Raw genomic sequence first — 72,089 nt, forward strand, 5'->3', positions numbered from 1 at the left:
ATAAATTACACCCATTAAATTTAGGCTGTAAAGTTGTGATTTACAACTATGTTTTATGTTGGCTTTATTCCATGACAAAAAGTGTTATATATGCATAAATTTGTTTCCTTGTATTTTTGTGGGATTTTATTGTATTAGGTTTAGTATTAAGTTGGTGAAGACTCAAGCTTAATTGAAAATCAGTGCATTTTGCGAGAAGTTCACGAGAAGGGTTCCACGAAAAGGGCATGTGAGAAGCACATGACTGGAAGCTGAAGAGTTGTGCCAGGCTGTTAATTTCGCGAGTGTCTTGCGGGTAAGGCCTTCTCGCGAGATACCCATAAAACTCTCTGCCTGGAGGTTTTTTAAGTGTGACTTTCTTACTCTTTACTTATATTATATATACCCTCATTACCCACAAATGTATGAGGAGGTCATTCAGAGAGAAAAATCCTAGATAGATTTTTTACAACACATACACCCATCTTTTAGAGAGAGAGCTGCTCATCCTTAGTGAGAAATCATTGTAGCCTCTTCTCTTTCCCTCTCCTATTGCCATACCTTGAGAGGAGATTTGTACCCAAACACAACTCACACCCTTTCAGAGTGTAGAGAGTGTTTTGGAGCTTGGGAAGCTTTGAAGATTTGCCAAAAGAAGCTGGTGAGGCTTGGAGGAAGCAATTGGGCGTATTGCGGGATTCGGAAAGCTAGACAAGATACAGTTCCGAGAAGTCTTGTTGGAGTAGGAACTTGGAGGGCTTAGGTACATTGGGTAGATTAGGCTTGGAGGGTCTCTTGCTATTCGTATATCCCAACTTATTGTCTAGTGGATCAATTTACCGCTTGGAGGGTGGCGGAGAGGTTTTTCATTGAGTTTTTCAGTTTCCTCTTCGATAACACATTGGCGTGTTATCTTATGTTTGCATCTTTTTTCCCTTACTCTTGTGTTTTACTTTTATTATTTGTTGTTCATGTTTATGCACTAGAGTAGTATCAGTTGTTTGTGCTTCATTTACTCTTGTTTCTGCATTTAGATAAATTAGAGTAAAAACAATCTAGCTGTAATCTTTTAATTTGGGGGTCTAAACAAGCTCTTGTGTTTTAACACAAATCCTAGCTTTCATAGGCAAAAATATTAATAGTCATTTTGATCCGGTAGGTTTGCATTTTCTGTTACTATTAGTTTTTCTTCTCTATAACTCCTATTTACTATTAAAAAATAAAATTTAATACTAAAAACATATTAAAATTTATTTATTTTTTTAAACACAAAAATACAAATTACACCCTTAAGTTCAAACTTAAGTTTGAATTTATGTCACTGTTAATTGTAATTTTGGTCTTATAAATTCAAATTTATGCCATTGTTAATCCTATTTAACAAAATTATTTTCATGGTGGCAATATATGTGAACTTACAGGACCAAAGTGGTAAAAATAAAACTTATATACAGGATTAAAATGACAATTGACCGAATTTGAAGAATCTAATTTGTTGGAGTGAGAAAGAGAAAGAGAGAACTTAATTAAGATTGAGGAAAGTTAGGGGTGAAAAACCTTTAGTTTGAAAAATTTATGGCTTAAGTTTTTATTAGTTCAATTAGTAAAGTCTCTTATATTGTCAATAGAAGACTTTAAATCAAATATGGTGTACAACAAAATGGAACCATCACGAAAGCCATTGTGAATCCGCGATAAGAGAATATCGCTAGGAAAAGAGAGAAGAGAGCCAAACCATTGATTAGTCTATTCAATAAAAATATAATCACATCAGATAGTACTTATCAAGAAAAGAAAGAATAATCGCATCCGATAACATATCTTTTTAAGTTTGATCATTCACATCATCCTGTGGTCCAGCCATATATCCAAGTTGACCATAAACTAAGCATAACATTCTCAATAAAAAATGCTTCAACATAAGTAGGCTGTCCCTATTAGCTATGGGATTAGAAGTCCATACATTCAGAATCCGACGCTAAATTTTCATTCATACAATATTTATTGCATGCATACGCGTTTCTAGCCTCCAAGAACGTCCTTCATCATCTAAGGTCAACATACAAAATTTAGTCAATATTAGTTAGTTTTTTCAAAAACTACCCCAAACCAAAATACAAATCATTGTAATACTAGCGGTATTATAATATTTTTTTTTAAATTATTGTTAGCCGCTCTAATGTTATGTTATTAATTTATAAAGTCATTCATTCTAATTTTGAAAAAAAAAAGTCATTAATTATTATAAAAACTAGAAAAAAATAAGGATTAGAAAAAATATTGTGCTTCCCACATTGTTACGACTCCTATCGTTTTCTTCTTCTATATAAGTATGAGTTTGGAGGCATGAAGTCCCATACAAATCCCAAACACCCAATCATTCACATCTAATATTGTCCCTTGTCTGTCAAGCATTTCTTATAGCCCAACGAAAAGGCCAAAACATGGCACTTCGAGCATTGGTTACACTTCTATTTGTGCCTCTTTTTCTGTCTCCAACCATTCTTGGTTACTCCCAAGCAGATATTAAAAAATGGTGTAGCCAAACCCCAAACCCTGAGCCATGTGAGTATTTTTTAAGCCATAAGCCTAATTACCACAACCCCATCAAGCAAAAGTCCGATTTTTTCACAATTTCAAAGCAGCTTGCATTAGAACGTGCCCTGAAAGCTCAGAGTAACATATTTTCACTAGGGCCCAAGTGCAAAAATGCTCGTGAAAAGGCTGCATGGGCTGATTGCCTTGAGCTTTATGAGTACACCCACCTTAGGCTTAACAAAACCATCGACCCTAATGTCAAGTGCAGCCAAACCGATGCTCAAACATGGCTCAGCACGGCTCTAACCAACCTTGAGACGTGTCGGGCTGGGTTTATTGAACTAGGGGTCCCGGAAAATCTCTTGCCCTTGATGTCAAACAATGTTTCTAAGCTAATTAGCAACGCTTTGGCTCTCAACAAAGTTCCATACACCGCACCGAGCTATAAACATGGTTTCCCAACTTGGATTAAGCCCGGTGACCGGAAACTCCTGCAGTCTTCTTCAACTCCTAAGGCCAATATTGTGGTGGCACAAGATGGTTCAGGGAATTATAAGACGATAAAGGAGGCGATAAGTGCAGCGTCATCACAGTCAGGAAGTGGGAGATTTGTGATATACGTGAAGGCTGGAACATACAAAGAAAACGTTGAAATAAAGTTGAAAAATATTATGTTGGTGGGAGATGGTATGGGAAAAACCATAGTCACTGGGAGCAAAAGTGTTGGTGGAGGTTCTACAACCTTCAATTCAGCCACTATTGGTAAGTAAATTCAATTAATTTCTAATAATACTAGCCTTGAGCACGCATTTGAGCGCGTGTTCTTTTATTTTTTGGGTAAAAGTTAATAATTTACATCTATTATAATTTAGGAACATATTTTTTAATTTTTCAAATAAATAAAAAGATAAACTTTAGAGATAAGTCTGTAATTTCTTTTTTGAATGTAAATGAAAAAAAAAAAAACTTAAATTTTAGGAGTTCTCTTTTTAAATTCAAATAAAATTTATTATTTGACATTTATGACTCTATTTCTAAATGAAGTTACCCTTCATCAATGAGGGGTATTTTTGAAATATATAAAAGTCCAGTTAAAAGAGGGGAATCCTCTTCTATATAATATAATTATGCTAAATTTTAGTGAGACTACTCATCAAACTCAGAATTTAAAAGTAATCATATTTCATAATGCACGACATTCACCAAACCAAGGCTTGGTTTTGGTTTTGGTTTTGATTTTATATTTAATCTCTCTAGGGTTAGACATGTAGGTTTAGGTTCAAATGACACAAAACTAATCTCTTGCATCCAATATATATATTGGATGCCCTACAACATGGGGTTCTCATGAGTGTGTAAGACTCACACCCACTACACATATTGGATGGATACTTTCTTAATTTTCAAGAGACTTTAGTTATCAATGATATGTTTTGGTTTTTATTTATTTTTTATTTTTTATTTCCATCAAATTAGAGTTGGAACGTTCAATATATATTGGGTATATGAGATAATTTCTTTTCAAGGTACTTTGATTATAAATTATGTTTTCGCCTTCTTTTTCAAAATTAATTAAGTACCATGACTACAATGTCGAATTTGAAAAGGTTTTGTGGAAAAGTTCCTTTTTGTCAAATTGGGTTCTCTTTTTCAATGGAAGTGTTCGCAAGAAATAGGCTGAAAAGGACCATGGTCCACGATTTCTAGATTAATGGTATAATATTTTCTCTCTCTCTCTCTCTCTTAATTAAGTTACCAAACCATGGCTTGGTTTTGTGTGTGTGTGTGTTTTTTTTTTAATTTATTTTAATCTCTCCAGGTCACACATGTAGGTTTAGGTTCAAAGGAAAGAAAAATGATCTCGTGCATCCAATGTATGTACAGGATGTCTCATAACATGGGGTTCTCATGAGTTTGTATGACTTGCATCTTATGCATATATCGGATGAATAATTTCTTAATATTCTCTTTTTCTGAAAACATGAGATTCATTGATTTACAAATTATTCTAATACTGCATGACGTTACGCAACTCCACCTGCACAGCTGCACTTCATGCGCAAGAAGTTTCTCTTACATTAAAGATGGTAGCTTTATTATTATATTAATAACTCTAATACTTTTTTTTTTTTTTCTGAAGGCCTAATTATTCTAATGGTTAAAATACAAGAGAAAATGAACTCCATCTGTAATTAATTACAATTATATAAATAAAAGCTCATTTTTAACAATGTCATGTAAGTATTAGTATCAAGGAAGTCAATACCGTACCAGAGGCTGTACCGGTTTGGCCACCGGTACGATATATTTCGGATACCGGTCAATACCGGTGTACCGTTTCGGATTTACCGCTATTTTATATATATATATATATATATACACACACACACACACACACCAAAATCTTTAGAATCATGTTTATAAACATATAATATTTCACTTATATTATAGTAAATATAAAAGTTTATTATAAAACATTACCTCAATTCAGAACAAATTATTCATAGTTTTAGACTTTAGTATCAAATAAAAGAAAAAAAAAACACAATATAAAAAATAGAAAACTTAGTTGTTCATTGCATACTAAGAAAACAAATAATACTAAGAAGTTAATGTAAATAAGTTACCATTATGCCTTTACAAAAATTCAAAAATTACAAAACTAAAAAAAAAAAAAGCTTTTTTCTGTACCGGCCGGTACACCCGGTACCGGCCGAAATTGGCCGGTATGACCGGTACGCAGCCGGTACGGCCGGTATTTTTTCCGGTACAATATAGAAGTGTACCGGTACCGGTGCACTAACCGGTACGGTATGTACCGGCCGGTACGGCCGGTACCGGTACGGTATCGGCCACACTAATTAGTGTAGACATTTTAAAAGAACATTAATAGATGAATATTCAACAAGGTTTAAAGCTGTTGAGTAACGTGTATTTGACTTTTAAGTGGTCTAACAAATATTTGAAGACATATCTATCTTTGCATGTCAAGTATGTAGAAAATGACAAGATTAAAGTACCTAGTTAGAGCTTGTCTGAACGCTATGGTACCAACTACCAAACCCTTTGCATCAAAAAATTGTGGACAAGAACCCATTAAAATTCGTACAAGTCGTAGGGCATGGCCCACTAGGAGAGAAATTCACGATCTGAATTTATTTTATTTTATTTTAACTTAAGGTTTTTATTTTATTTTTTCGATAGGTTTTGTTTGCTTAATTAAGTTTCAATCAAAGGTGGCCAACAAGACATTGCTTGTGTATATATAATAATACTTTTATGCTGATAATTATTGTCGTATTTAATTACTTGTGTGGTCCTAACTTGCTAATAATTCAGTACTCCAAAATATTATGTCTTACACCTTATGAAATCATAATTTTACTAAAATAATGAATGTTAATCTAGAATTTGAGTAAAATACTTTTAACATTTAAATTAAGTTTTTGCTATTCTGAATTTTCAGCTGTTGTGGGAGATGGATTCATTGCTCGCGACATCACTATAAGAAACACTGCCGGAGCAGCAAATCAACAAGCCGTGGCTCTTCGATCTGGGTCTGATCTCTCGGTATTTTACAAGTGCAGCTTGGAAGGGTATCAAGACACCCTTTATGTCCATTCCCAAAGGCAATTCTATAGGGAATGTGACATATATGGCACCGTCGATTTTATATTTGGAAATGCTGCGGTTGTTCTCCAAAATTGTAACATTTATGCACGTTACCCTCCTAACAAGACCAATACCCTTACGGCCCAAGGTAGGACTGACCCTAATCAAAACACTGGAATTTCTATTCATGATTGTACGGTCAAGGCTGCTTCAGATTTAAAGGCGTCCCAAAGCTCGGTTACAACATACTTAGGGAGGCCATGGAAGGAGTACTCACGCACTGTATTTATGAAAACATACTTAGATAGCTTGATTGCTCCAGCTGGATGGATGGAATGGAGTGGAAGTTTTGCCCTTAAGACCTTGTATTATGCGGAGTATGCCAACACAGGGCCGGGCTCATCAACTACTAAGAGGGTCAATTGGCCAGGCTACCATGTCATTACTAGTGCATCTGTGGCTACACAATACACTGTTGCAAACTTCATCTCTGGCGGTTCGTGGTTGCCAGCTACCAACGTGCCTTACACAGCTAGCCTTTAATTTTTTCAAGGAAATTGTTACATACATGCCTTCAATTCGTTCAATTGTTTTCAATTGTACATTTGCATTTGAGTTCCTCGTGGTAAAAAAATAAGTTGATTGTTGCCACCAAAAAAAAAAAAAACAAGGATTGTGTAATAGTTGTCATTCTTTGATAAGTTGTAATCAAGGATTCAAAATAAATAAAATCGATTATGTTTAATATTTTGCATAAAACTTTTGGCTAAGCTAAGGTTGTTTTGGTATATAAAATGAGGTTTCTACATTCTATTCATATGTGTAGATACATAAACATTTTGAGATACAAATTTCTCAACAAGTCATATAGATAATCAGAGTGCTTGTGTGAAAAACATGTATATTATGGATTTTCACGTGAGTCTAGGATGAGTTAAGCCGCGACATCATTATTGCTAAAGCGTAATATTCATTATTGCTATCTTCTTGTTGAGCAATATCAGCGGCCATATCATCCACTTATTTTCCATATTTTCTTTCTTCTTTCTAAACTTTTATTATCTCTATTTTTTATATAAAAAAACTATTTTTCTCCCTATTATTTCATATTTACTGTTACATTTCCTCCAACTTTTCTCCTCCCTCTTTTGTCTCTTTATCTCTCATTACTCCCTACTTTACCGTTACACTTCATTCATCATTTTCACTTTTTTATATTTTGATTCTTTTTCTCCCTATTTTATTTTGTATAAATTCAATATAATTTCTTTCATCCAATCCATATTTTTCTTACAAAAAAGCTGAGTTATCTCTCTCTCTCTCTCTCTCTCTCTCTCTCTCTCTCTCTCTCTCTCTACATTCTTTTGGTGGATTTTGTTATTTCTTATAACAAAATGAAGGTGTTTTTCTAAATAGGGACTAAAAATGGTGAAAAAAAAAAGATAGGGACTAAAGTGTGAATTACATAAAAATGTAAGAACAAAAATGAGTTTTTCACCTTTTATGTATTACACATCATTAAATAATATTTATATATTATCGCACTCTGTGTCGATCTGCGACTAGTGTTATAATAATAACAAAGTATTAATCGATAATTGTAATTTGACGGAGACCCTAATTACTTCAATTTACCTAGATCTAGTGGCTAAGGGATTTTGCCCATAGTGAGGCAGTCGACATCATTGACCAATTGAAAAAAAGTATGCTTTGTTTATCAAAAAAGAAAAAGAAAAAGTATGCTTTTCACTTTTTGAGATTCAAATCTTTGAAAACAAAGTGATAGACAATTAATCCTAGAAGGGATTACATTCAAATTAAACCCTGCTGAAAACTACTTGTCAACTTTTTAGAGATATTTGCAAATTTTGGTTAATGTCGTAGAAACTAGTTCATATTTCTCAGATTATATAACGAACAATGCTAATATTTTATGTATAATCTATGGCCAAATAAAAAGATTTGGCGATCTTCTTTATTGGTTTCTAATTATTTGAGACACACAGAAAATCTGTCTGATTGTAATATATATGTGTATATTAAATTTGATTAGATGGTCCAGATCGCACAAATTAATCATGCATGTGTGAAAAACTTACGCTCATTTGTAGAACCCATTCCCTTATGATACGAAAAGCTATTAAAGTTTTTGTGTCAATTGTATGATCCCTGTTAAAGTTTGGCCTTGTATTCTAATAAGCCCATTATGTAAATTTACTTAGTTATTACATTCACTAAAATGTTTAAATTTAAGCTATAAGCTTTAAGTATATGGGAAAATTTGTATCCTATAATGAATCAGACGAGAGGAGGAAAATTTGTTAGAATATACTTAAGAAAATAATGGAGTTTCCAAACCAATTTTACCATCTCCTTTTATGTTGCAGAAAAAGCCTCTACAAAAGGATAAAGGCTAAGACTCCTACAACTAATATACAGTGCACTAGGAGAAGCAAGGTATAACACTGCAAATGGGAGTATCCTTTATACTTATAAGAGTGAAACAATTTAAGATTTAGAATCACAATATAAGTTCAGTTGATTAATAAATTAATTCGTTTCCTAAAGATGCCCAATTCTATGAGAGAGATTGAAATCAAAGAACACATACTTTTGTTGTATAAAATATATGTAATAATGTAAAACATTTTGTTATTTGGATATGGAATCCATACTTGATACTTCATGATACACCAGGAACAACCTCCTATTTTCAGTCATTAATGCTGAACTTTTTGTAGAAGTACACCTTCCAGACCCACTTTGGAATTTGTATTGGAAAAGATACTCAGAAGTGGGTCTTGGACTTTTGATAATCAGGCACTCATGCTAATCAGATGGCAGAAAGGTATGACAGCAAGGAATGTAAAGTTTGACTTGATCTCGTTGTGGGTTCAGATATGGAGAGCACCATTTGATATGATATCTCCCACGGTTGCTACTGCGGTAGGGAGTAAACTAGGTGCAGTGGAAGATGTAGAGAAGAAGCACAAACATGAAGCTCAGAACCTGTTCATGTGAGTGAGGGTCTCTATTCCTATTTCCAAACCGATTCGAAGGGGTGGATTCATTGCGGGATTGGATGGAGTGTGCTCTTGGGTAAACTTCAAGTATGAACGACTTCTGATGTTTTGCCATTATTGTGGCTTACTTGGGCACGACATCAATCACTGCACTAGTCACTACACTGTGTCGAAAAATAAAGTAGTTGTGGAGTTTTCGTATGGCGATTGTTTGAAAGCTGCGGGGTTTCATGCAAGTCCACCAGTTAAAAGGGGCTTCTCCACCTCTATTCTGAGTTCCAAAAACAGAGGACCCAATAACCTCCATGATAGCAATGGCGAAGAGCTGCAGTCACTGGCGGCACTAGGGAGGGTCTCAACAAACCCTAAGGGTGTCAACGGTTAAGTAAATGGAAAGCATGCCAGCATGGAAACAGTCCCGAATTTTTAGGGATTAAATGTCGTGCAAGAAGGAAAGTGTGATATTGTAACGGAAAAGGGGGGCGCAATTCATGTGGATATTAACTCGGGAGCTTTAATTTCAAATGAGGAGAGTAAGGAAGTGCCTAGTCTTGCAGGGCACGTGTCAGAGAATATCCAAGTTGGGCCTGTAAAGCCTATGCCTAAATGGACCAAGATTCCTCGCATGGATTGTGGGCTCGAAAGAGGTAGCGGAGCACAAACTTTTACAACTTTGGGAAAAAGAGACTCGGCCCAAATGGATGAAGAAGGTTATATCAAAAAGATTGAGAAACAGGGGGTGAAACGTGGTAAGCTCCAAGATGACAACCATATGAACTCAGCGGCGGGGGTGCTCGATCACCCTTGCTGATCACAATGAAGCTCTTGAGTTGGAACTACCAAGGGCTTGGGAACTCTTGGACAGTCCGCAACCTTCAGAAAATAGTGAAGGATCAAGCTCCCAAAATTTGTTTCCTCATGGAAACAAGGCTGGACAAGAAAGGTTTCAAGAAGCATTGTAAGGATCTGCCTTTTCCTAATCAATTCATTGTCAAAAATCCAGACTCAGGTGGAGGTTTAGCTCTAGTTTGGAAGAATAAGGTGGATATTGATGTTACTGATTTCACACAAAATCATATACTAGCTAAGGTGAGGGAGGAGGACGGCTTTGTATGGTACATGACTAGGTTTTACGGGTGGCCAGAGACTACGCAGAAGTCAAAGTCATGGGCATTACTTCACCACTTAATGTCTTTCGTTGAGGGTCCGTGGATGTGTATAGGGGATTTCAACGCCATATTGCACTCCATGAGAAATAGAGCATTCAGCCTCCTCCGTACAGCCAAATGGATGAGTTTAAGGAAGCCTTGGAATGTTGCCACTTATCAGACCTAGGTTTTGTTGGTTATCCATTTACTTGGAAGAATGAACGTCCAGGTTCTTCCAATACCAAAGAATGCCTAGATCGTGCGGTTGCTACAAAAAGTTGGAAAGCAAAATTCTCGGCAAGTGTTGTAACCCATCTTTTCTCGCATGCATCTGACCATGTACCATTACTTCTGCAGATTAGGACCCTTAAGAGTATGAGGGCAAGAGAACCAAGAGGTTCAAATTTGAAGAGCCGCGGCTACTGTGGGATGAATGTGAAGATATGGTTCACGAAGCATGGACAAAACTAGTGGGAGTGAACTTGGTTCTGAAAGGAATTAAGGAGAAAATTGCTTCTTGTGGTACGGACTTGCATGTGTGGGGCTCTTCTAGAACCCACCCTAATATAGAAAGAACCAAAGCACTTCAAAAACAGGTTGAAGACCTCAATAAGGACGAGACAACAGATTACAGTAAGGCTGACTTTTTAGCTACCAGTAAGGAGCTGGATGCTTTGTTAATGAAGCAAGAGATATACTAGGCGCAACGATCACGGGTCTCATGGTTGAAGCATGGGGATAAGAACACGAAATGTTTTCATTCTAATGCATCAAACAGAAGACGTAGAAATTTCATACAAGGAATAAGGACACAGGACAATAGGTGGGTGGAGGATATCTCAGATATTGCTCAGGTAGCTACCAGTTATTTTGAGGGTATGTTTATAGTAGGTACATGTGACTGGTTGGAGGATTGTTTGAATGCCATTCACCACAAGGTCACGGATGATATGAAGGACATACTAACCAGTGAATATAGTGTGGATGAGATCAAAGCAGCGTTGTTCCAAATGGGACCAACAAAGGCTCCTAGACCTGACGGTATGAATGCTCTTTTCTACCAAAAATTTTGGCATATTTTTGGTGATGATGTTGTTGCAGCGATATTAGATTTTCTGAATTCTGGAAATATGGATCTTGATGTTGATTTTACCCATATTGTCCTTATTCCTAAAATTAAATCCCCGGAAAAAATGTCTGATTATAGACCTATCGGTCTTTGTAATGTCATCTATAAAATTATTTCCAAAGTCCTAGCAAACAGACTAAAGCAAATACTATCACAGCTAATCTCTCCTACCAGAGTGCTTTTGTCCTTGGTCGTCTCATTTCTAATAATATATTGGTTGCTTATGAATCTTTACATGCTATGCATTGTCGTAAAAAAGGCAAAAGAGGCTCTCTTGCTCTGAAATTGGACATTAGTAAAGCTTATAATCGGGTTGAGTGGGCTTTTCTCAAAGGTATTATGGAAAAGATGGAGTTTCCCGAGATTTGGATTGACCGGGTCATGTGTTGTGTTTCCACTCCCTCTTTCTTTGTCTGTATTAATGGTAAACCCTTTGGCAATATTTCACTAGCTAGGGGACTTCAACAGGGAGACCCATTATCTCCTTATTTGTTTATTCTATGTGCAGAGGGTTTTACTTTACTTTTAGCCAAAGCTGAGATGGAGGGGCAAATTCATGGGGTTTCTATCTATAGGAGAGCTCCTTCTATTTCTAACCTTTTGTTTGCAAATGATTCACTATTATTTTGTCAGGTAAACCATGGAGAGGTGTAGATGCTTATGGATATATTGGACTTGTATGCTTTAGCCTTTGGGCAATATATAAACTTTGAGAAGTCTTCTATTTATTTTAGCAGCAACACTGAGGTCAGGCACAGGGATTGGATTAAAAATATATTGGGAGTAAAGGAAGTAGCAAGGTTTGAATCATATTTGGAGTTACCAACCTTGTTTGGTTGCTCTAAAAATAAAAATTTCTCCTTCCTTAAGGATAGAGTCTGGAAGAAGCTTAAGGGATGGAAAGGCAAACTATTATCTAGGGAAGGAAAGGAAGTACTTATCAAAGTTGTAGCACAATTAATACCTACATATACTATGGGAGTTTTTCAATTACCTTTGAAGCTTTGCAATGAACTTAATTCCATGTGTGCAAGATTCTGGTGGGGCTAAGTGGGTGATGAGTGGAAGATTCATTGGAAGAGTTGGGATTCAATGTGTAAACCAAAGAAGGAAGGGGGCATGGGATTTAGGGACATTCAGAGTTTTAACTTAGCAATGCTTGCCAAGCAGGGCTGGAGGCTAATTGAAGATACAGGCTCATTGGTACATGCTTGTTTCAAAGCTAAGTATTTCCCAAGGAGTAGTTTTTTAGAGGCAAAAGATGTTCCAAATAGTTCGTATGTTTGGAAAAGCATGCTAGCAGCTCAAGAAGTCCTAAAGCGAGGATATTGTTGGCGGGTGGGAATTGGATCTAATATTAGGGTCATGACAGACAAGTGGATACCAAATCACCCTAGTAATATGGTGATCTACCAACCACAGGAGGTGGAATGGGAATGGAGGGTGATGGACCTCATTGACTGGACAGTTGGTGCATGGGACAGACACTTGATAGAGACGAAATTTCATAAGGAAGATGCTGATGCAATTCTTTGAATTCCACTAAGTAGAAGATCTGTCACTGACTCTCTTGTTTGGCTTTTCAATAGAGATGGGGTCTACACTATCAAGTCAGGATATATAATGGTGTGTAGAATCATGAAGGAAGCTAGTATACAGGGGGAAAGCTCAAAAGTAGGAGTTGGTGTGGGGTGAGTTATGGAAGCTTCATATTCCCAATAAAATAAAAGTGTTTGGGTGGCGGGCTTGTCATGGTATTCTCCCAACCCGTGATAACTTAACCCGCAAACATGTGGTTAAAGATAGCACTTATGAGCTCTGTAAAAGAACAAGTGAATCTGCTCTGCATGTGTTGTGGGAATGGAGCGTGGCTCAAGATGTTTGGGCTGAGAGCATGAGGAAATTACAAAAAGAAGCTGGTGGCCAACTCGATTTTCTGCAATTGGTGGAGAATCTAATGTTGAAGTTATCTCTGGAAGAGCTTGAGCTTTTCTTCGTGCAAGCATGGCTCATATGGACACAGCGTAACTTAGTTGTTTTTGGTGGAGTGATCCAGGACCCCTCTCGGCTGGTCAAGAGAGTTGGAGAATTTTTGGATGAGTTCAAATAGTCCCAAGTTCAGTTGGTTGTAACGGTTGTTAGAACGAGATGCTTAAGATGGACTCCCCTGTTGGGCTCAATTTTCAAGCTTAACTTCAACGCAGCCATTTTTCAGGACGTTAAATTATTGAGGTTCAGGGCGGTGATTCAGAATAACCAAGGAGAGGTTATGGCGGCTTTATCTGTAAGAGGGCCACCTGTTTAGGATAGCAAGGAAGCAGAGGTGCTGGCCTGCAGGAAAGCCTTGGAATTTACAATTGACTTGGGTTTTTCTGATATAGTGATTGAGGGAGATAATACAGTTGTTATGGCAGCCATTTCCAGTTCACGTCTATTACATTTTCGGCTGGGTCATTTGTATGCAGACATCCACTGCCTGGTTACGAGGTTACAAGTCCACTCGATGTCATGTGTTGCTCATTCCGCCAACTCTGTCGCCCATTCTCTAGCTCGCTTTGCTCATTATATTAATGATGAGATTATATGGTTAGAGGAATCCCCTCAACTGGCCTTAGAAGCTCTATATTTTGACTCCCGTTAATTATTAATGCAAAGTTGTGGTTTCCCTTTCAAAAAAAAAAGTGATAAACTATCAGGGATGTTTCAAAATTACCTATTTACATTAGAGGCTCAGCTATTTCTATATAATAATAATAATAATAATAATAATAGTAATAATAATAATAATAATAATAATAATAATAATAATAGATTGATTAATTATATATATATATCAAAATCTTTAAAAAAAATTTAGCAATATATAGGTATATTAAATTAGTGCAGGGTTGGCACTTGGTAGCTTGTTTAACACGCAAGAACAATGCATGCATCTAGTGATTCAAAGCATGAAGTACAAAGGGTTCCAAAAAATGGTGTATAATAAATATAGTATAAAGTGATAAACTATCAGGGATGTTTCAAAATTATGTATTGACATTAGAGACTCAGCTATTTCTATATAATAATAATAATAATAATTGTTAGGTTAAAATGAATTGACCCATTGCAAATTAATTAATTAGATCAACTTACATGCAATAGCGTGACAGCACAAACAAATCACCAAATTATCTAAATGCAGTGAAAAATAAATTTGACATAGGAGATTTGTTTACGAATGGAGAAAACCATCGAGGTAAAACCCCATTGGGTGAATTTAAGGTTATCACTCCCAAGAATTCACTGTTATTAATCACAAGCAGTTGCAAGTATAAGGAATCTTACCAAACCCTTTGGATTATCCCGAAATACCAACCTACAGCTGCACCCTTACCCTAATACCCAATTGGACTTGTATTGTAGCGGCAATCTTTCTGTTCAATGCACAAATTCCAGTACGTGACTAACCAATGATGCACGGATCCCAGTACGTGACTAACTCACCAACTTGAAGAGGATTGTTGGCTACAAAGTTCTTCAGTTCATCAACAATAAAGATCAGAAAGCTCCTTGACCACAAAACCCTTGGCGTAAAAACGTAGTAGCTTTTTTAGAGAGAATAATGAACTTTTGGCACTTTTTGCTTGTGTTCTCTTAGGCGATGACCTTTAAAATAAGCCTTATATAAATCTAGGGTTGTGATAAATGAGAAAAGAAACCCTATACAAATATTTCAACATGGGACGAAAATTAAATCTAGAATTTCTGATTTCGTAAGTCTCGACAGAATCAATTTCTGTCGAGCTTTAACATTAAATCTCAATAGAAAGGATTATGTGGGGATTTTTGTCGAGCTTTAGTGAACATCTTTTCTTCACTTGATTCTTGGTCGGATCTTCGTGACTTTAACACTTGACTTGAAAAACATGTTTCTTAAAATCTTAAACCCATCCTATATTTATCCAATTACAAGTAAAATGAATTTTGTCAAAAGATTAGCCAATAACATAAAATATGTCCCTAACTGTTAAGGAAATTATTGATGTAATTGGCTAATCCTTTGAGAAAATACACTTTTCTTGTAATTGGGTAGATCTAAGATGGTTTAAGACTTCAAGGAACATGTTGTTCAAGCCAAGTGTTAAAGCCATGCAAGTCTGTTCAAGAAACAAGTGAAGAAGTGATGTTCATTAAATCTTGACAGATATCTCAAAAGAAGCCTATCTATTAAGGATTAATGTTGAAACTTGACAGCAGCTCAACAGAAGCTGTATCTGCCGAGAATTACGAAATCAGACTTCTCAGATCTGATTACACGCATATTCAAGTGTATTTGTGCAGGGTTTCATTTCTCACAACTAAGGATTATTTTAAGGGCCGTCTTAGTTTTGCAAAAGGCATTGTTGTATCCCTACACACATATTTTGACCGGAGACAAAAATTGCACTAGTTCATCATTCTCTCTATAGAAGCCAGTACGTCTTTGCGCCAAGGGTTTTGTGACCAAGGAGCTTCTTGATCTTCATGTTGACAAACTGAAGAACTTTACAAGCAACATCTTCCTCAAGATTGGTGTGTTAGTCACGTATTGCAATTCGTGCATCATTGGTTAGTAACGTATTGGGATTCATGCATTGAAAGGAGAGATTATCACTACATCCAATTAGGTATTGGGGTAAGAGTTCAACTGTAGGTTGGTATTAGGTATTGAGATTCCTGTTACTTGTAATCGCTTGTTTTGATAATATTGGATTCTCGAAAGTGGTGATCTTAAATTCACCCGGTGGTGTTTTGCCTCGGTGGTTTTCTCCAATCGTAAGCAAATCACTTGTATCAATTTTATTTTCCGCTACATTTAACTTAGTTGGTGATTTGTTTGTGCTACCACACTATTGTATATTAAATTGACTTAATTAATTAACTTGGATAATTAATTAATTAATTCGCCAAAGGGGTCAATACATTTTTGGCCTATCAAGTGGTATCAGAGCGACACACTATGATTAGGGTAAATTTTTGTTGTGTGATCCATTGACCCCTGTTTGTCATGGATAGAGGAAAATCTCTTATTATACCTCATTTATTTGATGGCACTAACTATGCATACTGGAAAGTACGCATAAAAACTTTCTTGCAATCGTTAGATGAAAAGGTGTGGCAAGCTGTGGAGATTGGCTAGACTAAGCCAAAGGAAGCGCCGGCTGATTAGGATGATGCCAAGATCAAAGCTGCAAACTTCAACAATAAAGCATTGAATGCACTATTCAGTGCAATGACCAATGAGGAGTTCAAGAAGATATCCTCAACTAAAACTGCTAAGAAAGCACGGACCATCCTCCAAACAACCTATGAAGGGACTAAGATTGTCAAGGATTCAAAGCTCCAAAGACTCACTACTAGCTTTGAGGAGATAAAGTGGAAAGACAATGAGTCGTTTAATGAGTTCTATGCCAAGGTAAAAGACATAGTCAACTCAGCCTTTAATCTTGGGAAAACTATTCCTGAACCCAAGGTTGTAAGAAAGGTACTAAGGTCTCTGCCTGAGAGATTTCATACCAAGATTACTGCCATTGAAGAATAAAAGGATATTGATTCTATTCCTTTTATGAAGCTAGATGGCAATTTGCAAACCTATGAATTGGGTTTTACTAGACTCAAGAAAGGACGCAAAGGCTAAGAGTAATGAGACTGATGAGTCTTTAGATAACGAAGATTCTAAGATGAAATCCTACATCACTGGATAGTTCAAGAAGTTCATGAAGAATGCCAATGCGAAAGGATTTGATAAGGACCGTAAGCAATCCAATTGTTCTCAATTCAAGTGCCAAGACGGAGGAAAGAAGGATGCTAAAAATGGCGGTCAGTACACTATTTTCTCTAGACCAAAGTGCTTTGGATGTTATGGTTTTGGACACATGATACAAGAATGTCCAACATATCTCAAGTCAGTTGGGAAAAGCAAGGCTCTTGCTGTTACCTTGAGTGACACCGAACCTGATATCGAGTCAGAGGATAGTGATGATGAGGGAATTTTAAATGCCTTCACTGCTACAGTTGGACCTACTGAGGGGATCATAGAAGAAGTGGATGAAGAAGAGGACTTAGTGGAATCCAAGTTCGAGAAGATGGATGATCAAGATGACATCTATATAGCCTATGCAAAGCTATACAAGGTGTCTGAAAAGCATGCGAAATTTTATAGGTTGTTCATTTAGAAGCTTAGTGAAGTGGAGTTGGAACAAGAGGAGCTCTCTAACAAGGTTGATGAAGTCAACCAAGTCATTGGAGCATTGTGTTTTGAGAACAATTTTTTGGTTGAAAGAACCAAGAAGCTTGAAGTACAGTTTTTCCATGTTCGAGCTCAATTGGAGAGGACTTCTAGTGCAAAACTGGATGAAATGTTGAATATCCAAAAATCAGCTTCTGGCAAAACTGACTTGGGGTATAAACTTTCTAATTCTTCTAATATTGCCTCTTGTTAAGGACATATTTTATGTAATTTGCTAATTCTTTGACAAAATGTATTTTACTTGTAATTGGGTAGATTTAGGATGTGTTTAATACTTCAAGAAATATGTCTAAGCTAAGTATTAAAGCCATGAAGATTTGACCAATAAACAAGTGAAGAAGGGTTGTTCATTAAAGCTTAACAGATTCTCGACAACTCTTGACAGATAGCTATCTATCGAGATTTAACGAGTCTCGACAGCTCTTGATAGATTCTATCTATTAAGGTCTTGACAACTGCTTGACAGCTTTATCTATCGGGAATTACGAAAATCAATTTTTCAGATCTAATTTTCAGCCCATGCTTATGTATTTGTATAGGGTTTCTTTTCTCACAACCCTAGATATATATAAAGCTTATTTTAAAGGCCGTCACATAAGAGAATATAAGGAGAACAAATGCAAAAGGTGACGAATGCTTTATTCTCTCTTAAAGAAGCCACTGCGTCTTTACACCTTAGGGTTTTGTAATCAAGTGCTTCTTGATCTTCATTGTTAATGAATTGAAGAATTTTGTAGCCAACAATCTTCTTCAAGTTGGTGCATTAGTCATGTATTGGGAGCTGTGCATCTTTGGTTAGTCAGGTACTGGGATCCATGCAAAAGGGTAGCATTCATATATTGAAGAGTTCAGAAGTTCTGAAGTGGTAGAAGGTTTTTGTTGTGAGTTCATCTACGAAGATTGTAGAGTCTAGGGACAAAATTTTTGTTCTAGATCTGAAACTTCTCTTTGTATAGTGAATTGCTTTTCGGGAAGGTTTCCCCCAGGTTTTTAACTGTGAAACTAGTCTGTTTCATTGGTTTTCCTAAGTCATCATATCTTGTCTTATATACTTTTCCGTTGTGCATGATTTTGACATGATATTGATATTTTTTTGTTTTAATAAGTTTTATACATAATAAATCTAATTAACAAAGTGGGTTTAAAACTTGTTAATTCTATCAACCGGGGTCTAAATTTCCCAACACCTCTTCTAGTAGAACTATTTTTGTCTCACTTGCTCATAATGTTAATTCTAAGAACAATGAATCAAAAAACTGATATAGCTAGTGAGAACATAGTCAAGGAAAAATCTATTCTAGGAGCACCCCTTAAGATAGAGAAGAAGGAAACTAGAAACCCTAGTGCTAAGAAAGACAATAAGGCTAAAAATAAGAAGTCTCAACCTAAGAAGCCGCATTTCTGTCATCACTGTGGAGCTTTAGGGCATACTCGTCCAAATCGCTACAAGTGGTTAGCCACTCAACAAAGCAATAGTATGCTCCCATCCGAAAACCAGAATTAGTTTCCATCCTTTTCGGCCCCTCTTGGAGATCTTCTTAAGGCCCTCATATTCCTTTTGAACTTGAATGGTTTCAAGTCTTCCACCTCGCCATCGAATCAAAGGTTCGCTCAAAGGAAAAGTTCTTCCAAGGCGTGGAAGGAAAAAGACTCAAAGTAATTTAGTCACTTTTTCTCTCTCCCCTTATGATGTTGCATTACTTTTTTGTTTTGCTTTCTTGTTTTGAGTCAGTCTAGTTTTATGCTTTGTTTGTTTAATATGTTTTTGTTTGTTTTTTTTTAGTTTTACTTTTACTTTATTTGTTTTTCATAAAAATAAAAATAAAAAATTGAAAATCAGAAAAATACAAAACAGTGTATATTGGTACTTGTGTACCTTGGATGGCCATTGAAACAAAGTTTTTTTAAATTTTGTATCTCTTGTAGCTTAGATGAGCACCTTAATGCATAACTAAGCAAGTGAGCTTTGTGGCTCGTGTTTGTGATGAGTACGATTAAGTTTATCTCTTATACTTAACACTTATATCACTTTTTTTGACGAGAAGGACTAGAAAATCCTAAGAAAAAGGCATAAATAACCATCTCACCACTAAAGCTTACCAATCATGTATAACATCTGTGTGTTTCGGTATAACAAAATTATGATGTTTTAGCTTACATAATTGGGTATTTCTTCTCTCTCTTATATGCTTATGTATGATATATTCAAAAAGAAAATATGCAAAGAAAAATCAAAGGCAAAAATAATCAAAATGCTTTTTAAATATGTTTGCAAGTGTGTTTTTAGGAGATGTGAGAGTTATAGGATGTACCTCGAAGGTGATAGTCCCTATCAAGGAGTTATGATTGTGTGTGAATGTATTTGATTTTGTCATATCTCAAATTGTCATAATATGAGGCACTTATGCACTCTTGCTATAGTTTTCACACACAACACGTAAAAATTATTTGCTTCTTTTGATACAAGTGCAAGTGCAATGTGATCTGGTCATCATAAGGAATTTACGTGTTAATATATGTTCACTAAACTATCTTAACTTGTTTTGAAATATAAAATTTGTTAGACTTGTTTAGTGTGTGTGTGTGTGTGTTTTGGATCTTGAATACTTTGCATATATGTTGAGGGATGTTTTGAGAGCTAAATATGTTGATTGGATCTATGTGTGAGTAGCTTGCTTATTACATTCATCTCTTTGTGTTTTTTCTCCTTGAAAAACTCTTCTTCTTCAAGCTCGACAACTTCTTAACAGATCCTAGACAGATTCACTTCTATTGAGCCCTTCTTTCTTCTTATCTCGACAGATCTTATCGTAATCTCGATCCATTGGGGTTTCTGTATTTCTTCTTGATAGATTCTCAACAGTTTCTTCAATCCATCGAGCAGCCTTCTGTATGGCTGATAAATTCTCGACTGCTTCTCGATCCATCGAAGTTTTTTGCCGTTGACAGATTCTCGACAGCACCTCGACATATTACATTTGTCGAGATTTAGTGCTTGACAGATACTTCAATCCATCGAGTTGCATTTTCTTAATATATCTGAGGCGCGAATCATATTCTTTTTTCTTCTTTTTTTTTCACTTCTCTCTCTCGGTAGAAAATCTTTTCTCTCGCCCCAAACATTTCTCCCTCACTCAAATCCTTCAACCCTTCATCTTTTCGGCCTATATCAAGCTCAAATCACTTGGTAAGCTTCCTAAATCTCATCCTTTTCATGCATATAGACCTAGGTTTTGGGTTTTTCAAAATTTTTGGGGTTTTTGAGATTTTTGTGAAATTTTTGGGTTGGGTGTTGTTGTTTTGATGCTATACGATCATGCATTGCATTCTCATTTCCTTTTAACTCTGTTTCATGCATTATAAATGTGTGCTTGATTAAAATGTGAAATGTGTGCTGGTAGGTTTGGATTGGGCTATGCCTATGATGTATTTATTTTTGCACATCACATGTTCATACATATTTCATGCATACGTACCTCTTTCTTTCCATTCTTTCAGAGACGTGGCATTCATTCGAAACTCCAAGTCATTTTGTTGAGCTTTTCCAACACTCCTCTCCCTACCGTCACTCGGACTCGGGGTTGGGCTTCTCTTTATGAGAGTTTACTAAGGTGTCCCGTCGTGATTATACAGGAGTTTTACTCTAATATACACGACATGGATACCTCTGTACCTCAATTTTCTATGTTTATTCAAGGAATACGTATCGTAGCTACCCTAGAGCTTATTTTCGAGGTACTACATATACCTAGGGTAGCGCATCCTGACTACCCTAGTTGTGAGTGTCTTAGGATTGTGTCCAAAGACGAGCTACTATCTTAATTTTGTGAGATACCTTCCACATGGGGTGATAAGCTAAATACCCCATGTCAGGCTTTGTAAAAGGTCTGAGGTTCCTTAACATGGTGATGACATTCGCTCTTACTCCACTGTCTTACTATAACTCCATTACTGAGCCTCGTGCTCATTTTCTTCTTACTCTGATGGAGGACCTCTCGATTGACTTCCCCTCTCACTTTATCACTTCGGTCATCAATGTCTATCAGGATATGGCTACACATGATAAGCTTATCTTTTCTTTGGCTATCACTCGTATCCTTCGACACTTTTCCATTGAGATTCCTAATTCTTCTCCTCTCTTCCCCATTATGTGTGCCATCAACGCTAATACTATTCGACGGAGCGTGGCTCAGCTTCAATCGAATTGGCCACGTGTGGTGACTCCCAATCCTATAGCTTCTACTGGTCCTTCCACCTCTGCTCCTTCTTCCTCCACCAGTGCTGTAACCCTAAAGGCCATCATGGCGCAGCTTCAGGACATGGATGCTCGCCTTGACACTCTCTCAGCTTGGTGGTTTCATTCCCTCTCCATCTCTTTCTCCAGAGGCTTCAGTTGATGAGGATAGTGATAATGGTGCTGATGGCAATGAGGATGCTATCTCTTCCAGTGATGTTGAGATGACTCCCATTTAGTGACTTGTCCTTTGTCATTCGTGACAAAAAGGGAGAGTAGTTTTGGATGAGAGTAGTCTTGCACTCAAGGATAGAGTTAGCATAGGACATTTTTTTGTTAGGGGGAGTTTCTATACATTTTTTTGAGGGATGTAGTGAAGTTCTTATGTTTTTTTCTTTTCTTTACTTTTACCTCATGTATATTGGTCTTGTGACCATTTATTGACAACATTGTACTTATCTTTTGATATATATATATATATATATATATATATATATATATATATATATATATATATATATGATGCTATATGTTGTTCTTCACCTATCTCTCTATGTGTTGTTTCTTTTATCTCTTTGCACACATGTTTCTTTATGTACGCAATCTTTACTTTTGTTTCACATATAATGCCTTGATGAGTTTTGTTTAAGTGTTTCAGAAAGATAGGTTGTGAAAGTCTATCTTGCTATGAATTCTCTTCTTGCAAAGTTTTTCAAGAATTTATGTTAGTATTAGACTTATTTTGTATTTCAACAAGTGATTATGAGTTTAGTGATTTAAGACTTCTCTCATGATTCATTTTTTTATTGTGGTTTTGTCACGAATTAATAAAGGAGGAGATTGTTAGGGACATTATTGATGTAATTGACTAATCCTTTGACAAAACGCACTTTACTTGTAATTAGGTAGATCTAGGATGGTTTAAGACTTCAAGAAACATGTTGTTCAAATCAAGTGGTAAAACCATGCAAGTTTATTCAAGAAACAAGTGAAGAAGTGTTGTTCATTAAATCTCGATAGATGTCGCGACAGAAGCCTGTCTATCGAGGATTAATGTTGAAGCTCGATAGCAGTTTGACAAAAGCTGTATCTGTGGAGAATTACGAAATCAAACTTCTCAGATCTGATTACACGCATACCCAAATGTATTTATGTAGGGTTTCTTTTCTCACAACCCTAAACATATATAAGGATTATTTTAAGGGCTGTCTTAGTGTTGCAAAAGTTGTTGTATCCCTACATGCATATTGTGAGACAAAAATTGCCCTTGTTCATCATTCTCTCTGTAGAACCTACTGCATCTTTGCACCAACTGTTTTGTGACCAAGGAGCTTCTTGGTTTTCATGTTGATAAACTGAAGAACTTTGCAGCCAACATCTTCCTCAAGATTGGTGTGTTAACCACGTACTGTGATCTGTGCATCATTGGTTAGTCATATACTGGGATTCGTGCATTGAAAAGAGAGATTGCCACTACATTACAAGTCCAATTGGGTATTGAGGTAAGGGTTTAACTGTAGGTTGGTATTAAGTACTGAGATTTATTTTACTTGTAATCGATTGTTTTGATAATAGTGGATTTTAGGCAGTGGTACCTTAAATTCACTAAGTGGGGTTTTGCCTCGGTGGTTTTTCCCATTTGTAAACAAATCACCCGTGTCAATTTTATTTTCCGTTGCATTTAACTTAGTTGGTGATTTGTTTGTGCTACCACGCTATTTTATGTTAAATTGACTTAATTAATTAACTTAGATAATTAATATATTAATTTGCCAAAGGGGTCAATACATTTTTGGCCTATCAAGTGGTATCGGAGTGGGCACACTCTGATTACGGTTAATCTTTGCTGTGTGATCCATTGACCTCTGTTTGTCATGAATAGTGGACAATCTCTTATTATATCTCCTTTATTTGATGGCATTAACTATGCATACTGGAAAGTACGCATGCGAACTTTCCTGCAGTCTTTAGATGAAAAGGTGTGGCAAGCTGTGGAGATTGGCTAGACTAAGCCAAAGGAAGCGTCGACTGATTGGGATGATGCCAAGATCAAAGCGGCAAACGTCCACAGCAGAGCATTGAATGCACTATTCAGTGCAATGACCAATGAGGAGTTCAAGAAGATATCATCAATTGAAATTGCTAAGGAAACATGGACCATCCTCCAGACAACCTATGAAGGGACTTAGGTTGTTAAGGATTCAAAACTCCAAAAGGCTCACTACTAGCTTTAAGGAGATAAAAATGGAGGAGGATGAGTTGTTTGATGAGTTCTATGCCAAGCTAAAGGACATAGTCAACTCAGCCTTTAATTTTGGAGAAACCATTCTCGAACCCAAGGTTGTACGAGGGGTGCTAAGATCTCGGCCTGAGATATTTCATGCCAAGATTAAGTGACATATCATTATGCTAATGTGTTTCATTTTTTCCAAATTAGCTCCCAAACTACGTCATTTTAGTGATTACAAAGTAAAAAGCTAGCATGCATCAAAACTACGTCATATCAAGCCTAAAGTTAAAACAAATACCTTGAGCCTAAATGACACAGTTTCTGGCCAAATTCTAAAATCTAAAAACAAAGACCAAGGTCGACTGTACATACACTTCAAGGGGTTCAAATGAACCCCTTGACTTGAAAAACAATTTATATATATATATATATATATATATATATATATATATATATAATATAATATAATATTGCTTTACTAATTTAATTTCCTCCTAAAAATATTTTTGCACACCGTGTTTTAAAATCTTGCACACCATAATCACATATCAGCTTATCCCACAATCAAACAACAACTTGGTATATTATTTATGTATGGATGAGGGTAGTTGTGTGGGTTAATAATTATACAGCGCAAATGGGGTTGAGCTTTGTCATTTTGTTTAAAATATTTATTCTAAAAAAACGATGACAAATATGTCACCACAATTGCAAAAAAAAAAAAAAAAAAAAAACTACTATAAAAACTTAACAAAATAAAATGGTCATACTTACATTGACAATAAATAATGACAACTAATAATAAATTATCATAAGAAGATTTCAAAATATGAAAACTCGTAGATAGAAATTGTAAAAATTCAGGTACTTGTGTGTTTTTATTTTTTTTATTTTTATAAATAACTCAATATATTCAAGGTATTTTTTTAATATTAAATTTTGTTTAATTTAAGTGTCTTAATGAACCTCCTAGAAAATATTCCTAGAGCCACCACTGACAAAGACCATGAAGAACTCACACCTCCCTAACCCAAACCCCTCAACTCATATTGAACCTAGAGTCCATCGACTCACCTCGTGAACCTGGGCGGTGGTGGCAACGGCGGTAGCCACACCGATAGTGAACTGCTCTTCTCTTTCTCTCTCTTTTCGGATTTTCCTTGTGTAGTCTAAATTCCTTCTTCCTAACATTAAATTGTAGCATCACACCAATATAAAATAAAATTAAAACCATTGGAAAAATGAAATTGAAAAATATTTGCTTCATTTCGTGGTCACTGCAAGTGAGGTGTGTAAATATTCATAGTCATAGTTGTGTTGATTTTTTCAATGATGTTTTGGGATTTGGTTTTTGGGTTTTTCATGTTAGCTATTAAGATTGAATTCCTATTATATGGGAAGATGTTATTTGTTTATATGGGTGGTAAATTATTTGAAATTTAGAACTTTTTGTGATAGTTTATAGTTATATGCATGGTAGGTGTTTGTGAAAATGTTTGTGCCCGTCTGTAGTGATAATTGTACAGTCAAAGCAATATTATTTGCTTTGGTTTTATTGCAAAATTAACTTTAAGAAAGAAAGAAAATTGATGAGTTTAATTTTATCTTCATTGCCGAATGATATCTTGGAACCATCATATCACGTAATTATGTAACTTATTGTTATTTCTAAATGCAATAAGAGATGATTGGGAGGTGGAAAAAATACTCAATCTCTCAAATGTTATACAAAATTATGTGATTGCTAGTGTTAGAATTCAAAAGGATAGGAAGGGCCTATAACTTTGAGGCTCTTGAAAATAGGTTTACAATCACAAACGTTGAACCTCATAAGATGTTGTAGTCAACCATTTAAGTATTGGTGATCTACCCCATCCACGGGTTTGGGCTAAAGCCGTTATCGTGTTTTGAATGTTCAAAACCAAAGCTGTCTCTAGATTCGATTATCAGTCAAATATCAGTTACTAGCTATGATATTCATAACGATGATGATGTTAATTCAAATAAGCAAGTCTTATCCTTTCTCTCTCATTCTTTTAATGATAGTGTCTCTTTTGGTTACGTCAAGGATATCCATCTTTGCTTTGGGACAAAGGGAATGTCAGCAAATTGTTGTATTAGTATTACGGTATTCTCTCAACAAAAAATTGTGTTTGTAGTTTGTAGTTTGTACTTTTTGGATTTGAAACTTTTTTTTGAGAATGTTTTGGATTTGAAACTGTAAAGCGACTCAAGAATTATGTTTGTATTTCTATTGGGACAAAAATGGGCATGAATGTTTTGCAACTTTTGATTAAGGTGTATGGGATCGGACAACATAGCTGAGCTCAAGAGATCAAAAAAATATAAAGCAAGTAATGCACCAAAACCACATAGAATGACCAAATATTAACATCGAACAGTTAGTTGGAGTGACTAAACCAATTAAGCATAGAATCCTTCTCAAAAAAGAAGAAGAAGCATAGAATGACTAAATTAAACTTCGAAAAGGTGTAACCTAGGGTTTTGAGTGGAAGCTCAATAAAGGATTAAATTAATATATTTTGATTTTGTGTTTGGTAACTCTTCGATTGAAAACTGCTTCCAGCTAATTTTAAAATACTTCTAACCTGCTTAACAAAAAAATTCAAATTATAATTCCAAACTGGAGTAATAAAAAAATTTATTAACATTAACTTGATCAAAAAAACCAAACTATGCTTTTGCAACATATTATATAATGACTTCTTTTAAAAATAAATACTAACAAGTCATTTTATCCAAATAAAAAAATAACTTTAAGAAATAAAAAATTAAGTGTTTATTCGTCTAGACCTCTTAAAACAGATTGTTTAACCTAAATGATTACTTAGATCTAGGTTACTTTGTGATTACTTAGATTTAGATTTATTATTCAAATCTAAGTTAATCACAAATAAATAAAATTATGTAAAGATCCGGAAAAATAAATAACATCACGATATAATGACCCCAGGACTAATGAAACAAACCGTTTCAAGGTAAAAAAACCTGTGAAAGGTTTGACCTAACTATCCTCAAGGTAAATTAAATCTAATATAAGAAAATTGAATAGTTTTTACAATTAGATTTAATCCTAAATCTATTGCTATTTCATGTAGTAACTTACTGACACAATCATATGCAAGTTTCAAATTTACGGACTCATTTTCTTCTTGGATTTACACCAACACAAGCCGTCTTGCTTATGACTTTGAGATCCCACTCAAAGGTTTTAGATCACCATCAGTAATGATCTTGATGCAGCAACTATGTTCTACCAATGCTTGATTGTAGTTTTGGCTCTAGTATATTCTTGTGTAGTTAGAAGATACAAAACCTCTCAGATCTCACAAAAAATAACACACAAGTCTTCCAAAAGTCTTCAAAACGTGGCTAGAGTTTCCCTTTTATATGTAGAGAAGTTTAAATGAAACCCTAAACGTTTTCGTGAGCTTTGGGTCTATTTAAAAAATTTGCAGAAAAAAAACTGGACCTGCGATTTTCGATTGGTCGAACCTAATTCTCGATTGGTTGAGCAAGACAGAACCTCACTTCCTTTTTCTGCAATTAGCTAGACTTGAACCTTGAAACAACCACTTTAAAGTATTGCCTAAAGACCTAGACTAGACATATTTTATTCTCGGTTTACCAACACAAAAAAAAAAAATATATATATATATATATATAGAGAGAGAGAGAGAGAGAGAGAGAGAGAGAGAGAGAGAGAGAGAGAGAAATTTTCTAGGCTCAGTTTGGGAGTTTTGCAAGCAAATATGAGGCATAAAAAATACCATGCCAACAAGATGCATAAGGATCATGCAAATTAGGTAGTTAATATATAGAAAAAAAATGTGTGTCTTGTAATTAGTTCATAAGTTTTTCTTACATGTGATAATGAAACATAGGAAACTTAGATTTTCTTTGTCAATAGCTAGATTGATTACGGTTTTATGATGTTAGCCATTATAGTTACTACTATGTAACTAGTGCTTACGCACATAAATGATGAATTATAGCAGTGCTGTTGATGTTAGTTTCAGTTATTAAATATTATAGATCATTAGTTCGATCAGGACATTTGATGGTATTAAAATGATTTTTCCTTACAATTTTAATGATATTGGTTCCTTTAAGATTATAGTTATATTGCTATTATGTATATAATTTTGAAAATCACTGTTAGACATTACATATACAATATCAATTTACTATTATTGTTTATGAAATTCTATTAAAAACAACACAAAATAAAAGAATAAATTGGTTCAATAGTATCTGTATCTCCTAAATTGAGTGGAGATAGGTGCATGTGATCGTTTAGCTCAATTATAGTTTTTTATGTTCAAGATTTTCACATACAAAATATCTAAATAGGAACAGTATAAAAAATATACTCATTAGTTCAGGAAAAAAAAAATCTAAATAATTTAATTTGTATGAAAAGCTAACAAAGACAAAATCTAATTTTGATTCTAATCAAATTTTCTATAAGATTTGGTTGTGTGTGTGTGTGTGTGTGTGTGTATTACCTGGGTTTATTTATATTGAACTCATCGTTTTTTACACTAAATTAACTCACTTGGTATAAAAATTTAATTTAAATTTTTTAAAGATTAGATGGGATATGTGGTGTAAAATTAAACTCTAATTGAAGTCTAATTTGAAATCTAATATAAGAGAGTAATTATTATTTTTATGAGAGAGTTTCAACCTATGACGTCTGCTTCTGATAATTACTCTTTATTATTAGACCAAGACACTAATCAATTTTTGGTGTAGGTGGGGATTGAACCTCAGATTTCTTATACAACCATCAGAAACTTTACTAGCTGAGTTAACTAGAACCCACAAGAGAGTAATTATTAAGTATTCATAGAGTACGATAATATAATGCTCCATCTTATCACATTCATGATTGACTTTATTTATTTATTAACACCACCGCACACCCTTGGTGCGATGATCACTCTACAAATATAAGTGCTTATAGAGTGTGAGAGGTAAAGGCCAGAGATCAAGTCTCTAGGAGCACTACAAAAAAAGAGTCTACTAGTGAGTAAAATGCCCTCGCAAAAACTCAAATATCGTCGCAAAAAACTATTAGCGAGGGCATGTGGCCCTTGAAGGCCGTCGTATTTGCTCTTGTTGCTAAAAGAGATTTTGCGACCATACATTTGCAAATAGATAATTTACAAGGGCAATTTATTGTCGTTACTAAACAAATTCTCCTTTGCAAATATATTACCAAACAACAAGAAAAGTCGATGACTTATTTTTAGCGAGGGAGAGTAGTCGTCGTTAACAACTATTTGTAAGGACCTTTATACCCTTGCAATTAATTATTTGCAAATTTCAAATTAACGACATACTTTTTAGAGACAAATAATGTCGTCGCTAAAATTTATTTGTGAGGGCTTTTAACCCCTGGCAATTAATTAGGAATAATAGTGAGGACATTACACTACAAAACTGGATAATTGCTGCAGGTCAAAACCGCTGCTAAAGGTCCATTTGGCCTATTGCGACAAGGGCTATTGCGGTAGGCTATAAACGCCGCTATAGGTCTTCAATTATTTCATAATTTTAGTCCTTCAACGGCGGGCACTGCTATAGGTTTTTTTTTTCCTCTTGGGTTTCAAAACCACATTTCTATTACAAATAACCTGTAATAATTTTAGCTCTACTAAGACATTACCACAAATGTAACTAGATAACACCACAAATGTCTCCAAACTAACATTATATTGGGATAGAAATATATTATCAAATACATAACATTGTCTATAACCATCATCAAAGTTCCAAGCTAATACCATAATCAAAGTTCCAAAGTATTTAAACAATCGATCAAGTCCCACCAATATGAAATTAAGATTAAGTAAACAAATGGCAAAATTTGCAAACCAAATGGATTTATGGTTGCAAGGTAGCAATACCACATAAACTAAAGGCCCTACACCCTACACCTTTATAGCATACTTCCTAATGGGGAAATACATCTACTTCTTCTCCCATTCAGTCTTCAATGATGCCTATGCAAACAAAAAGAAAGTAAAACAAATCAGGCAATAGCCAAGCTAGACACCCCAAGCACAAACATAAACATGCTAATGGGACAAGACTATACAAGTACACAACGCAAAATGTAAACCCTTCTTATTTTCTCGACAAGCTATGAACAACTAAAAGGTGAAAAAAACCTATACAACATTAGTCCTACAATAATTCACCAAAAATGTTCCAAAACTTTATAGTAGTTCCAACTTAACATTTTTCAATTACCCCATATTTAATAACATAAACAAACACGCAAAAAACTTAAAAAACAAAAAAGCATGTGATCTTACTATTTAATACAAAAGAAAGCCTATCTAGATCAGGTCCTTGTGTATGCTGAATGAGAGGAAGCTCCATACGGTTGATCCCATGTTTGTGAAGTTTCAAAAGTATCAAGTTACCTGCAAATCACTTGACAAGTCCTTCACAATGTCTTCAGAGAGCTTTTTCTCCTGCATGAAAAGTAAAGCAAAGCAAAGGACTTTTAAAGAAGAGAGTGGGGGTTGGACTCAAAAAAGCAATTACTGGAGAGTGTGAAAAAAGTAGGGCAAGGGATTAAGGGATTCAAACCTTCTCAAGTTTTTCGCAGGCTTTTAAAGCATCTCTTCTTATGTTCCTCAATGCCACCTATAAACAGTATAGGAGAAGGGGGTATTCAAGAGGACAAATTTAGTGACTTTAACATAGCCTATGTATTGGTCTATAACCAAAGATTAATAAACATATACATTTTTGGAATATGTGCACTTTGGTAAAGTGTACAGTGCCATGTCAAATACAGATATTGGATGAATTCCCATGTGTTTCAAGAAAGTTACAAACCCAAAAAAAATGTTACAGGCCAATTATGTCTGACTTCTCAACCCCAAAAAATAGTGTCACTTAGGTGACACTCTTTTTGCATTTTTAACGTATTTTTCATTACTTATCCCAAAAAAAAAAAAAAAAAAATTCAGGCAAGTGAAGACAGGAAGAGAAGGCAGAAGAAGGTGAACAATATAATCATGAATTAGAGCCATTTCATGAGATTTGATTTGGTCTGACAATGCTCCGCATATCCACCTAAGCCCAATTTTAATACTAATGAATTTACTAAAAATAGCGGCAGGTATTTGTTTTAAATTGTCCAGAGATAATGCCACTGTACCTTCCCTTCTTCAGCTAGTTAAGCTACTATTTTTAAGAATTCCTGCAATGATTAAAATAAAATAAATTAATAAAAAGAAAAGAAAAAAGAAGAAGTGGAAGTTCTTTGTAAGCATGCTTTGAGAAACTTCACTGAATAGTGTACATCTTCAAAAAGAAATGTGTGTCTATATATATATATATATATAAATTTATATAAATTTATATCAAGTTACAGAAAGGAGAATTTCTTTCATCAATTACTACTAACCACCACTATTTTCAAGAATATAAAGCATTTTTTGCATGTAAATTCATTATAAAATAGTTATTAAGGATACATAAACATATCACAAAACAAGTGCTAAACCGAGAAAAGTTTTAGAAGAACTGAACCTTTGAAGCAGAACAGTAGAGCAGGCCTCATGTGATTAATTTTTTTTGATAGGTAATAAGAATATTATTAAATCAAATTGAAAACAAATGAAAGCCAATACAAGGTGTTCATAATGGTGAACACAAGGATCTCATGTGATTAATTCCAAACGATTAACATAAAGCTCAAGTCATGACTCATGACAAAGTACAAAAAGTCTATATATAATTCAATCATCTAACTCATTTCAAAGCATGGTACTTCAAGTTAATGTACATGTAGAGAGAACATTATATGTTAGATGCAAAAATGTCATGCAGGTGAGATGTAAGGATATTGAGCTCCAAGGAGCAACACAAGATAGAATGAATTAACTGCAGTATAGCACCAACATCCAGGAAAAATCAAAAGAACAAAGAGGTAAAAGTAATATTTCAGCTGAGATTTCATATTAATTGGATATAGAAAATAGACTTATGGGCCTATGGCATAAAAAGACATAGAATTACATGCAAAGGGATCAAAGCCAACAGACTATACATTCCTCCTTTCTGATGTAAGTTGAGGGAGAGTCAATCTTATCACTTCTCCATCGTTGTTTGGAGTCATACCAAGATCAGAGCCCACTATGGCCTTCTCTATAGCCCTTAAGCTGGCAAACATAACATATCAAAAAGTAAAATAGATTGTCAAAGAGAGATCATATGAAAGATTTCATGGGCCAGTCTTGCAATGCAAGATGTCAATGCTTTATAACTCAAAATAAGTGGCAAATTAGATCACCTTTGGTTGTCAAAATTTTATGGAAGATTAACTAGCATATTAATTTACTAGAATCAGAGAAAATTTTAGTCTTAGTTCTTACTTACTAGTATACATGTATTTATCACATAAAATTAAATGGAGAATGTTCGATCTTCCTCAACAACCATTTTATGTCCTTTAGTTTATAGAAACCTGGATCTGTCATACGGCTGAACCAAGAGAGAACTTGCATCGGGAGTACTGATTTGAGCTATGCTCGTCAAGCTAACTGGACTTTCATAATATTCCACCTAGAAAAGCATTGGGTTATAGCTAATCTAAAATAAAGGTAATTACTAAACCATTAATAAATTACAAGTGATGATTTTGCACTTCTGCAACCTTTTTTGCAGAAGTCACCTCCCTTTTTTATAGAACCACATACGCTGACCTATGATTTTTTATTTTTTTTAAGTTGACCCAAAATACTATGTCATATTAAGTGATGGATGAGGTGGCTCCCCTATACATTTGTTTCTGAAAAGCTCCCATTGATTGCCACTTACAAGAGAAATTATGCTATATGCAGAAATGACAACTATTGCAAAACTAAACCACCAAAAACGATTGCAATGCTAGAATCAGCTTGAAATTTTTGAATTTCTCCTCATTTGAGAATTTTTTTTTGATAAGTACATTTGAGAGAATATATATATATATATATATATATATTAACAAAAAAAGGAAGAAGAAGAAGAGAAATGAAAGCAATTGATGCTACAGATTTGCGGTAAATACCCATAGCAATAACAACCTGTCCGGTTTTAAACCTGAAAAACTATTTCCTGTAGAGGAATGATGGCTTCCAGTGTTGTTTGACAAACAACATGTGGGCACTCGAAACATCAAACAAAAAAAAGATAATATTGTTAAACTCTATATGTTATGGCATTGATAAGAATAAGAAAATAATAATAATAAAAGAACAACATAATAAATCTACGGTAATTGATAGTTGATAATGATGATGAGAATAAATAAAAGTTGAAATGAAGAGTATTAGGGTATGTTTCAAAGAAGATGACAACACTGTTTTTCAGCTTACCTGAACAACTTGAAATTGATGGGGCTGTGAGGCGCTTTACAAGTTGGTGGTGGCTGGGGATTGTGACTCCGGCGTGATGGGAGAGAGAGCAGATCGGTGGCTAGGGGTGGCGGTGTGAAGGGAGAGAAGAGGTGTGAGGGGAGAGAGAAGTGGGAAATGAAAAGAAAGAAGAAAAAGAAACACGCTGAAAAAAAAAAAAAGTGGAAAATGAAAATTTGGGGGAAAATTTTTGCGGGAAGAAAAAAATATCTGGGGGGAAAGCTTTTCCTATAGTTATTTTTTATATTTTTTATAAGGCTATATAATAATAAAATTAGAGTTATCCTTAATAATAATAATAATAATAATAATAATAATAATAAAGCTTAAGTAATAAAATAATGAATTTTTGGGAGTACAAGTTGAAAGATCCGAAGGCCATGGCGATTTACAAGTCAAAGGAGCAAGAGCTTCGAATGAAAATTATGGAAAAAAAAGGTTTATGCACGTGAGAAATTTTGTGTGAAGGATAAAAAAATATTAGGAAAATTTAACTTTTAGGATAAAAAAAAATATTTTGTCTAATAACTATTGCAACGGGTTATACAAATAGCGCTATAGCCTAGTAAAAATTTCACGTCAACATTTAAATAAATAATAAATCACATAAAAATTTAAAAAAAAAATTCAATTTCTAAAATTTTAAAAAATAAAATAAGAAAATTAAATTATTTTTTTTATTCCTTTCATTATTATTAATTTTTTGGAAGAACATGTTTATGTTCTTTGTGTTCTTCCCAAAATATAACTCATATTTTTAGATCAATAACTATCAAACGGTTGGATTTTGAGAAAGGCGTGGTCAAAGTTTAGTCAAAGTTGGTTAAACCGGTCAAACTTAATAGAGGTGAAATTCATATTCAAATCTTGATCAATAGGATTGAAGAGTATGATCACATGCTAGTGTTGGTGAAATTTGAGACCAATTGGATAGTCAAATTGAGTAAACATAATCATACAAGTACACAGCACATGTCTATCATGCGCCATACTTAGATTTGAAATATAACCGTTAGATTTGAAGAGTATAATGAAAGGTTAATTCTAGTAAATTATGGTCACAATCAAACGATTAGATTTAGAGAAATGCATGGTCAAAGTTTAGTCAAAGTTGGTCAAACTCGGTCAAACTAAATAGATGGTCCCGATACCATTGGACTTGGTGAAATTCATATTAAAATCTTGATCATTAGGATTGAAGAGTATGGTGACATATTCATGTTGGTAAAATTTGAGACCAATTGGATGATCAGATTAAGAGAATATATAGTCATATAGGTACATAACACATGTCCATCACGTGTCATTCTTAGATTTGAAATCTAACCGTTGGATTTGAAGAGTGTAATGAAAGGTTCATTTTGGTAAATTATGGTTACAATTAAACGATTGGATTTAGAGAAAGGCACGGTCAAAGTTTAGTCAAAGTTGGTCAAACCCAATCAAATTTAATAGATGATCCCGATACTACTGGACTTGGTGAAATTCATATTCAAATCTTGATCATTAGGATTGAAGAGTATGGTGACATATTGGTGTTGGTAAAATTTGAGACCAATTGGATTGTCAGATTGAGAGAACATAGTCATATAGGTACACAACACATGTCCATTACATGTCATACTTAGATTTGAAATCTAACCGTTGGATTTAAAGAGTGTAATGAAAGGTTAATTCTAGTTACAATTAAACGGTTGTATTTAGAGAAATGTGTGTTCAAAGTTTAGTCAAATTTGGTCAAACTTAATAGATAGTCCCAAGACTACTGGGCTTGGTGAAAATCATATTCAAATCCTAATCATTGGAATTGAAAAGTACGGTGACATATTAGTGTTGGTTAGATTTGAAACTAATTGGATGGTCAGATTGAGAAAACATAACCATACAGCTACACAGCAAATCTCTAGCGACGGTTAATGTCGAGATAAAATAAAAATCTCAATGTTTTCCTTATCTCAATCACATATTAAGGTGAGGGAGTCCTAATCATTGCAATGGGGTTTTTAAAAAAATGGGAAACCTTTTAATTGAATTTTAAACAAAATTTAGAAGGAAGTGCTTTGGGTTAACTCCCCTATTACTTTCATATTTTGAAAATCCAATCATTGGATTACATATTCTATATGGTCTTAAAATGCATGCCAATTTCCATGCCAATCGGATTTAATTTATCATTTGATCTTTAAACTCATCTTTTATGCATTATTTTAAACTATAAAAACTTGAATTTAGACAATTAATTGATGACATGATTATTAATCTTTGATCACCTTAAAATTTTTTAAGCACGAAAAATGTATGAAGATAATGTAATCTGACGATAAATTTGTCAAAATCCACATTAAATTAAGAAATATAGAGTTGGGTTCACGTTACGCCTGATGTAACTCTAAAAAATATTACATCACCGAAAAACTTATTATTGAATTCATATTTTGAAAATCCAACCATTAGATTACATGTTTACTATAGTCTTAATATTCATGTCAATTTTCATGTCAATCGGATGTAATTTATCATTTGGTCTATAAACTCATATTTTATGCATTATTTTAAACTACTAAAACTTGAATCTAGCAATTAATTGATGACATGACTATTAATTTTTTATCATCTTGAAATTTTGTAAGTATGAAAAATATATGAAAATAATGTAATCTGACGGTAGATTTATTAAAATTCACATTAAATTAAGAAATATAGGGTTGGGTTCGAGTTACGTCTGATGCAATTCTAAAAAATGTTACACCACCCAAAAACTTATTATTGAATTCATATTTTGAAAATCTAATCGTTGGATTACTTGTTTTATATGGTCTTAACATACATGCCAATTTTCATGCCAATTAGATGTAATTTACCATTTGATCTATATACTCATCTTTTATGCATTATTTAAAACTACTAAAACTTGAATCTAGACAATTGATTGATGACATAACAATTAAAATTTGATTACCTTGAAATTTTATATGTATGAAAAATATATGAAGATAATGCAATCTAACGGTGAATTTGTCAAAATTCACATCGAATTAAAAAATATAGAGTTGGGTTCAAGTTACATGTGATGTAACTCTAAAAAATGTTACATCACCCAATAAATTATTATTTAATTCATATTTTGAAAATCTAACCATTGGATTACATGTTCTATGTGTTCTTAACATGCATGTCAATTTTCATGACAATCGGATGTAATTTATCATTTGATCTATGAACTCATTTTTTATGCATTATTTTAATTGGAAGAAATTTTTATTCACTTTTTTGAGAGAGAGAGAGTACAAAAGACTGAAATTCTTGAATTTTAGGCTACCATTTTGAAGTTGAAAGTGCTATAATTTTTTTATGGGTACAATTATTTAGAAAATAAGGACAGACCTTTCTTATATAGGATGTATATAAAAAGTTTTTCTTTTTAGACTGTAAACAAAAAGTTCATCTAAAAAATACAATGTGCTATATGTTTATAAGTTTCTTTTTATTTTTCTTTGAATTTTAGAATAACTTTTATCTTCAAAAAAAAATTAATATTTTAATGATTTTTTGCGAAGATCAATCGTGGCCCTTGCAAATAATTTAGTGTTATTATGGGCATATTTTTAACCCACACAAAAAATAAACTTTTTGTAAGGGATTTTTATTGTCCCTTGGAAATAATTTGGTGGGAACATTTCCCTCCAAATTTTTTGACATTTTAATAATTATTTATGAAGGTCGATCCTAGCCCTCACAAATAATTTTGTATTAGTGACGGCTTTTTTTTAACCATCACAAATAATACACTTTTTGCGAGAAATTTTTAATTGTCTCTTGTAAATAATATGGAGGGAAAATTTCCTTCCAAAATATTAGTATTTGTGACGGCTATAACACATAATTGCGACAACTTTTCTTGTTGGTCACAAATATTTCACATTTTACCAAGTATTTGTGGTGGCTTTATTTTGCCATCACAAATAAGATTTTTTGAGAGGGCTTTTTGGGTCCGTCAAAAATTCTTGGTCGCTAATAGACATTTTTCTTGTAATAGAGGGAGCTTCATACACATATACACTTAGATTAGGCTAGAGTATAATTCTATCTTATATAAAAAAAAATGATTGACTTTATTAATTATATTCATGATAGAGTCTATCATAAATGTGAAAAGAAAAACTACTATGACATCGTATTCCGAAAATACTTAATAATTTTTCCATATAGACTAGTTTTATTTCACATATAACTTTTTCACCGTAAAGTAATAAATTTTCTACGTAAAACAATAACATTTCACTATAATCATAAATTATTCAATTATGATAATAGAAAAATAACAAATGCATCATTTAAGATAGATTCATTCAATTTTCTCACCGGAAATAAGAATATGATTACATGAAACAATGACTTCTTTTGCATAAATTAATAAAAATAAAGTATAAATCAAGGATCGGTTACATAAAATAATAAAAACGAATTTTAGAGTTGGATTGTTCTCATATGGAAATTTAAATCACAATTAATTGAATTGAGTTCACTAGATCATGCTTCATTTTAGTAATTAACCTACTACTTTTCTCACATGTTCATACATATCATGCACTCTAGGGTCTTACATATTTTTTAGTTTAACTTTCATGATTAGCTAGATCTTTATTTAATTCATGTATCACTTTGCCAAAATGGAAAAAAAAAATTGAACTAGGAGTGAACCTTTGTCAGAATAGCCACAAATTCTAGGCCTTATAATTGCAGATCATGAATTTGAGTAGGATTTAAAATGAATATGCTAGAAGTTGAATTGAGGTATTCAAAAGAAATGACATCTTTTAACATTTTTATAAAATTTTAGAATTTTTAATTTATATTTAAAATACTCTACGCATACGAAAATTTTTATAATAATGTGGCCATATATTGCATGAAAGTCATTTAATATGCCAATAACATGGTCATTTCATGATGTTGGCATGATCACCGTAGTGTTAGAAGTTTCTTTTACTTGAAAATGATTACAAAAATTAATATTTTCATCTTAATATTTGTAAGTAGGACGGCCAAAAAAAAAAACTTATAGTTCGATGGTCACAGAATTTAGAGTATCAATTCAATGTGAAAACGTTTCCATATGTAATTTAATTGTACTTATTTTTAAATGCATTCATGCATTAGCAAAAGTTACAATGAAACATAATATAAAAAATTCCAAACATATTCCAACAGCAAAAATGTTGGCTCTCAATAATTTTAATTTTTGTAATTTTGAATTTTCAATCATTTATAATTTTTAGAATTAGGAATTTGTTACAACTAAATTATTTGCCAATTATGAAACTTATTGTTGGAGAAATTACCAATAAAATGATATAATAATTACAATAAAAATAAAAATATAAACAAACAATGTCAAATTGAGGCACAAAAATCTTGCTCTTTTTAAGGAGATTTAAGCTTTCTGCAGTTGGCAAAACCTAGAAACCGATATAATAGAAATTCACTTTTGGCTTGTCCTCTCTAGGATACAACAGCCTAACAGTTTGTTGTGTAGCTTAGACCAACTTTGCATAAGTGGTTGAGCTCAAAGATTCACCAAAAGAAACACGTCTTTGGCCTAATATCTCTCAATTAGTTAGGAGAATTATTGAATTCACTCTCTCACACAATACTCTTTGCTTTAACTATTTATCTTTATTCACTCTTGATTTGAAATTAGTCCGTAGCATAGCCATATATATAGTCTTCCAATCCTTCTCATAACATACAAGTTATTTATTATTTTAGATTACTCTTCTAAATTTATTTAATTTAACTTACATACAAATTAACAATTTCTTTAACAAATTCCACTATAACTCATCTATTTATTAATCTTCAGTTAATTTAAGTTTAAACGTACTTTAAATTAAATGCACTAACACTTACGGTTATTTCTAAATGCAATAAAAGATGATTGGGAGGTGGGAAAATACTCACTCTCTCCAATGTTATGCAAATTTACGTGATAGTTAGTGTTAGAATTCAAAAGGATAGGATCATAGGAAGGGGTTATGACTTTGAAGCTTATGAAAATAGGTTTACAATTCACAAATGTGGAATCTCACAAGATGTTGTAGTCAAAACAAAAGTCAATTATTTAAGTATTGGTGATCTACCCCATCCACGGGTTTGGGATAAAGCCGCTATCGTATTTTGAATGATCAAAACCAAAGCTGTCTCTAGAATCGAATACCAGTCAAAAATAGTTACTAGCTATGAGTGATATTCATAATGATGATGCTGATACAAATAAGCAACTCTTATCATTCTCTCTCTTGCGCTTTTAATGATAGTGTCTCTTTTCTTCACGTCAAGGATCCATCTTTGGGTCAAAGGTAATGTTAGCGATTTGTTGCTTTATTGTTGTATTAGTATTTAGTAGTACAACGGTATTCTCTCAACCAAAAATTGTGTCTGTACATTGTTGGATTTGAAAGGGACTGAAGAATTATGTTTGTATTTATTGGTATAAAAATAGGTAATGAATGTTTTGCAACATTTTCTTAAGGCGTATGGGACAACATGGCCGAGCTTAAGAGATTAAGCAAAAGAAGCAATGAATGCACAAAAACCACATAGAATGACCAAATATTAACATCGAACAGTTAGTTGGAGTGACTAACAAGCATAGAGTTAATGACTTAATTAATATATTTTGATTTTGTGTTTAGTAAATCTTGATTGAAAACTACTTCCCCAGCCAAATTTAAGATACTTCTAACTTGCTTAACAAACTAATTCAACTTATAATTCCAAACTTCAATAAAAAAAAATTATTAACATTATCATGTTCCAAAAAACTAAACTGTGTTTTTGTCACATATTTTATATTGACTAAATTTTAATGACTTCTTTTTTAAAATAAATACTAACAAGTTATTATATCCAAAAAAAAAAAAGCAACTCTAAGAAATAAAAACGAAGTTTATATTAACTAGATCAATAAACTACCTACCTCTTTGACTAAAATAGAGAAATTTACTATGGACGTCTTTGCAAATTTTTTGACAAAGAAATACAATGACTCGATGATTTCAACTATAAAAAATTTCTTAAATTTTTGGACACAATTTGAAACTACTCTTTCAAATTGACTATTGGTGATTTAGTATAATATTTATAAGCCTTTTCTATAATCTTTTAATACGATCATGTATATGAATGACTTATAAGCCAATCATTATTATAAGTCAAAATTGTTTAAAAGACAATCCCATAAATCTATATGAGCATTGTTATTATAATTATCATCATCATCATCAAAGCGTGATCAATTAATCGTAATAGGGTTAATGTTTTTTGCAAGAGCTCAAGTAGCTATAATGATCATCTAAATTCCACAACATACTAGAAAATGCTTTTACCTTTTTATTTCTAATTTTTCATGTTATTTGTGTACACAAATTGTACCATTAGATTGTGACAATCAGCCTTTTTTTTCCTTAGCATGACATTATTAAACAGTGACAATCAGCCATGTTCTTTGACTAAGCTTATTTTTGGTATAAAAAGGGATTAAAAGGACGTACTTGTGGCCATTAAAGTCCAGGCCAGACATATAATCAGATAGACACGAATAATTGATGGCTACTAGTTTTTTTAATCTAATCGTGCCGTGTAATGTCTGATTTGTCAATTAATTTTTATATATATATATATACACACACACACACACACTCAAAGAGTTCGTTAAGTTCAACCAAGCCGATTCCCCACTAGCAATATTAATGTTCAAGTAGACAAATAATAACTCTATCAACGAAAAAATATAGACATAATTTTGTCAAACATCTCCCATAAAATTATAAATAAATTGTTTATCATTTACATAACTCGCTAGCCCTGCCAGTTAGTGCTCGATCTCCAAATTCTATTTAAAAAAAAATATTTAGTATCAAATATTGATGACTTTGTATTTTGCTAATTAAGTTGGTTCTTATATTTAAGGTTATATAAATTGTTTGACATTTTCATTTCGGCTTCTACTATTTGTCAGATAGATTAGGCATGGAATTGCGTTTTTTCTGAAAAGTCCCAAAACAAAAGTGTCGACCAGAAACTAGTTTGTTTTAAGAAAAATATGAATCTTTCTTTTCTGGGACATGGAACCAAAAATATATAGGGGTTGGTTCTATCTTTTGACACAGCACAAGTTGAATCCGCCAGGTATGATTTCGATCTTGGACCAAAGTTTATCGCACAGATTACTTGACTATTACTAGTAGTACTGTTACTATGGAATGTGGTATTGGTTGGTATAGTGAATTAATCTAATTTATCTTGACAATTCACAAGGGAAATTTGTATAATTCATAATGATTTTTGGTTACAAATGAATTTCAGCCAAAAATATCGATATATTAGAAAGGAAACACTGAACATTAATCAAAAGTACACCAAATAAGTACTATACAATCATATCAGCTTCACAATGAAATTTATCATTCTAAAACTGACAATTATGATAAGTACCTAATCAAGTTATAGCATCAATTACTCAAATTTTTTTTTTTTGGAGATGATTGGAAATACTTACATACTAAACTCGAACCCACGAAAGCAACTCACCCACATAGTATGGTGGTCAATTACTCTATTTAATAGATTCTGAAATACATAATTAATTTTAACTTCATTAAATTTGGCAACAAATTTTGGACCAGCATTTCAATTCTTAAAGGTAAACTAAATACGCGGAATTAATGTTAAGAAACTAAAGAACTCATCTCCATTTTTGCTTTGTTTTGTTTGTTGGACTGACCATATAGAATTGAATTACTGCAACCAAACCAAAGGCCAGTTGTGCTCACCAGTCACCAAGGCATGCCCTAAAAGTTAGCCACCTGATTATCAAAATAATGACGTAACTTACATTACGTATCAAGCATGTAAGTTTAAGTATATCCAAGCTAATTGAATACATGAAGCAGATATTTTTATTTAATATATCTCTAAGAAATTAATATTATTAGTTCCCTTCACATCAAAGATATCTGAGATTAATATTAAATTAACCCTTGATCATTGGATATGAATGTCGATCATGTAGAGAACTACATTCTTGCCACTATTATTGGCACTTAAATTATGTTTATTAATAAATTTATTGTGCTTCTAAACTTGATACTCGGCTATATATATATATTTTTTATTTTTTCGGACAATATATGGTACCTTCACTAGATTTGATGATCATTTACCATTTTTAAAATTGTTTACAGATAGTACCTTGGAAGGATATTGAAAAAAATTACACAGAATTAATTGGTGTCTCCACTCTTCAGCCTTAATCCAAATGAAATGCATTATTGTTAACTTTTATTTTTAGAAAATTTTCTCAGAAAATTAGTAAATGCAAGAAAATTGGGAGCTGGACAGGAATTATTGGCTGTCAAGCAAAATTATTCAATTTTTTTTTGAATTAGTAGGAGGCGACCATTATTGTTGCTTTCTATTCGGTGACCACAACATGGAGGATTAAGGTCTGTCTAATCTCAACTAAATTTGTGTGAATTAATGACCACTAATTGACTGACTTTTCTATCGCATTCAATATGATTAAAAAAAAAATAAAGGGAAAAAAGGAAAATTCCTAATCAAATTATTGTTTAAATATTTTCTCGAATTCGTAATCAAATTCTTGAGGTTGTCAGACACCCAGTAAACTAATTCTATAAGACTTATAAGTCTTAGAACCCGTTTGGGTATTGATGAAAACAGCGTGTTTTGTGTCTGTGTTGCCTTTTTTTTTACTAGTGCATTTTGTATTATTCATGGGACGTGAACAGTGTATTAAGGCAAAGTTACAATATTTTCAACAGTGAACAGTAATTTATAAATTATTTTTTTATTATTTTCAGCAATAAATTTTTAATTTTTAGCAAAATAAACGATATTCAAACACACATTTAATATCTGTAGTAGGCACTTTACCTGTTTATTATCATTTGTAACTATTATAAATATGAAGGAATATATATTGTGATTTTGAAATCTAATCATTTTTGGAAATAATAAAACAGAAAAAGAAGAACACTTAACGATTACAATATATGTTCACAATTATGCGTGCACGTGAACAAGTAATTGGAAGAAGAAATTAATTTTAAAAAAAAAAAGAAAAAAAAGGCAGGCATAGAGAGTGATAGTATGTAGGCCTTATCATCTGTAAAGTTATAGGTGATTAATAATTCATGCACCGACGCGCGTCCAATTGCTAGGTCGCGACCAGTTCAACGCAGTAATTCCTAATCATATTCGTTAAAAGAAAAAGAAAAACAAATGATTCTATCAGGTAACTTATTTCACATTTGTACCCATTTACTTTTCACATTTTAAATATTGATATTAAAATGTGTACATCAATGTATTATGTACGCAATTGTTAATCTTATGTATATGAATGTGTGAGGAAATAATACTATGAGAGAATACTTACCATTAAGATAAAAATAATAAATAAAAAACCTAAAACTTTTTTGGGTCCAAAATCTTATTAGAGCATTACCATTAGCTGTTTCATAAAAAATGTTATATTGACACACCAAAAACATACTTTATTATTTTACCACATCATTTTACAATATTTTATTCATCAGATATTTTATCATTCAATTCTATACATTAAAATAATATTTACTACACATTAAAATAATATATTATCTCCTCTTTGTCATCACCATCAACAACAACAACGACACATCCACCATTGTCACAGCAACAACCACCAACAATCACTGCCGCAACAACACCTATCAGCCACCACTGGCACAAACTCACATCCACCAACACCACCTTAAAAAAAAAAAAAACACAACCAGAGAGATCGGTATGGCAAATCAAACAAACCCAAAAGCAAAACCCAAATCAAACACAACTAGAGAGATCAGCACAACAAAAAACACAACCAAATCAAACAAACCCAAAAGCAAAACCCAAATCAAACACAACTAGAGAGATCAGCACAACAAAAAACACAACCAAATCAAACAAACACACATCCACAGACACAAACCCACATCCCAAATCAAACAAACCCAAAACCAAAACCCACCACTGCAGGCCAATTGAGAGAAATCCGATGGTGGGAGGTTTCGATGACGTGATGGCCAATTAATAGTCATTTTGATTTGGTATGTTCGCATTTTCTGCTACTGTTAGTTTTTCTTGTCTATAAATCCTGTTTACCATTAAAAATAAAATTTAATACCAAAAACATATTAAAATTTATTTTTTTTAAACACAAAAATACAAATTACACCCTTAAGTTTTGATGAAGCAGAATCTCGTCGGATTCTCTGGGATTCGTCCAGATGGTTCTTGGTAATACTCTGACGAACCTATGGAGGCAAAAACTTATTCGAATGGTCACCGGTGTGGTGCCTATCACAACGCCTCCGATGCCAAAGTTAGTGTGAAAGAAGGTCGCAATCAAAATATCAAGAATAACCTAGTATAATTTGTGATACTGTGCATACCTCATATTGGTGTTGTGAGGACTTTATATATCTTTGCGGATTATAGTCGTTGGGGTATTAATGTCTCCCTTGGTAACGTTTCTGGCGGAGTAATGGGTTTTAATGCATTCCCACTGGTTCGTCCAGCTGATCTTGTAACGGTTTGGGACATTATTGGCAGCATTGAATAGCCTTAATGTTCTCGTCAATGGCGCGGACGATTGGTCGGGTTCGTCTATGGAGGTGGACTCGTCTGTATTCAACTTTGTCAGTCCCATCAATTGCCCCCCGGGTTCCATGGTCATCAGTGAGTTTCCTGACGGTCGTGGGAGACGAAAAGTTTTTCCTCCCTTTTTTTTTTTTGACCTTTGGGATTTCGTGCCGCATTGAATGCGTAGTGGCGGCGTTACATGGGTCGTGGCCACGTGGCATGATGTGGTTGGAGAAGGCCTATGTCCTTATGACCCTTAGGTTTCCTGCCGATTTTCGGTTTTTCTTCCTTTTGGTTCTTAAACTCCTCTCTTCCTACTTTACCTTCATTTTCTTCCAAATTTCAGTTTATCCCTTTGAGCACCTTCTTCATCTATTTCTTCACTTCTTTCTGAGTTGGTGCATGTTTGGTTGCTGGGCTTCTCGCTTCTCTTCTTTGAGGTAAGCTTTTTCTTCTTCTTCCTTTTTCTTTTTCTCTTTGCAAATATCTGATTTCTTTTCAGTTTCTGTTTCTTGGTTTTCTCTATGTTTTTGTTTGTTTCCCCTTTTTTTTGTGTGGGAATTTTAGTACTTTCCTGTTCGCCTGGGAGTCCATAGTCAGTAATTTAGAGGTTAGAGAAGCTTGTCCTTCGATTTCCTTTCTCTTTGCTCGCTTAGGGGGGTCTTTAGGCGTTTTTCCTAATTTGGGGGGTTTTGTCTTTGAGGGTAGCAGCTTAGGTGTTGTTTTAGGTGACTTGTTTCCATTGCTTCGAAAGTCGGTCGATTGGTTCGAAGGTTTGGTGAGGGAGCCACGATCGATGTCTGAAGTTAGGTCTAGTGACCTCGAGACTAGGTTGTCGTCTAGTGGCAACCTTATGGAGGGGGACACAGCTGTGTTGACCTTTAGAGAGGTTAGGGCTTTTCATGCCCTTGTGGAGCCGTGTGGGTTAGATTCTGACGCCGTGGGTAGGTTTAGGGATAGGTTTCAGTTTCCAGAGCGGGTTCGCGTTCGTCGGCCTACTGACGAGGATAGGGCTTGTCAGTTTTTTCCAGGTGAAGTGTGCTTCTATGGGGCTGTTTTTACTTGTAGACTTAGGCTTCCCCTCCATCCGTTTGTGATGGAGCTCTTAGCCTATTTGGGGATTGCCCCTGGGCAGCTTATGCCCAATTCATGGAGAATAGTGGTCAACTGTATGGAAATATGGTTGGCTGCTAACGGGGATATGATCAAGGTAAATGAGCTTGTCTATTTATATCGTTTAAAAGAGTCCAAAGAGTACGGGTATTATGAGCTAGTACCTTGGGAGAGAAGAACCAAGATCGTCAAGGGCTTACCTTCATCCTTCAGGTACTGGAAGTCCAGATTTGTGTTTGTGTCTGGGGATGATTTTGAGACCCCCTCTAGCCAGGACTGGGGTGAGATCCCCAGGTTGCTTCATCGGTGGGGAACCCCGACCTTAGGTGCGTCAGTCTCCTTTCTCGTTTTTTTTTTTGGGTACCCGATGTTACTGTCACTAACTTCTTTCATTCCTGTGCAGTTAAAAGGAGGCCAAAGCTGAAAAGCAGGTACAAGGAGCGCGTTGAGGCGGCCATTGCATATTCCCAGACCATCGAAAACTGGGACGACTTAGTAGATCTGCGGACACTTGCTTTTTACAACCTCGGCCTCGATCCGTCTCCCTACGTCCTGCGGAGCCTTGATATTGAGGGAAAGAAGAGTAAGCCTCTGAGTTCGTCGGACTCGATCCTGTAGCCGTATTTATTTGAGTTGCTCATTTTTAAAATTTTCCTCTTTCGTAGAGATGACGACAAAATTCAACAAGGGCATGTACGAGAAGATGCGGTCTAAGAAGGACGAACCTTTGTCCAACCTCGGGAAGAGGTGATCCGTGTTAAAGGGAAAGTCTCTTCAGTCACTCCGACGGCTTCGGCCACCCCAGTGATTTTCGGCGCCGAGACAACGAGGACAGCTTCTCCGGCCACCTCGGTTGAAGAGATCCCAAGACCTGCTTCGAAGAGGCCTTGTACATCGGATAGGGGGAAGGAGGCTGCTTGCTCGTCCACCATTTGGGACGACGAGAAGTTGGCGACGGACCGGGCTCATGGGGTCGTGACCGCAGAAGACCTAAAGGTGTTCTCGGGTTCGACCCCAAATGAGTTGATGAGTCGTCACCTCCATAAGCTCGTCCAGGTAACCTGCTTGTTTTAGGTGACGTATATATATATGCTTTATTTATTTTTATTTTTTTTACATAGGTGTGTTAGGATTAAATTCCTTCGCGTGTCCTTTCTCTCTCTCTCTTTTTTTTTTTTTTTTTCGATAGGTGTTGGGGGAGACTGTTCACCTTTCAACTGAGTATCTGGCTCAGGAAGCCAAGGTCGAGTCCTCGCTTTCTCGGATCAAGGTCCTGGAGATGGAGAATTCAAAGCTGAAGAGGGATCTGATAGCCGCGATGGAGGACGTTCACCACTCCAGGGAAGAGGTCAAGAAGCTGGGTGACGACCTTAAGGTCGAGCAGCAGCTGGTTCTGGAAAAGGATGAGCAGCTCGCAGCCGCGAAGGAAAAGATTAAGGTCATCGCCTCCAGGGCCATCGAGGGCTTCCAGCAGACTGAGGAGTACAACTCTATGCTTTTTAGCTGGTATTTTAAAGGGTTCGAGCTCTGGAGAAGGTATTGCATCAAGCACCCTTCCGGGGCAGACTTGGAGGCGCTGGACATGGAGGAGGTGGACAGGGAGATCTCTGCTGACGAAGCTGCCCAAGCTGCCGCAGCTGACGCTCTTGGAGACCTTCCTGATGTCCCTGTCGTCGAAGCCCTTGCCTTTGACACCCCTATCGAGGACGATGCTATTCCGGATGTTTGACCCCATCACTTGTTCAGGAAAAAAGAAAATTCTTCTCTTTTTTATTTTTTTTTTAATTTTTTTAAAAGGTGCCTGACATGTTTGAGGCTCCCTTTCCAGAACATCTTTAAATTTTTGTTAAGCATATATTTGGCCCAGTGTTTATGGGTTTCTAAATGTAAAAACAATGGTAATTGCCTTTGGTTTCTAGGCTTTTATAATATCGTATTTAATTACACATGTTGTTCTTCTGTGTGTCAATTTCTTCGTATCCGTCAGTAATGTACATCGATCTTGTCGGAACGTTATTATTTAAGCATTTTCCTTTACTTAGGCACTTTTCTTTGTTTTCGCCTTCATCAGTAATGTACATCCGTCCATGCGGAATCTTATTACTTAGGCGCTTTTCTGTTTTTACCTTCCCCAGTAATGTACATCCGTCCATGCGGAATCTTATTACTTAGACATTTTTTTTTGTTTTCGCCTTCGTCAGTAATGTACATCCGTCCATGCGGAATCTTATTACTTAGGCATTTTTTTTTGTTTTTGCCTTCGTTAGTAATGTACATCCGTCTATGCAGAATCTTATTACTTAGGCATTTTTTTTGTTTTTGCCTTCATCAGTAATGTACATCCGTCTATGCGGAATCTTATTACTTAGGCATTTTTTTTTGTTTTTGCTTTCGTCAGTAATGTACATCCGTCTATGCCGTAGTGGGTCTCCGGGATTTTCTACTGACGGTACCTGTATGAACACATTATTTGAACCATTATTTCATTAATTTTGAGGAATGGGTACATTCTTGGGTTACATCTGTTGGTGGTACTTCTTCAAGTGTTCAATGTTCCAGGGTCACGGGAGCTTTTGCCCGTCTAGGGTATCCAAATGATAGTTGCCTTGCCGGGAGTAGTGCACGACTCTGTAAGGTCCCTCCCATGTGGGACTGAGCTTCCCGTGGGCGGAGTTTTTAGTTGCAGTAGTCACCTTGCATAGGACGAGGTCACCAATTTCTAGTCTTCTAAGCTTGACCCTTTTGTTATAGTATTCAGTCATCTTCTGTTGGTACTTCATCGTCATGTTCGAGGCCTTGTCTCTTACCTCGTCTAAGAAATCCAGATTGATTCAAAGTTGGTTGTCATTGTTCTCCTTGCGGAATACTTCTTGCCTGATGCTGGCCATACCCACCTCGACTGGGATTATCGCCTCAGTGCCATAAGTGAGCCTGAAAGGCGTCTCTCCCGTTGGGGTTCGTGCTGTTGTTCTGTAGGCCCACAAGACATTGGACAATTCTTCCGGCCACGCGCCCTTAGCCTCGTCTAGCCAGGCTTTGATGATTCTGAGCAGTGTTCGATTAGTTACTTCCGTTTGCCCGTTTGACTGTGGGTGTCTAGGTGACGAGAACTTGTTCCTGATACCTAGTCCTGAGCAAAAGTCTCTAAATCCCTGGCCGTCGAACTGTCGACCATTATCTGAAATAATCGTTCTTGGAATCCCGAACCTGCAAATTATATTTCTCCACATGAAGCTACGGATTCTCGCTTCTGTGATCGTTGCTATCGCTTCTGCTTCGACCCATTTAGTGAAGTAGTCAATAGCGACGAGCAGGAACCTTACCTGTCCTCTTCCTTGGGGTAATGGGCCGACGATATCAATCCCCCATTGTGCGAATGGCCACGGGGAGGTAATCGTCGTCATCTTTTTTGCTGGCAGCCTCTGGACATTCCCGAACCTTTGGCACTTATCGCACCTCTTGACGAGCTCCGTAGCGTCTGTCTGCATGGTTGGCCAGAAATATCCTGCTCTAACAACTTTGCTTACCAGGGATCTAGGCCCGGCGTGGTCTCCGCAAATCCCTTCGTGGATTTCGTGAAGGAGGTACCTGGCTTCTTCCTCGTCGATACACTTCAAATAAGGCAGGGAGAAGCCTCTTTTGTATAAGGTATCATTCAAAATTGTAAATCTGGCCGCTCTTGCTTTAATCTTCTTGGCTTCCATTGAGTCACGAGAGAGATGCTCGTCTTGAAGGTATGAGACGATCGGTGCCAACCAACCACCTACGCTCTGAATGGAGAATATTGGGACTTTTTCGATGCTGGGGTGTTTCTAAATCTCCATGAGAAGTTCATTGTTCGTTGGTTCTTCTTCAGACGAGGCCATTTTGGCGACCTCATCTGCCGCCATATTCTGGTTTCTCGGGATCCGAACGAAGTCCAACTTATCGAACCCACGGGCTAAATGTTTAATCAGCTTGAGGTACTTCTGCATTCTCTCTTCTTTCGCCTCATACTCTTCCCTAATCTGCCCTATTGCCAGCTTCGAGTCACTCAGAATAAGCAGTTTCTTAATCCCAAGGGCTTTGCCGAGTCTTAGTCCCGTCAGTATCCCTTCGTACTCGGCCTCGTTGTTGGTTGCCGGGAATTTTAATTGGACTCCATATTTAAGTTTTTCTCCATTGGGGGTGTTTATGATGACCCCTACTCCTCCCCTCTTTTGGGCTAACGATCTGTCAGCCTGAATCGTCCATTGTTCCACCTCGTCTTTGCCGTCGTCATCTTCTAGAAGGGTGAACTCGGCGATGAAGTCTACTAGAGCTTGCGCCTTAATGGCCGTTCTGGGATGATATTCGATGTCGAACTGGCTGAGTTCGATTGCCCATTGGACCATTCTCCTAGCTGCTTCAGGTTTGTTCATGGATTTTCTGATAGGTTGGTTCGTCATTACAAGGATAGGGTGTGCTTCGAAGTACGGTCGTAACTTTCGTGAAGCCACTATTAGGGCGAAAACGATCTTCTCAATCCTGGGATACCTGGCTTCTGCTCCCTGGAAGGCCTGACTGACATAGTAAACTGGAAGCTGCTTCTTATCCTCCTTTCGAACTAAGGCCGCACTGACGGCTGTGGCTGATGCTGCCAGGTATAAATAAAGGTTTTCTCCCGCTTTTGAAGGACTCAAGATGGGCGGTCTACCGAGGTAACACTTGAGGTCTTGAAACGCTGCCTCACATTCGTCAGTCCAGGAAAAAGCTTGCTTCAATGTTTTGAAAAAGGGGAGACATTTTTCCGTTGCTTTAGAGATGAACCTATTGAGTGCAGCTATCCTCCCTGTGAGCTTTTGGACTTCCTTGACAGTCTTTGGTGATGCCATGTTCAGTATTGCTTGTACCTTCTCCGGATTTGCTTATATTTCCCTTTGGGACACCATGAACCCCAACAACTTCCCTGAGGCTACCCCAAACACGCACTTACTGGGGTTCAGCTTCATTTGATATTTTCGGAGGGTATCAAACGTCTCCCTCAGATTGTCCAGGTGCGTCAATTCCTCTTTGCTCTTGACGAGCATATCGTCTACATACACCTCGATGTTTCTACCAATTTGCTTGCTGAACATGTTGTTTACCAGTCTTTGGTATGTTGCTCCTGTGTTCTTCAGTTCGAAGGGCATCACCTTGTAGCAGTAGAGCCCTCGACTTGTGATGAAAGCAGTTTTTTCCTGATCTTCCTCAGCCATTTTTATCTGGTTGTATCCTGAAAAAGCATCCATGAATGTTAGTAACTTATGTCCAGCCGTAGAGTCTACTAGTTGATCTATCCTTGGCAGGGGAAAACTGTCCTTCGGGCAGGCCTTGTTCAAGTCTGTAAAGTCCACGCACATTCTCCATTTCCCGTTTGCTTTCTTCACCAGCACGACGTTGGCCAGCCACTCGGGATAATAAACCTCTCGGATGAAGTCTGCCTGCAACAACCTGTTAACTTCATCTGTGATTGCTTGGTTTCTTTCGGGGGCAAAGACCCGTCGTCTCTGTTGGACGGGCTTTTTCTTGGGGTCTGTCCTCAACTCGTGCTGGATTATTTGGCGTGGTATACCGGGCATATCCTCGTGACTCCATGCAAATACGTCCAAGTTTCCCTTAAGGAAGTGGACGAGTTTATTTCTCATTTCGAGGCTTAAGGTCATTCCTATCCTCGTTACCTTTGAAGCTACCCCCTCGACGAGTTTTACTGTTTCCAGGGCTTCCATGTTGTCTTCTTTTTCCCCCTCGATCGTCCATGTGTGGTTTTCCCCTCCAGCCAGCACGGCCTGGTAGCATTCTCTGGCCAAAACTTGGTCTCCTTTTACCTCGCCGACTCCGTCTTCAGTTGGGAATTTTATCTTTAGGCAGTAGATGGACGTGGCTGCTTTCCACTTGTTAAGCGTAGGTCTCCCAATGATCACATTATATGAGGAGGGGCAATCTACCACCAGGAAATCTAGCTGACGGGTCTGCTGCTTCAGGTAGGCGCCTATTGTGACTTTTAGCATTACGATGCCCTTGGGATATACTCTATCTCCGCTGAAGCTGACGAGGGGGGAATCGAATGGGCGCAGCCTATCAGGGTTTAGTTTCAACTGCTAGAAGGCCAGTAAGTACATGATGTCTGCGGAGCTGCCGTTGTCGACGAGGATCCTCTTAGTGTTAAATCCTTTGATTGTGAGTGTTATAACCAAAGGGTCGTTATGGGGTTGCCTTACTCCCCGAGCATCCTCTTCGCTGAAGAATATATCCTGGCTTGTCCGTCTCTGCTTCAACAGGGGTTTCGTATGGACACTGTTTACTTGCCTTTGGCATGCTTTCTTGAGTGACTTGTATGATCCCCCTATGAATGGCCCCCCTGCGATTGTGCTTATCTCCCCGATCACGTCTTGTTGTGGTTGGGACGGGCGAATCTCATTCTTGGACGAGGATTCGCGTTGGTTCTTGTCGACCTCCCTGAACCTGCCGGGTTCCCCCTTTTTCACATACTTCTGAAGCTTTCCTTTTTGTATCAACTCTTCTATCTGCCCTTTCAGGTCTCGACAATCCTCCGTGTAATGGCCGTGATCCTTGTGGAACCATCAGTATTTGTTTTTGTCGCTCATGTTTGGTGACGAATGCAAGGGTCTCGGCCATTGTAGGTAGTGTTGGTCCTGGATCTGTGTCAAAATCTTGTCAACAGGCATAATTAGAGGTGTTAATTTTACCGGTCGTGGAGATTTCTCGTCCCTTCATTTGTCAATGTCACCTCCTCGTCGGTTTGGGCCTTCCCTCTTTTGTCCCCTGCGTTTGTCTTCCTTCCTTCCTTCCTTCCTTCTTCGTCCTTTCCTCGTCTATGATGGCTGCCAGTGCGTTCTTAGCATTCATATACTTTTGGGCTTTCAGTAGCATCTCCGCCATTATCCGGGGCAGATTTTTTGCCAGTGAGACGACGAATTCCCTGGACTTAAGCCCTGCTTTAAATGTTGTCAGCTGGACCTTGTCGTCCGCATCGTCCACCTCTAGGGTCTCTCGAGTGAAGTGTTTTACGTACGACCGCAAGGTCTCCCTTTCTCCTTGCTTAATAATGAGTAGGTGATCCGTTGGCCTCTTGGGACGTTGCCCACCTACAAAATGGCGCAGGAAGGCACTACTTAACTGCTCTAAATTGTCGATGGACGAGGTGGGCAGTCTCGTGAATCACTCTCTTCCAGCTCCTTTCAGCGTAGTAGGGAAGGAACGACACATGATCTAATCAGGGGGCTGTTGAAGGCCCATGGTTGTCTTGAAAGTATTAAGGTGATCTTGGGGATCCTTGAGCCCATCGAAAGGCTCGAGCTGAGGCAACCGAAACTTTGCTGGTACTGGTCGTTCTAAGACTGCGACGGTAAAAGGGGAGTTCGTCGCCCTGACCATTTTATCTAGGCTTCGATCCGTCTTCTCTTTGATGACATTTCTTAATTCATCCATCTCCTTTCTCATTTCTTGGAGGATGTCGGAATGTTGTTCCTCTGGGGTAACAGTTCTCTGTTGGTCACTTCTTCCATGGCTGTCCCCCTCATCCTCTTGGACAGCTCTTGACCGACTCTCCTCCTGCTGTAACCTCCGTCTCATTTCCTGATTCTGTCTGGTGAGTTCTTCGACGGTGGCCGCGAGAGTTCGAACTTGCTGTGCCAAGGCCGCTGAGTCCTGGTTGGATTCCATCTGTAGCTGGTAGGAACCACATTCTTGTTGTATGAGAAAATCGTTCCCACAGACGGCGCCAAACTGATGAAGCAGAATCTCGTCAGTTTCTCTGGGATTCGTCCAGATGGTTCCTGGTAATACTCTGACGAACCTATGGAGGCAAGAACTTATTCGAATGGTCACCGGTATGGTGCCTGCCACAACGCCTCCGATGCCAAAGTCAGTGTGAAAGAAGGTTGCAATCAAAATATCAAGAATAACCTAGTATAAATTGTGATACCGTGCATACCTCGTATTGGTGTTGTGAGGACTTTATATATCTTTGCGGATTATAGCCGTTGGGGTATTAATGTCTCCTCTGGTAACGTCTTTGGCAGAGTAATGGGTTTTAATGCATTCCCACTGGTTCGTCCAGCTGGTCCTGTAACGGTTCGGGACATTATTGGTAGCAGTGAATGGCCTTAATGTTCTCGTCAATGGCGCGGACGATTGGTCGGGTTCGTCTGTATTCAACTTCGTCAGTCCCATCAAGTTTGAACTTAAGTTTGAATTTATGTCACTGTTAATTGTAATTTTGGTCTTATAAATTCAAATTTATGCCATTGTTAATCCTATTTAACAAAAATATTTTTATGGTGACAATATATGTGAACTTACGGGATCAAAATGGTAAAAAATAAAACTCATATATAGGATTAAAATGACAATTGACCAAATTTGAAGAATCTAATTTGTTGGAGTGAGAAAGAGAAAGAGAGAACTTAATTAAGATTGAGGAAAGTTAGGGGTGAAAAAACTTTAGTTTGAAAAGTTTATGACTTAAGTTTCTATTAGTTCAATTAGTAAAGTCTTTTATATTGTCAATAAAAGACTTAAAATCAAATATGGTCACAACAAAATGAAACCATCACGAAAGCCATTGTGAATCTGTGATAAGAGAATATCGCTAGGAAAAGAGAGAAGAGAGCCAAACCATTGATTAGTCTATTCAATAAAAAAAGATAATCACATCAGATAGTACTTGTTGGAAATAATGGAGAGATAATACCTGAATTTTCCTTGAACATTACACAATTTGATTTTACCAAAAAGAGGTGGCGGAGATGAGGCGTGGACCAAGTCACTGTTTTGAGACAAATCGTGTCATCTACGGTATATCCGATGTAGTTAGACAAATAGTTTCTGCACGTTGTCCCCAGGATACAATAGCCTGTCCACCTTTATTGATTATCATTGCGAGCCTACACTGCTTGTAGGATATAAGCTCTCTATAGTACTTTCTTTTCCCAGAAAAATTTTGTAAAAAATAAAATGTTTTTTGTGAGTAATAAGAAGCAAAAGATGGTAAGTGTTTAAGAAAAAAATTGTCTCTGAAAAATTTGCAACTTTGTAATTCAAAAATAAAAGTGTGTGTATCTTAATCCTTATATCTTTCCAAATATATATATATATATAGCCGGACCTATAACTTGTCCTTAGCCAGCCAAAGTTTGTACGTTGAGAGCAAAAAAAAGTATCATAATGCCATGCAATTAATGGCCCATTATTACCATGCCTTTTCAAAAGTTTTCTTCCTAAATATTTGTTATAGAAAATGCTAACAGTCGTTTCCATTTACTCTAAAAAAAAATTGCTAGCTGTTTGATCACTTTCCATTAAACCAAATAGTAAATATTTGTGTATATATAGTAACTTATTATAACATAAAATAATTTAGTAATAGCTGTACATTTAAGTGCTGAAGATTCTTGCATATATAACGTTATTATGTCATATTTAAATAAAAACATTTGAATACAAAACGTTTAGAATGGAAAGTACATTAAAAACTGACAATATATGGTATTAAAATTCACATTAATTTTCAAAGATTTCCTACTTAAAACCATTGACAATAATTATTCAAATTTTGAATTATATATGAATTTTCAAAATTTAGCAATTAACGTATTTGACATTAAGGAATAATTGATTTACTCAATTCACATAAATGAGTATTAAAATAAATATGATATTTTTTATAAAAATATCCAACAATACTTATCAAGAAAAGAAAGAATAATCGCATCCGATAACATATCTTTTTAATTTTGATCATTCACAGCATCCTGTGGTCCAGCCATATATGCAAGTTGACCATAAACCAAGCATAACATTTTCAATCAAAAATGCTTCAACATAAGTAGGCTGTCCCAATTAGCTATGTGATTAGAACTCCATACATTCAGATTCCGTCGCTAAATTTTCATTCATACAATATTTATTGCATGCATACGCGTTTCTAGCCTCCAAGAATGTCCTTCATCATCTGAGGTCAACATAAAAAATTTAGTCAATATTAGTTAGTTTTTTCAAAAACTACCCCAAACCAAAGTACAAATTATTGTAATACTACGGTATTACAATATTTTATAAAATTATTGTTAGCCTCTCTAATGTTATGTTATTATTTTATAATATCATTCGTTCTAATTTTGAAAAAAAAAAAGTCATTAATTATTAGAAAATATATTGTGCTTCCCACATTGTTACGACTCTTATCGTTTTCTTCTTCTCTATAAGTATGAGTTTGGAGGCATGGAGTCCCATACAAATCCCAAACACCCAATCATTCACATCTAATATTGTCCCTTGTCTGTCAAACATTTGTTATAGCCCATCGAAAAGGCCAAAACATGGCACTTCGAGTATTGGTTACACTTCTATTTGTGCCTCTTTTTCTGTCTCCAACCATTCTTGGTTACTCCCAAGCAGATATTAAAAAATGGTGTAGCCAAACCCCAAACCCTGAGCCATGTGAGTATTTTTTAAGCCATAAGCCTAATTACCACAACCCCATCAAGCAAAAGTCCGATTTTTTCACAATTTCAAAGCAGCTTGCACTAGAACGTGCCCTGAAAGCTCAAAGTAACATATTTTCACTAGGGCCCAAGTGCAAAAATGCTCGTGAAAAGGCTGCATGGGCTGATTGCCTTGAGCTTTATGAGTACACCCACCATAGGCTTAACAAAACCATCGACCCTAATGTCAAGTGCAGCCAAACCGATGCTCAAACATGGCTCAGCACGGCTCTAACCAACCTTGAGACGTGTCGGGCTGGGTTTATTGAACTAGGGGTCCCGGAAAATCTCTTGCCCTTGATGTCAAACAATGTTTCTAAGCTAATTAGCAACGCTTTGGCTCTTAACAAAGTTCCATACACTGCACTGAGTTATAAACATGGTTTCCCAACTTGGGTTAAGCCCGGTGACAGGAAACTCTTGCAGTCTTCTTCAACTCCTAAGGCCAATATTGTGGTGGCACAAGATGGTTCAGGAAATTATAAAACGATAAAGGAGGCAATAAGTGCAGCGTCATTACAGTCAGGAAGTGGGAGGTTTGTGATATACGTGAAGGCTGGGACATACAAAGAAAATGTTGAAATAAAGTTGAAAAATATTATGTTGGTGGGAGATGGTATAGGAAAAACCATAGTCACTGGGAGCAAAAGTGTTGGTGGAGGTTCTACAACCTTCCATTCAGCCACTATTGGTAAGTAAATTCAATTGAAATCTAAAAATATATGTTAAATTTTTGTGCTAAGAAATTGCTATTAATTGGCTCCCTATAAAATATTAAATATATATTTATATGTCTAGAGGATAAAATCATGGCTTGGACTAAGAAAAGTTAGGTTTAGATATGAGATAAAAGAGATTAATAAGAAGTGGAAGTTTAGAGGTTTGAAAGGTTTGGACCAAGTAATGCAAGAATACCAAGAAACTTCTAACCAATTCGGAAAAGAAAAATAAAGAGGCACCTCCCTTCGTAAATTGACCTCAATAGAATTTTTGGATATGTAAGTCAGTTAAGTTATTAAGTGCATAATTTAAAAATTTTAGTGAGATTACTCATCGAACTCTGAATATAAAAGGAGTTATATTTCATAATGCACGCCATTCACCAAACCATGGCTTGGTTTTGGTTTTGTTTTTTATTTATTTTTTAATCTCTCCAGGGTTACACATGTAGGTTTAGGTTCAAAGAAAAGAAAAATTATCTCTTGCATCTAATATATGTATTGGATATATATCCTACAACATGGGGTTCTCATGAGCGTGTAAGACTCATATCCAATACATATATCGGATAGATACTTTCTTAATTTTCAAGAGACTTTGGTTATCAATGACATGTTTTGGCTTCTTTTAAAAATAAAAAAAAAAATTAAGTAGGATTACAAAAAGTCATCAAATTTGACAAAATTTTGTAGAAGTTTTTTTGGGTCATCAAATTGGAGTACGTTGATTATCAATTATGTTTTGGCCTTCTTTATCAAATTTAATTAAGTACGATGGCTATAGCATTAAATTTGACAAAATTTTGTGGAAAATTTCTTTTTAGTCAAATTGGGTTCTCTTTTACAATGGAAGTTTTTGGAAGGAATAGGCCGAAATGGACAATGTGGTCCAGAATTTCTAGATTAATACTATAATATTCTCTCTCTTTCTTAATAAAGTGTGTATTTGGCAAAAATTAATTTTGCCAACTTATATTTAGCTAATTTTTGCTACTATTTATGGTTTCTGATGCACTTTTTAGTAGTATTCATGGGTTCTACTGTACTATTTCAGTTAACTTTTTCTTTTATTTATAATACTTTCAGTAAAAAGTTTTCAATTTTAACAAAATAAACAGATACCAAACAGACCCTAAGTTTCCATAAACATGAGATTCATCAATTTATAAAATTATTCTAATACTGCGTGATTTTACGCAACTTCACCTACCCCTTTTGATCAAGAACGGAATCCACCTGCACTTCATTCGCAAGAATTACTTTGATTTAATAATACCATGAAACTGAAATTTGACATTACATTAAGACCCTTTTTTTTTGTGAGGAAAATTACATATAATACTTAAGGCGTAATCAGTGACATAGTTAAGTAGTTAGGTATTATTATAAACATTTTACAAGAACATTAATAGATGAATATTCAATACGGTATAAAAGGTGCTGAGTAATAGTGTATTGATTTTTAAGTGGTTTAACAAATATTTGAAGACACATCTATCTTTGCATGTCAAGTAGAAAATGACAAGATCAAATTACCTACCTTGAGCCTGTCTGTACGCTATGGTACCAAGTACCAAGTACCAAGTACCAACTACCAAACCCTTTGCATCTATAAAAAATGTGGACAAGATTACAAGAACCCATTAAATTTCGTACAAGTCATAGGGGATGGCCCACTAGGAGAAAAATTCACGATCTGATTTGTTTATAACTTTAATGTTTTTATTTTATTTTTGGATAGGTTTTGTTTCCTTAATTAAGTTTCAATCAAAGGTGTCCAACGAGGCTTTGCTTGTGTATATATAATAATGCTATTAATTATGCTAATAATTATTGTCGTATTTTATTACTTGTGGTCATAACTTGCTAATACTCAAGTACCCCAAAATATTATGTCTTACACCTTATACAGTCATAATTTTACTGAAATAGTGAATGTTAATTTAGAATTTGAGTAAAATATTTTTGACATGAAAATTAAGCTTTTGTTATTTTGAATTTTCAGCTGTTGTGGGAGATGGATTCATTGCTCGTGACATCACTATAAGGAACACTGCCGGAGCAGTAAATCAACAAGCCGTGGCCCTTCGTTCAGGATCTGATCTCTCCGTATTTTATAGGTGCAGCTTGGAAGGGTACCAAGACACCCTTTATGTCCACTCCCAAAGGCAATTCTACAGGGAATGTGACATATATGGTACAGTTGATTTTATATTTGGAAATGCCGCAGTTGTGTTGCAAAATTGTAACATTTATGCACGTTACCCTCCTAACAAGACCAACATTCTCACTGCCCAAGGTAGGATTGACCCTAATCAAAACACTGGAATTTCCATTCATAATTGTACAGTTAAGGCTGCTTCAGATTTAAAGGTGTCCCAGAGCTCGGTTACGACATATTTAGGGAGGCCATGGAAGGAGTACTCACGCACGGTTTTTATGAAAACATACTTAGATAGCTTGATTGCTCCAGCTGGATGGATGGAATGGAGTGGAAATTTTGCCCTTAAGACCTTGTATTATGGGGAGTATGCTAACACGGGGCCAGGCGCATCGACTACTAAGAGGGTCGATTGGCCTGGCTACCATGTCATTACTAGTACATCCGTGGCTTCACAATACACCGTCACAAACTTCATCTCTGGTGGTTCATGGTTGCTGGCTACCAACGTACCTTACACAGCTGGCCTTTAATTTTTTCAAGGAAATTGTTACATATATGTCTTCAATTTGTTCAATTGTTTTCAATTGTACATTTGTATTTGAGTTCCTCATGGTAAAAAATTAAGTTGATTGTTGCCAACAAAAAAGAGAGAGAAAGGATTGTGTAAAAGTTGTCATTCTTTGATAAGTTGTAATCAAGGATTCAAAATAAATCAAATTAATTATATTTAATATTCTGCACGGAACTTTTGGCTAACGTTGGTTTGGCATATAAAATGAGGTTTCTACATTCTATTCATATGCTTAGATACATAAACATTTTGAGATACAAATTTCTCAACAAGTTATATAGATAATCAGAGTGCTTGTTGAAAAACATGCATGTTATGGATTTACACATAAGTCAAGGATGTGTTCAGCAAAAAAGTACTATTATAATAATAACAAAGTATTACCGGATTGAATTATAATTTGATGGTGACCCTAATCACTTCAATTTACCCAAACCTAGTGGCCGAGGGATTTTGCCCATAGTGAGGCAATCGACATCATTGACCAATTGATAAAAAGTATGCTTTCATTTTTTAAGATTCAAATCTTTGAAAACAAATTGGTAGGTAATTAAATCTAGAGTAGGATAATGTGAAGTTTTAGACCCCTTAACACAATATGATTAACCTAATTATTAAGCCAAGTTGATTAACAAGTTTGTTAATTAACACAAGGTTAAACCAATATGTGTAAAACAAATATAAAACGAAAAATATAAAGAATACAAAGATCTGATGACCTAAGAAAACCAAATCGGTAAAAAACTTAGGGAAGATTTAACCTAACTATCCTCAAGGTAAAACAGATCTACTATGAAAGAATTGAAGTTTATACAATAGAACTTAGACCACTAACGTCTTATTACTATCTTGAGTAGAAAACTTACTACCATGACTGCGTGACAACTCCGAGTCCACGGACTACTTCTTTCCTTTGATCCACTACAACCACGAGTTCTCCTACTTGTAATCTTGGTCTTTTTGAATGTTCTTTGTGCAGCAACTAAAACGATCACTTAACTTTTGACATCAATCTTGATTTTGATAACCCTAAGTATGTATGAAAGTAAACACTTCTAGATCTCACAAGAGATTCAAACATACAGCATATCAAAAGTTTCTAAAATGTAGCTAGGGTTTTTAATTTTATATGAGAAGTAAAACATTAAACCCTACACGTCAAACGGGCTTGGACTGAGTTGGAAATATTGCAGAAAAAACAATCTGCACAATTCTCGATCGATTGAATCTAATTTTCAATAGAACAAACCTTGCAGAATTTGTCTACTAATTTCTGCAATCACTCGATTCCAACTATACAATAAAACATACTTTGAGCAAGTCTAAATCTAGATTATATGTTTTGATCATGGTTTGCCGACACAATACACATTGAAGTTCTAATATATTAGTCTCTAAGATCTTAAAACCTAACAGATTACATTCAAACCCTGATGAAAACTACTTGTCAAATTTCTAGAGATAGCTACAAATGTTGGTTAACGTCGTAGGACTAGTTCATATTCCTCAAAATATTACATGAAGAACAGTGCTAATACTTTGTTTATGTAGAATCTATGGCCAAATAAAACGATTTGGAGATCTTTGTTTTTTTTTTGATGAGACGACAATCTTCTTCATTGGTTTCTAATTATTTGAGACATAGAAAATCTGTAAGATTGTAAAATGTGTACATTAAATTTGATTAAATGGTCCAGGTCACACAAATTTAATCACACGGGTGAAAAACTTATGCTCATTTACAGAACCCATTCCCTTACGATACGAAAAAACTATTGAAATTCATATATGAGCCCTGTTAAAGTCTGGGCTTGTATTCTAACAAGCCCATTATGTAAATTTATTCACTAAGCTTTGAGTATGCGAGAAAACTTGTATCCTATAATAAATCAGTTTGAGGGGAGGAAAATTTGTTGAAATATTCTTAAGAAAATAATGGTCCAAGCGCGTTTGATATAGAGATAGCTCAGCTTTCATATCTCAATTTTCATCACTCAGTTTTCAAAACTCATAACTCAGTTTTCAATTTTTGAAAACACCTATTTGCTGCTTTCTGTTTCCATCACTCTAACTCAATTTTTTGAGTTTTGAGTGATGAAAACAAGGGTTGAAAATCAAGCCAAACACAAAATTTTTTGTGAGACTCATGTGTTTTGAGAACTCAATTATGAAAACTGAGTGATATGATCCAAAAACCCACTCATCTAAACAGGCTCGGAGTTTCTTAACCAATTTTACAATCTCCTTTTATGTTGCAGAAAAAGCCTCTACAAAAGGATAGAGGGTAACGTTTAAGAGTCCTACAAAACTCCTGGAAAAAGTACACCTTCCAGATAAACGGACCACCAATCGTTGCAATCACAAGTTCTAAAAAAGTTTTGTTGTACACCTCATTTACTTTTCATGCAAAAGAGATTGCCAAGCATAAGTCTTGGTCAAATAATCAAAAAGTGGGATGATTGTTTATCCAAGATGTACTCATGGGCCCCGTGGCATTCTCAATTCTTATCACAAAAGTTCTTATTGTATATATTTATAAATTATGCAATAGAGAGAATGAGTTATATTCTATGAAGTATGAACAATCTCGATTTCTAAAATTCTCCGCTGTCCCAGTGGGCTTTCACTTGGTAGCTTGTTTAACACTCAAGGACAATGCATGCATCTAGTAATTAAAAGCATGAGGTACAAAGGGTTCCAAAAAATGGTGTATAATTAATATAGGCATTGGGCTATCAGGGATGTCATACGTATTTACATTAGCTAGAGACTCAGCTATATATATAAATCATAAAAAAATTAGCAATATATAGGTACATTGAATTAGTGCAGGAAAAATGGTTTTTAAATTTTTTGTTTAACTTGAACTTGGACGGTAATTATAACAAATTAACAATGCTTATATTGTAAAATTAGAGAACATATACTTTTACCAAAAAAGTTAAAAATTGAATCATTGTTTCTCAGTATATTCAAATCCAAATTATATAGCCACCAAGCCTAATCCAAATTCAATCTTTATCTTTAAATCAATATTTAATTCGGTAGATTAGAAACTCAACTGTTTTTAGTTTTTTTTTTTTGAATTAAAAAAATGCTCCCACAAATAAATTAAGGGCATAAAGGGAATGTTTATAAATTAACGGTGTTTGACTTTTCAAACAGGACATAATTTTAGGACATCACAAAATGGAATACAGGCCAAACAATTTGGCATAGAGAGAATAATCCATAAGTAATTATTGGATATAATTTCACCAATTTAGTTGAAAATGGACAAAGCCATATCAAGATTGAATACTACCATATATATATATATAGATAACATGACTTTACATTCTGAAGTTTGATTCCATTAGTAATTCACCCCACAATTAGTTTTTGTTGTTAAGGGACAAATCATCGTGCTAATATGTTTTATTTTTGCCAAATCAACCCCTAAACTACGTCATTTTAGTGATGATCAAGTGAAGAGCTAGCATGCATCAAAACTACGTCGTTTCAGACCTAAACTTGAAACAAAAACCTCGAGCCTAAACGACACAGTTTCAGACCAAATTCTAAAATTTGAAAACAAAGATTAGGAGCAGCTGCACACTTCAGGGGGTTCAAATGAACCCTTGACTTAAGAATATATATATATATATATATATATATATATATATATTGCTTTACAATCTAATTTATTCTTAAAAATATTTTTGCACACCTTGTTTTAAATCTTGCACACCTTGATCACATATTAGTTTATCCCACAATAAGCAAACAACAACTTAGTGTATTATCTGTGTATGAATGAGTATGGTTGTGTGGGTTAATAATTATACAGTACAAGTAGGGTTGAGTTTTGTCATTTAGTTTAAACTACGACAAATATAGAACCACAATTGCATAAAAACAAAAATATTATACACATTTAACAAAATAAAATGGTCATATTGACATTGACAATAAATAATGACAACTAATAATATACTATCATGAGAAGATTTCAAAATATGAAAACTTGTAGAAAGAAATTTTAAAACTCCATGTATTTGTGTGTTTTTTTTTTTTTTTTTCGATAACTCAATATATTCAAGTTCTTTTTTTTTTTATATTAAAGTTTGTTTAATTTAAGTTTTTTAATGACCCCTTAGAAAAAAATTCCTAAAGTTGCCACTAACAAAGACCACGAAGAACTCACACCTCTCTAATTCAAATCCCTCAGCTTAGACTGAACCCAGATAGACCATCAGCTCACCTCATGAACCTAGGCAATGGCGGTGGCCACACCGACAAGGGTAGAGCCAAGGGAACCTTAAAAAACCATTTATATATACTTCTACTTATTACTGTAGTTTTTTTTTTTTGTGCACCTCCTAACATTAGAATAGTAAAACAAACACTATACATAAACTGTACCGTGATATGAAAAATTAAATTTAAAAACACATCTCCCACTTAAGTTAGTCTAAATACACAATAAAATTTTACAATATTTTCACAACACTCATGCTTTTAGTTGGGATGGATCTTAGAATAATTTATTTTATTTTATTTTGACCTATGATATTCTAACATCTCAATTTATTGTAAAAATATTGGCAAATTTTGTTGTGTTACTAAAAGAACTACTCCCACTTTTATCAATTAGCCTGACATCAAAATAATTGGCCATCAACTATCATCTTTTATTTTAAGTTAAAGCTTGTGTACACTTTCACCAACAGTCAAGGCTTTTTTTTTTTTTTTTTTTTTCACTTATCCAATTTCCTTTCCTTTCATTTCAGGTACCACCTACGGAACTCAATTTTTACACATAATAATTCTAATAATAATAATAATAATAATAATAATAATAATGTCATGTATGGTACTAAAGCAGTAAAGCATCTGTTATCTTTTTCACCTCCATCTCTTATTTTTCTCAGAGTTTCAAAATTTGAGTTTTTACCATAAAGCTAAATTTTAAATAATTAGAAGTACAAAGAAAGAAAGTTGAAAATTTATTTTCTCAAATTATTATAAGGAATCAAATTTGATGTCTAAAATTTGTGTACATATATTAACCTCTTACTTTAATTGTTAGTAACTATGAATTGGTTGTTTTACAATTATTTAATTATTTTACAATTGTTTAAATTTTAATACATTTTTATGATAATTACTGTTATTTATAATTTTATTTGTAATATTGATTAATTTTTAAAAAAAATTATTGTCTTTTTTGATCTTGCTCCTCCTAAATTGAAATTCTGACTTCGCTACTGCATACTGATAGTGAACTGCTTCTCTCTTTCTCTCGCTTTTCAGATTTGGCTTGTGCAGTCTTAATTTCTACTTCCCAACATTAAATTGTCGCATCACACCAATATAATAGTAAATCAACACAAATATTCAGGGTCGTATTTGTGTTGATTTTTTCAATGACATTTTGGGATGTGGTTTTTGAGTTTTTCATGTTAGCTGTTAAGATTGAATTCCTATTATTTGGGAAGATGTTATTTGTTTATATAGGTGGTAAATTATTTGAAATTTAGAACTTCCTATGATAGTTTATAGTTATACGCACGGTAGGTATTTCTGAAAATGTTTGTGCCAGTCTATAGTGATAACTGTACAGTCAAAGCAAATAATAATTGATTTGGTTTTATTGCAAAATTAACTTTAACAAAGAAAGAAAATTGAGTTTAATTTTATCTTCATTGCGGAATGATATCTTGGAACCATCCTATCACGTAATTATGTAACTTATTGTTATCTCTAAATGCAATAAGAGATGATTGGGAGGTGGAAAAAATACTCAAATCTCTCAAATGTTATGCAAAATTACGTGATAGCTAGTTTTAGAATTCAAAAGGTTAGGAAGGGGTTATGACTTTGAAGCTCTTGAAAACAGGTTTACAATCACAAACGTTGAACCTCATAAGATGTTGTAGTCAACCATTTAAGTATTGGTGATCTACCCCATCCACGGGTTTGGGCTAAAGCCGCTAACGTGCTTAGAAAGATCAAAACCAAAGCTGTCTCTAGATTCGAATACCAGTCAAAAAGAGTTTTTTTTTTATTTTAATAATCCCAGTCAAAAAGAGTTACTAGCTATATGATATTCATGATGATTCAAATAAGCATAAGCAAGTGTTATCCTTCTCTCTCTTGCTTTTAATGATGGTGTCTCTTTTGGTTCTTTTGGTTACGTCAAGGATTTATCTTTGGGTAAAAATGAATGTCAGCAATTTGTTGCTTTATTGTTGTATTACTATTAGTATTACGGTATTCCCTCAACAAAAAATTGTAAGCCTTTTGTGTAATCTTATTTCAAGAATTATAACTTGATTATTATTTTTCAATATATATACACACACACACAAATGAATTACAAGCTAGCTAATCATTATATATTATACGTCAAAATTGTTTAAAACACAGTCCTATCGCTAGTATCCCCTATATATACAAGCATTGTTATTATGATGATCATCATCAAAGCGCGATCAATTAATCGAGTTAATGTTTTGTGCATAAGCTCAAGTACGTAGCTAGAATTTATGCCAAAAAGACAAGTATAAAAAATAGGGATCATCTAAATTACACAATTAGATAGTGAATCAGCCTTTTTTTTTAGCTTGACATCATTAGATAGTGACAATCGGCCGTGCATGTTCTTTGACTAAGCTTATTATAGGTATAGAAAGGGATTAAAAGGACGTACTTGCGGCCATTAAAGTCCAGACCAGACAATATAATCAGATAGACACGAATAATTTTCTGACTTCTAGTGTTTTAATCTAATCGTGCCGTGTAATGTCTGAATTTGTGAATTAAATTAACTATTATAACACAATAATGCAATATTAATTTTCGTTAAGTTCAAGCAAGCCGATTCCCCACTAGCAATATTTATGTTCAAGTAGACAAATAATTTTGTCAAAAATTTGAACAGTCTTTGTCACCCTTTTTCCCAATTTGTCTGCAAATGTCTGGATCGGCGGGTACAATTTGCTGAGTCAGCCAGATTGTGTAATATTTTACAGTCAGTTTCATTTGAAAGAAAAGATTTAGAGAAACATTTTGACAGAATGTCGAGCAGATATTATGCCATTATTGCGGCGGGTGCGAAAACTGCCGCTATAGATCGCCTATTGCGGCGCTTTTTCGACCTGCCGCTGTATATGAGATCTATTGCGGCGGGTCAATGGCCCGCCGCAATAGACCTAGTATATTGCGGCGTACTATTGCGGCGGGCCAGTGACCCGCCGTAATAGACTTGCTTTAGTGGCCTTCGGCTGAGATATAGCGGCGGGTCAATGACCTGCCGCAATAGACCTTGAAATTGCAACGGGCCTATTGCGGCGGGTGCAAAAACTGCCGCTATATGTCGCCTATTGTGGCGCATTTTTGGCCCGCCGCAGTGGATGAGATCTATTGCGGCGTTTCTTGTGACCGCCGCTATAGGTAAGGTTTTTGTATAAAATCAAGTTTTTGTAGTTTACAATAACACATAAAAGATAAGTTTAAAGATCAAATGGTAAATTACATCCGATTGGCATGAAAATTGGCATGTATGTTAAGAACATATAGAAAATGTGATCCAACGGTTGGATTTTCAAAATATGAATTCAACAATAAGTTATTGGTTGGTGTAACAGTTTTTAGAGTTACATCAAGTGTAACTTGAACCCAACCCTATATTTCTTAATTCGATGTGATTTTTGACAAATCTACCGTTAGATTACATTATCTTCATATAGTTTTCATGTAGTTTTCATGCTTAAAAAATTTCAAGGTGATCAAAGATTAATAGTCATGTCATCAATTAATTGTTTAAATTCAAGTTTTTGTAATTGAAAATAACGCATAAAGGATGAGTTTAAAGATCAAATGGTAAATTACATCCGATTGGCATAACAATTGGCATGCATGTTAAGAATATATAGAAAATGTGATCCAACGGTTGGATTTTCAAAATATGAATTCAACAATAAGTTATAGGTTGGTGTAACATTTTTTGGAGTTACATCAAGCGTAACTTGAACCCAACCCTATATTTCATAATTCAATGTGATTTTTGACAAATCTACCGTTAGATTACATTATCTTCATATATTTTTCATTCTTACAAAATTTCAAGGTGATCAAAGATTAATAGCCATGTCATCAATCAATTGTTTGAATTAAAGTTTTTGTAATTGAAAATAATGCATAAAGGATGAGTTTAAAGATCAAATGGTAAATTACATCCGATTGGCATAACAATTGGCATGCATGTTAAGAACATATAGAAAATGTGATCCAATGGTTGGATTTTCAAAATATGAATTCAACAATAAGTTATTGGTTGGTGTAATATTTTTTAGAGTTACATCAAGCGTAACTTGAACCCAATCTTATATTTCGTAATTCGATGTGATTTTTGACAAATCTACCGTTAGATTACATTATCTTCATATAGTTTTCATGCTTAAAAAATTTCAAGGTGATCAAAGATTAATAATCATGTCATCAATCAATTGTTTAAATTCAAGTTTTTGTAATTGAAAATAATGCATAAATGATGAGTTTAAAGATCAAATGGTAAATTACATCCGATTTGTATATAAATTGGCATGCATGTTAAGAACATATAGAAAATGTGATCCAACGGTTGGATTTTCAAAATATGAATTCAACAATAAGTTATTGGTTAGTGTAACATTTTTTAGAGTTACATCAAGTGTAACTTGAACCCAACTCTATATTTCTTAATTCGATGTGAATTTTGACAAATTTACCGTTAGGTTTCAAGTTTTTTTTGCTCATTCTAGAGGATTTGAGGGCATTTTGATCAATTTAGCGATTTAAGGTGTATTTTAATCATTTTAGATTTTTTGGGTATTTTGGTCATTTGTGAGGTATCAGTTGTTTTTTGCTTATTCTAATGGTTTCGAGGGTATTTTGGTCATTTTAAAGCTTTCAACGTATTTTGGTTATTTTACAAGTTCAGGATTATTTTGGTCATTTAGAAATTTTGGGGCTATTTTGGTCATTTAAGAGGTTTTGGGTATTTTTGTTTGCTTTGAGGATCCGGGGGTATTTTCGCAATTTTAGTGATTTCAGAGGTATTTTGGTAATTTTGTGATTTCGGATGTATTTTGGTAATTTTGTGATTTCGGATGTATTTTGTCCATTCTAATGATTTCAAGACTATTTTGATCATTTTGAGGTTTCAGGGGGTATTTTGGTCATTTCCATAAGATTTAGGGTATTTTTGGTAATTTTAGAGATTACATGGGTATTTTGATCATTTTTTAGATTTCAAGTGTTTTTTTTTTAGGTTTTAGGGGTAATTTAGTCATTTTGGGTCTTCTAGGGGTAGTTTTTGGTTCAAGAATAATTTTGGCATTTTTTAGAGTTGAGGCTATTTTCAATCAATTTGTTATTATAATAATTTTTAATATTTCTAAGAATGTTTATTTATCAATTATATGAACACTACATTCCTAGATTATGATTGGAATTTAATTTAATGAATCAAACATCTTAATGTCACATTAAGGTAATATGATTATACTAATCTAAGATTATAATAATGAAACATTTCACGTTGATATCACATCAAGAAAATTAAACGTCCTCCTAAGTGTATATCAGGAGCAGACATCATAGATTGAAACTCTCTTAAAAAAAAAAAAAAACTACTTGCTTGGACAATATTAAGAATCTGGGGAATTTTGTACGTACATGACTGATTTATTTGGAAGGATCTGGGGAAGAATCATCTAATTATTGTTTATTCTCAAAATTCCTTTAGAACAAAGAAGGCATGTTTGAGGTTGTCAGACACCCAGTAATCAAATTCTTTAAGACTTGGTCTTAATCTCTGTGCTAGGCATTTTGCCTGATCATTATAATTTGTAACTATCATTAATGAAGGAATATTGTGATTTTAAAATCTTGTCATTTCTTGAAATTATTTATAAATAAAAAAATAAATAATGAATAAAAAGTAGAAGAAGATGAACACTTAACGATTACAATTTATGTTCACATTTATGCGTGCATGTGAACAAGTTATTGGAAGAAGAAATTAAAATATATAGGGATGCATAGAGAGCGATGTAGGCCTTATCCTCTATAAAGGTGATTAATAATTCATGCACCGACGCACGTCCATTGCTTGGTCGCGACCAGTTCAACGTAGTAATTCCAAATCGTACTCGTTATAAAAATAATGATTTTATTACATAACTTATAGGTTACATACTTACATTATTTAGTTTTAAAATATGAACATTAATACCACCGCGCACCTTTGGTGCGGGGTCACTTCATAAGTATTAGTGTTTGTGGGATGTGGAGGGTAAGGACCGGAGTTCAAGTCTCCAGAAGGAAGTTTCACATACATATATACTTAGATTAGACTAGAATAGAATATCTATTTTGTATAAAAAAAAATATGAACATTAACACATACATAATTATGGATATTCTGTGTACTAATTTTTTTTTTTTAGAAAGATATTATGTGTACTATGAATGCGTGAGAAAATACTAGCCATAAAAGAAAAAGAAAAACTAACAAACCTACGTTTTATTCACTATTCACCGCCCGTACTGGTTGTCAATAAACACTGTTCCAAAATTTCTTAAGATACCTCTATCATTGAATTTTATCACTTTATCAATAATTTAAATATATACCAAAAAAGTATTAGTCAATATTTATTTAAATGCTATTAACTTAACAAAATTCAAATCCACTTAGTTTATAATAGGTCGATAGGATTTTAAAAATTTTTAATGTGAAATTATCTTAACAACTCCCAGAAATCTTAATGTGTAATTTTTATATGAGTCTAGCATTCATCATATGTTAGTATTTTTATAATGTACCTTGGTTCTAATAGTTTTTGATTGATTGAAATAATGCACAATAATGAGTATTTTTTCCCCTTTTCGGATGCATCATGAGATCATGTGGTTTATATTATTTAAAATAAAACTCTTTCTGGTTTGAAAAAGAAATATGTTATTTTCTACTTGCAAAGTTTCCTATCCGATTGAAAGTTATCACAGGTATAGTATAGATACAAATGATTATACAAAATCAGGCAAAAATATAAATTACACCCATTAAGTTTGGTCGATTGTCTTTTTGATCTTGTAAGTTCGCAATTTTTGTCACTGTCAGTCTTTTTTTTGTCCATAACTCCCGTTAACTATTAAAAAATAAAATTTTAATACTAAAAACATATTAATATTTTTTAACACAAAAATATAAATTACATCCTTAAGTTTGAATTTATATCTCTACTAATTCTTTTTAATTGAATTTTTTTTAACAGTGACAACAAATGTGAACTTACAGGATCAAAATACCAAAAATAAAACTTATTTTCATGATTAAAATGACAACTGATCAAACTTAAAGAATTTAACTTGTGTTTTTGCCTAAAAATTATCTTTGAAAACAAAAGGACGATATTTTCTATATCAAATGTTATAAAAGAGGATTGTAAATGTTTCATGTGTATTAGTCATAGAAAATTTATATCTTTTGATATAAAATTTTTTGTTTTATATATGTTAGAGAATATGAAAAATCTTTCCCCTATATATATAAAACAAGTTGTAACTAGCTAAGTTGGACTTTTGAGACGATTCGCGTCATCTTGGTATCATTATCTGGGCAGAGAGGTCATTAGCAGATAATCAACCACAAGTTGCGCACTTTACAAACCTACACAAATTTGTT

The 72,089-nt window shown here is 34.7% G+C and overlaps 2 protein-coding genes and 1 long non-coding RNA gene across 6 annotated transcripts; 2 read left to right on the forward strand and 1 right to left on the reverse strand.

Annotated features, from left to right (window-relative positions):
- The first annotated feature begins 2,338 nt into the window (after window positions 1-2,338).
- On the forward strand, window positions 2,339-6,888 carry LOC142617297 (pectinesterase 2-like). The gene is made up of 2 exons (XM_075790084.1): window positions 2,339-3,279; window positions 5,984-6,888. The coding sequence occupies exons 1-2, from the start codon at window positions 2,424-2,426 to the stop codon at window positions 6,670-6,672; spliced, it is 1,545 nt and encodes a 514-aa protein (XP_075646199.1). The 5' UTR covers window positions 2,339-2,423; the 3' UTR covers window positions 6,673-6,888.
- A 23,007-nt stretch (window positions 6,889-29,895) lies between these two features.
- On the reverse strand, window positions 29,896-33,710 carry LOC142617441 (uncharacterized). Of its 4 annotated transcripts, none has more exons than XR_012840975.1 (6): window positions 33,265-33,710; window positions 32,680-32,777; window positions 31,369-31,410; window positions 30,792-30,848; window positions 30,623-30,673; window positions 29,896-30,196 (listed from the first exon to the last, which is right to left on the reverse strand). It is a non-coding gene; the product is annotated as an uncharacterized LOC142617441 (long non-coding RNA). The 4 variants fall into 4 exon arrangements; XR_012840976.1 differs by lacking the exon at window positions 29,896-30,196 and adding an exon at window positions 32,232-32,374 and having other exon boundaries at window positions 30,519-30,673; XR_012840977.1 differs by lacking the exon at window positions 29,896-30,196 and having other exon boundaries at window positions 30,519-30,673; window positions 33,572-33,710.
- A 22,953-nt stretch (window positions 33,711-56,663) lies between these two features.
- LOC142614513 (pectinesterase 2-like) lies at window positions 56,664-60,542 on the forward strand. The gene is made up of 2 exons (XM_075787040.1): window positions 56,664-57,610; window positions 59,644-60,542. Exons 1-2 carry the CDS (start codon window positions 56,755-56,757, stop codon window positions 60,330-60,332), a joined length of 1,545 nt encoding a protein of 514 aa, XP_075643155.1. The 5' UTR covers window positions 56,664-56,754; the 3' UTR covers window positions 60,333-60,542.
- The last annotated feature ends 11,547 nt before the right edge of the window (window positions 60,543-72,089 follow it).

This window comes from Castanea sativa, chromosome 11 (genome assembly GCF_040712315.1).
Source record: "Castanea sativa cultivar Marrone di Chiusa Pesio chromosome 11, ASM4071231v1".
NCBI lineage: Eukaryota > Viridiplantae > Streptophyta > Magnoliopsida > Fagales > Fagaceae > Castanea > Castanea sativa.

What these genes read in the sequence shown, in the direction of transcription:
- LOC142617297 (XM_075790084.1), top strand. Translation starts at nt 2,424, where the DNA reads ATGGCACTTCGAGCATTGGTTACACTTCTATTTGTGCCTCTTTTTCTG. An exon ending in CTTCAATTCAGCCACTATTG is followed by an intron (nt 3,280 to 5,983) that starts GTAAGTAAATTC and finishes CTGAATTTTCAG; the next exon opens with CTGTTGTGGGAGATGGATTC.
- LOC142614513 (XM_075787040.1), top strand. Translation starts at nt 56,755, where the DNA reads ATGGCACTTCGAGTATTGGTTACACTTCTATTTGTGCCTCTTTTTCTG. An exon ending in CTTCCATTCAGCCACTATTG is followed by an intron (nt 57,611 to 59,643) that starts GTAAGTAAATTC and finishes TTGAATTTTCAG; the next exon opens with CTGTTGTGGGAGATGGATTC.